We start from the raw sequence: 54640 nt of genomic DNA, 5'->3' as shown, positions 1-54640 counted from the left end.
TGGAAACAACCACACGTGTGGACGAGTAGGATGTATTAACCACACGAGGATGTATTAACCACACCAGGATGTATTAACCACACCAGGAAAGGGAAACTGATCATCCCCTGTGATGACATGGACGGGTTTATACCGACCGGGGAGGGACAGGAAATGTTTGGTGACAGACAATCCCACATGAAGGATTCGAACCTGGGATCCCAAGATCCTGAACACGACCGGGGACGTGGGATGAGGCCATTGAACCCATCATTCGGACATGACATGAAAACCACATTGAATTAATCTACAACACCGAACCGAGCAACAAGGTTCGCGGGAATAACATCAACAAACTCGCCGGTTACTACTCACCACTTGGAAGATCCCGTCATGTTGATAAATGGAGTCAAAAAGGGGGAAAATAATGAAGAAAAGGAGCGAGAGATGAACTAGTCCGCACTCCATGACTGTCACCAACAGATGGAGGATCAACGGTCTGGGGACAATGGAGACAATGGGGACAATGGAGACAATGGGGATTGAAAACTGAACGGTTTCATGATAAAAATAAACATTAAAAATATATTTTACATTGAAAATAATTAATATGAATCTGAGTGAAGATTTTAAATTATAAACAACCAGTTAAATGATAATTTGTATAAATATCCTTCAATTGAACAAATAAATAAATGTTTTCATTTTCTCACCCCCGATCATTCAGCGTTCGTTCCTCCGAGTAACCGATCGTTGATTTCCCCTCGTAACGGATCGTTGATTTCCCCTCGTAACGGATCGTTGATTCCCCCTAGTAACGGATCGTTGATTCCCCCTAGTAACGGATCGTTGATTTCCCCTCGTAACGGATCGTTGTTTCCCCCTGGTAACGGATCGTTGATTCCCCCTAGTAACAGATCGTTGATTCCCCCTTGTAACGGATCGTTGATTCCCCCTAGTAACGGATCGTTGATTCCCCCTAGTAACGGATTGTTGATTCCCCCGAGTCGGCCTTGGCCTGTCCGCCGCTGTCGTTCCGTTTCGTTCCGTGAAAAGGGTGCGACTTATTTTCACTCCCAATATGGTCTAAATTATATTTGCTGTCACGTGTAAAAAGTTCTCAATGTGAACAACGCCCAAGTCTGAGCATTAATTAGAAGTTACACGCACTATTTTTCAGTGTAATCGGCGCTTCACTGCGTACGTTGGCCGAGAAGTCGGCCAGCTGGCGTAGCAATATCAGCTGCAGCCAATCAGCAGGCGTATTTTTGTAAACACGGGTACTACTTGTACTGTCATGGCAGCTTCCACGTCGGCCTCAACTTACTGATGTCCCGAGCAAAATCCCAGGAGAAGTCCCCTTCATGGTGCGTTTTGCATCCGTCATCGGTACAAGAACAGAATGTATGTCCATTTACTGAGGTTAGATGTGGTAAATATCGCGAGTGCTTCGGAGAATGGCGAGATTTACCCGGGGAAAGGGGTGACATCACCCGGTCTCGTTGTCACAGCCATGCTGGCATTGCTTCACCAATATTCCACCGAGTGCTGGTTACCATCCGACGTGCTTCAGACGGTTCACCGATAAAAAGAGAAACCTTGCGTGTAAGAAACGATGCTTGCACGCTTTTGAGGGAGTTCCTGAAGTATCTGCAGGAGATGCTTGTGTTCAAAAGCCTGGTGTGCTGTCATCACCAAAGAAGAGTCTGCGATCAAGATCGGCATTGCCAATGAAATGAGAGCGAGAGATGAACCTTCAGAGTTTAGGCTTTATTCCATTTGATTGGAGCCGCTTCTGTGGGCACACCGGGGAATACAGGTTCAGCTAGGAGTACATAAGCAGTAACGTATACATGTGCAGTTAATCATTGCAGACAATCTGCGTAAGCACGGAGTTCGATATAATCTCCATTCTCACCAGTCAATGAGCACCTTCAGTTAACGAGCATCAAGTGAACAGCCGATGTCAATAGCAATGCCCCGGGGACAATCACTCGTGCCGAAGAGACCTCCCCTTATACGCGAGACGCACAACATGTGATCCCGCGTCATGTCCCTCAATTCACGTCAATTCACCACATTCTCCCCACCTTTAAAATGTAACTAGGGGCCCATCTTACACACCATGATTGCTTTAGCACTATAGGAGTATACATTTCAAGCAACGCAGACTAATAGATCTACAGAAGCATACATGCCAAGCAGTGATTATTTTGAGTTGTAGGAGCATGGAAATGAGCATCGATATATGATATAATGGGCATATAGGAGCATGAGCAGCGAGAATGCCGATAATCCCCTTTACAGATTGAGTCGTCGAGGGGGCCTTATTCGTCGACCTCTCCGGGAGTAAACGGCAGTTTCACTTGAGGGAGACTCCCGATCCTCTTGGTGAGCCTCGACTTGTGCCGGGGATGACTCCTCGATCGCTCTCGGGTGGAACGCGGCAGCCCCGTCGCCTGGCGGAGTTCCTGGGGGGGGAATGTCAGAAGGAGGAGTGCCAGAAGGCGGTGTACCGGCGGGAGGAGTACCTGAGGGAGCCAGATGGCGAACCGACACAGTGGTCTCCCTGCCATCCGGGAGCCTGACATGAGCATACTCTGGATTAGTGTCAATGAGTTCGACCCCCTCCACCAGCGGTTCATACTTGCTTTGTCGTACCGGGCGTTTCATGAACACTGTACCGGGGTGGGTCAGCCAGTTGGGCACCGTTTGACCGTCAACATAACGTCGTTGGTGAGTAAACATACGTTCGTGAGGAGTGGCATTTGTGGACGTGCAGAGCAAAGAGCGTATGGAATTCAGAGCGTCGAGAAGGGTAACCTCCCATCGCTCGGGGCCCAGTCCTCTCGATTTCAGCGCCAGAGTTACGGCTTTCCAAATAACTCCATTATACCGTTCCACCTGCCCGTTTCCCTGTGGGTTGTAACCCGTCGTTCGACTAGTTGCTATGCCGTGCTCTAATAGGAATTGTTTTTGCCCGGCCGACATGAAACACGGCCCTCTGTCTGAATGTATGTACGAAGGTCTCCCAAACATAGCGAAGAGGTCAGAGAGACATTTTACGACAGTGCCCGAGGTCATATCCGAGCACGGAAACGCGAAAGGGAACCTTGAATATTCATCAACAACGGTGAATATGTATCTGTTGTCTGTCTCGGTCGGCAGGGGCCCTTTGAAGTCGATGTTTAGTCTCTCGAAGGGGGAAGTGGCCTTGATCAGTCTGCCAGATGCTGCGCCATAGAATCTGGGTTTTAGTTCAGCACAAACAGGGCATGAAGCATTCATTTGTTTAATATCTTCAACAGAATAGGGAAGATTTTGTCTGCGTACGAAATGTGCCATCCTGGTTACCCCTGGGTGGCACAGAGACACATGGAGGTCTTGCAAAGCCTGACTGATTGTTGCCGAACTGTAGACCCGGGATAAGGTATCTGCAGCAGGGTTTTCTTTCCCGGGCCGGTAAACAATGTCGTATCTGTAGCAAGCTAGGTCTATCCGCCATCTCATAATTTTTTCATTCTTAATTTTCCCGTTATTTTTCCCATCAAACATGAATGCCACGGATCGTTGGTCCGTAACGAGCGTGAAGTGGTTTCCCAGTAAATAATGTCTCCATTTCCGCAGCGCTTCAACGATGGCGTACGCTTCCTTCTCTATCGCTGAGTGTCTCTGCTCGCTTCTAGAGAGAGTTCTCGAGAAGAACGCGACCGGCCGCCCAGACTGATTAAGTGTAGCAGCTATGGCGTGATTTGAAGCGTCGGTCTCCACCACGAAGGGCACCGAGCTGTCGATCGATAAAACCACGGACTTACTGATATCATCCTTGAGATTGTGGAAAGCTCTTACAACAGCGGCATCTGGTGGAAAGTTTTTGCAATGCACTAGGGGATGTATTTTCTCGGAGTATTGCGAAATCCATCTCGCATAGTAAGCGAACATCCCGATCACCCGGCGCATTGTCTGCAAGTCCTGAGGTGGTGGAAGCTCACGGAGCGGGCGCAATCGCTCAGGATCAGGCTTAATTGTGCCGTCGGCTATTGTGTAGCCGAGAAGGTCAATTGACCTTGCCGAGAATACGCATTTCTCGTAGTTGAGAGTCAGATTATATTTTCTAGCAATGCTCAAGAATCTGTCCAGATTCCTATCATGTTCCCTCTGATCCCTACCGCACACTGTGACATTATCCACGTAAACAAAAGTGTCTTTGAGGTTTTCATCTGAGATGATGTCGTCCATAACCCGTTGGAAGCAAGCTACTCCATTCGTGACACCGAATGGTATCCTTCTGAACTGGTAGAGGCGCCTCCCTGCCTGGAATGCAGTGTAAGGTTTGTCTTCCTCTCGGATGGGAATTTGATGATAGGCGCTTCGCAAGTCGATGGTACTGAATACCTTATAATTGGCCACGCGTTCGACCATCTCATCTATGCGCGGCAGGGGGTAGGCGTCGAGTTGGGTGAAGCGATTGACCGTTTGGGAATAATCGACAACCATTCGTTTCTTATGGTTCTGACTGCTGGTTACTAACACCTGTGCGCGCCATGGCGAATCGCTCGGTTCTATAATTCCCTCCTCCCGTAATCGCTTGGTTTCCGAAGTGATGAAATTCATGTCAGCAGTGGTATATCGCCGCGATTTGATCGCTATCGGTTTGCAGACCGGCGACAAGTTAGCGAACAGCTGGGGGGACGTCACCTCCGCGGTGGTCAACGCATTTAAAATTAGACGAGGCTTGCTTCCTCCAAAGGGTATTTCGACGCTCGTGTGCTGCTTGAGGACATTATGACCCAGAATTACGTCTGCGCACAAATCACGAAGCACCAGTACCTTTACATCCCGATGCGTGTACCCTTTTACGTCCAATTCAACATTGCAGTACCCTCGTACGCGGGATTGTAGTGAGGTGGCGGCCATGCATACTGTATTGTCAGTCGGGTGGATTACCCATTTCCTGCCCTTCACTAGCGAGCTGTTGACAAAACTTTCAGAGCTACCGGTATCAATCAGTGCCTCAGCCATATGCCCGTTAATTCGTACGTTGATGATAGCCTTGGATAGATTCCCCGGGGAGGCTGCAGTCAATTTATTTTGCGAGTAGAGAGCCGCAGAAGTGGGTTTATTTCTCCTTAGAGTAGATTTACATACCCTGGCATAATGCCCTTTCTTGTCGCAATTCATGCATGTGGCATCTCTGGCGGGACATTTTTGACGAGGATGCCTTTTGTACCCACAAAAGAAGCATTTACCAACCGGAGCAGTTGCTGAGGAGTTTGACGAGGTCTGGGTATCCGGCTCCTCGCTCGAGCCTGATCGACTACCTTGTCAAGAGTGGGTTGCGCTTTCTCTAGTAAGCGTTGCCGTATGTGGGCTGATCTGAGTCCTTGGATGAATGCCTCCCGTGTGGCTTCCTTTCGGTGTTCCTCGGCGCTTACCGCCCGGAAGCTGCCGTCTTTTCCCAGCTGATTCAGAGCTTGCAGGAACTGATCGATTGTCTCCCCGGCTGCTTGCTTGCGTGTGTTGAGAAGATGTCGTATCCATCGATTTATTCCATTTGATTTTCTCGGCTCTCTCAACCAAAGATGGACAAGATCTACAAACCAGAGAGGTTCGACGCAGACCCAAACGCGACTGACGCAGAAATGAAATGGAATAAATTGAAATGAGAGCGAGAGATGAACCTTCAGAGTTTAGGCTTTATTCCATTTGATTGGAGCCGCTTCTGTGGGCACACCGGGGAATACAGGTTCAGCTAGGAGTACATAAGCAGTAACGTATACATGTGCAGTTAATCATTGCAGACAATCCGCGTAAGCACGGAGTTCGATATAATCTCCATTCTCACCAGTCAATGAGCACCTTCAGTTAACGAGCATCAAGTGAACAGCCGATGTCAATAGCAATGCCCCGGGGACAATCACTCGTGCCGCAGAGACCTCCCCTTATACGCGAGATGCACAACATGTGATCCCGCGTCATGTCCCTCAATTCACGTCAATTCACCACAGCCAATCTCTTCACAATGCCATATCCTCCCACGTATTTGCATCGTTTGCAAGAAAGAGTCACGTTATCTTAACCGAGTCCACGGGACAAAGGGTGATAAACTAGTTAAAGCTGAAACACTCACAGCAGGAACGTACCGAGCTATTTGTTATGAGCTAAATCAAATTTGATCATTGTGATTTGCCATTCTGGCTTTGTTAAGAATAATTAATATTCTTCCCACATCTTAAGTCCTCAAATTATATTTCAGGACGTCTGATTGAAGCTGCCAAGCTGAAAAAAAGATGAAAGTGTTTTGGTCCACACAAGATCTGATTGTGTTGCTGCAGAATTCAGTTCCCATAAATTATGTTTTGTACAATACACAAGATTTCTCAACAAGGACAGAGGGCCGGCAGTCGGTACATCTCCAAGTGAAAGGTATGACTACATATCACATCAGTTGTGCGAAATAATTCCTCCTCATTTCTTCCTGTGGGACCTTATTTGTTCAAACTGACATATGAATCACTTTTACTTTTCTCACAGCACCAAATATGAAGAAGCTTTCAGAATGTTGTGCCAAAATGTGATACAGCCAAGAATCATCAACAATGGAGAAGTATTAAGACTGACAAAACTTGTGGATACATTCACAAAAATGGTGAAAAAACGTCATGGTGTCATATTGTCAAATATGAGGTGAGTGTAGTTTGAGTCTGTGTGCTTGCTCATGCTGCCATTTTACTGCAAAGTGTAAAGTTGTATAAGTCATGATGTGAATTTATATTTTATCCTTTCCAGGAATGATCGCATGGAATCCCCACTGATGCAGACATTCTCACAACTAATTTTTCATCAACCACCACGACAGAATATATCACTCCTGGCGTTTCCAGACACTTTTACAGCAAAAACAGTGGCCAGTCAGTGTGCATCAGGATCATCAGACAGTAGTGAATCTGAAAATAACTAATGCACGGATTTTATAACTAATGTCACATACCACAGCTTTTCGTCGACATCCATCTTCCTCGTCCTTCCAGTAATAATCGAGTCGTGGCATGGCATTTCAGTCATGCATTGCCTTGATGTTGCAGCTATTGTCTCGATGACAAATAAGGTTCATTATGTAAGGTTCATTATCCATTCACTTCAGGCTCGGTAAACAAATCCCGAGGACCAATAAGGTTCCACCTTTCCATTGCGAGATATTGATTATTTTTTATTTGGTTTCCCACCGATGTGTGAATTTCCATTCGTGTTTCAGTGAGATTGACAGATTGTGATAAATGGCTTAATCAGTCATAGGAAGGTAATTAAGAATTATTTAGTAATTTTGTGAAGATGATTCTGTGTAGTCTTCCCTTAAGGCCCAGTCACACCTTGACGTTTTAGCCAGCTTTTGCCGATCTTTGCAAAAAATTGTGTAAAACGCTGGTACACGTCGAATACATTATGGGTATGTTTTGTATATGTTAAGACCACGCTGAAAAACACTGCCATAAGTGGTAGTACGCTGGCTTTAAACGTTGAACTTTTGGGTTTTCCTCACATTTTTTCATGTTTGAAATTTTACGACGTATGCCGGCGTATGACTCACACGTTCCGCGACGCTGGCCATAAGTTGTAGGCACGTTATGCGATCGTTGACACACGTTGAAACACGTTACTTGTAAGTTACTCATCAGTCGAAACACGTGGAGGTAATGTTTAGCTACCCGAAACTTATTTCTAACCTATGAGTTTTGTAAGCACGCTACACGAACGTTGTTCACACATTATGCAACACGTTACTTGAAAGTACTACGACTACTACCAACATCGACATCACTAAATTCTCTCGAACTACGACTACTACTACTACTAATAACATCAACATCATTAAATTCTCTCGAACTACGACTACTACAACTACTACTACTACTACTACCAACATCGACATCACTAAATTCTCACGAACTACTACTACTGCTACCAGTACGACTACTACTAATAATAACATCGACATCACTAAATTCTCTCGAACTACTACGACTACGAATAACATCGACATCACTAAATTCTCTCGAACTACTACTACTACTACTACTGCTACTGCTACTGCCAGTGACATTGACATCTACTCAACATGGAGTCTAGAACACTAACGTGTTCCTCTTGTGAAGCCCATTTGTATATACCAATTCCACTAAACGCTGCCAATACGCCATTATACGGTAGCTGTAATTCAGAAACACGTTCAGTAAGTTCTGTGGCCGTCCGGACGACGTCAATCAAATTTGTCTGCATACGCCAATGTGCGTTTGAGATACGTTACACAGAGGTTCAAAGCACGCAACTCATAGGTTTAAAGCAAGCTACTAATATGTTCAAATCACGTTACTCGTAGGTTAAAAATTAAGTTTCGGGTATGCTAAACATTACCTCGACGTGTTTCGACTTCTGAGTAACTTTCAAGTAACGTGTGGCCGACGTGTGTAAACGATTGCGGAGCGTGCCGAGAACTTACACCAGCGTATGCAGAACTTGAGCCATACGTCGAGTACGTCATAAAATTTTCTGCATGCTTGACATTTCACGATGTACTAGACGCACCACGTAATATGCCAGCGTACTTCATTGTTTTTCATCGTGCTGCTAACGTATACACAACTTACCCATACCGTATTCGACGTGTCCCAGCGTTTTAGACACATTTTTCATAGGTCGGCAAAAGCTGGCTATATCGTCAAGGTGTGACTGCGATGTTGACACTTCCAATTTTCAGGCGGTTATGATTTAAATCGGCGAGCTGCAGGTTTTTAACAGAGAACGCCACGAGTTTGTCGGCGATATGTGCAGCACGCTATGACTAAGTTAAACTATCGTTGGGCATAGTTTGTGAATGCCGACAACAGGCTAAGCATTCGTTGGTATAAGTTATCTTTAACACAACGAAACGTTCTGTACCCGTTACTAATACGTTATGCATTCGACCAACACGTTATGAATCTGACCAAAACTTTAAAAAAAACCTCAAAACTTCAGCGTACGCCAACGTTTTACTTGCGTTTTTATACGTTGCCATTCCTGGCTAAAACGTCAAGGTGTGACTGGGCCTTTAGCAGAATGTGGTGTAGGTTAGTTAACAGCTTCGCTGTTCACATTTCCATTTCTGTTTGCACAGAAAGTGTACATGAGAATGTTCTCAGTCTTTGAATGATGAAGTGCTGGATTACTGTCAGAGTATGATGGTGATAATCCATTAATGTTAAGTCAGCAGGTGGTTGTATCCGTACACGCAGTTTCAAATCTCTCGGTCAGTCGATGTGGAAGATGAAGCCTTGTCAATATCGAGATAATTAGTGATAATAAAAAGATTTGATCACGCTCGGGCTAAAGTAACGATTTGCATTGTTTATATTTTCTACATTGGCCACCCCAGGACCACGATATTTCCTAAAGTGGAAGATAATCGTTCATTCTGTGGTCTTCAGTCATTTCAGACATCTCGGTCGGTATTGGAGGTAGATACAGGCTCGTAAAAATGAAGGAATTCCTCAAAAATCGCTTTTTTTCTGAATGATGCACCTTGTTGCAGTTTTCATTATCTTGACAATGAAGTGTTTACATGGTCGATACTTCTGATTCGTGAGCTATGTTGTGTCTGACGCCCCCGAAAAGTTGACGCTTAGGAGATGCATATTCGCAGAGATATACGATCGGCAAAATGGGGAAAACGCCAAAATGTCACTTTTCGCACCCTGGCGACCAACTTCGACAGCTCACTGTGCCTTATTGGGCTAAGATCTCGAGGAGAACTTTTGTCCTAATCTCCACCATACACGTGTCTACAAGCAGCCCAAAGTTCACCTCGCACCCCTTCCTCAGAACGAAAAGTGTTTTTAGGGCCTTTTCATAGGAACTGCCCACGGCTTATTTATGTGCACAAATGATACTTATTTTATGTGTACAAATGATACTTAGTTTATGTGTACAAATGTACTTCTGAGGTGAATATGTACAAATGATACTTTCTCGCCATGAAGCACATGGAGACGGAATTGGGAGGGACCAGTGTACAATAATTGAGCGATTCATTGCACAATTAAAATAAATAATCATCGTAAAATAATTAATTTCTTAATCAATTGACTAACAGCATACCAAAACCACCACTGTTAACTTTTTGAAAATGAAGTAATCCATTAAAAAATGAATAATTAATGGATGATTAATGAAAATAATACCCTTTATAGCCAAACCACTTTTTCACCGTCACGTCCAAATACAAGCTTCCAAGCTCAAAAAGTACTTGAGATATTGCCCAGATGAGAAAGAAAATAAATAAGTAATTAATAAAGTCATGAATCAATTAATTGATTCATCAAATTTTTTTTTCGCGTTTTTGCCAAAGCACATCTTCATTTTTGTCAACAAATTTCAGCTTCCTCGCTCAAAGGATGGCTGAGATATCGCCCGGACAAACAAGGAAAACAAACAAACAGAGCAAAAACTGACTATTCCCTTCCTTTGGTGCCTGGTGATGACGTCATGCATCTCCTGGATATGGAATTTGGAAGGAGCGGTGTACAAAAACACAATAAGTAAAGTTGCTGAGAGAGGTAGTCGAATAGAGTTGTTTTTTGGAGTTTTGAGGGGTTTTGATTGCACTCGGGTGACCTTTTTGGGTTTGTCCCTTCATCTAATCTTTTCTCTTCCTCCAGTTATACCAGGCTCTCTTCTCGGGTGCCAGTTGGTAATAATTTCCGGTCGAGCATCGAACAGCCATTCCTCAGATTGCTGGGATTACTCATCAATTGTAAGCTTTGGTTTTCTGGTAGGGAGTTTGTTTTGTTCAAACAACATTAATTTCCCAATTCTGAACAGATTTTCAGGTTATAAATCTTCAGGGAAGTGCCAACAGAGAGGGTGAGAGTGACATATCCTGCAGTAAGAGGATCTTTGAGCTGATTTAGTTCCAGCAACGTTTAACTGGTGCATGAGATGTTTGTTCCTGAGATTCTTCCAATTTACATCTCGAAGGGGCTATGCTGGAATTTACTTTGGCTTGTTCTTTAACGATGTCATCTGGTTCATCCAGGAGATGGAATATCGATATTTTCATCTTCGAATCCACGTCATCATCACTGTAATAAATGGTGATTCTTTCAATTGGATTTTTCTCAAGACCTTTCCTCAACCGTGAGCCACGGAAGTTTGCCTGCAGATAAAGGAACAAAATAATTTGATGATTGAGACCCCATCCAAATTGTCTCGGTGGATGAGCATTTGGATGAACGCAAGTAGAGAAATCGAGAACAAAAAAACGAAAGAAAAACCGTTTGAAAACAACCAGAAAAAAGGAGCAAACTAAAAAAATTGGGAAAAAAGAGTATTATTGACAAGGACAAAATTTACTTGTTCAAACCATTGGTTTGCGGTTATAATATAATATAATTAATAGGCTGCTGCTCAACAATTTAAATCATAACCGCACGAGAAATCGAAGTGTCAACATCACCGTCATACCAAAAAAAAAATAAACCAATGTCACCCGCAGGGTGACCCGTATCTTGCCAAAAGGTGACCACGTGTGACTTCTTTAAGGTCACACTGAGGTGAACAGAGCTGCTATCCACCAGGAGTGACTCCTTGAGGAATATCTGCCCACGAGAGATTCCGATGAGAATCGTTCCACAGAGAAACCATGAAAAATATGCTTTTGCCTCATAATGTCACCAAATGACGTCATAATGTCTCAAGCTTGACATATCTAGAAAGCACTCATCGAGTTGTTCAATTTGAGGTACAACAAGATATGGTTCCTAAAACTTGAAAATTTGACCTTGGGATCAAATATGTTTGACCTGAGGCGCCAACCATGAAGGTCAAGGCCAATCGCCATCAAAAATTAATCAGCTGAGCGCCAGACCATATACTACATTCCCATAAAGTTTGGAGATGACTTGATTAAAATTACTCAAAAAATAAGGGTTTCGTCGACTCCCCTGATTTGCGACAGTGACATTGACCTTTGACCTTGACCTTCAAAATTTTATGTGCTGAAAGGGACCTCTATAGGCCTCTGATATGCAAAGTTACAAACATTTCCAATGATAACTGTGCTCTGCAGAGTGATTTATGCGTGATTACAGACCAAAAACAAAAACAAAAAACAACAAAAAAAAAACATCTGAAGGTCAAGGCCAATCGCCACCAAAAATTAATCAGCTGAGCGCCAGACCATGAACTATATTCCCATGAAGTTTGAAGACGATCCGATCAAAATTACTCAAAAAATCAGGGTTTCGGCAACTCCCCTGATTTGCGACAAAGTGAGCTTGACCTTCAAAATTTTGTGCGCTGAAAGGGACCTTTATAGGCCTCTGATATGCGAAGTTACAAAAAATTCCAATGACAACTGTGCTCTGCAGAATTTTTATACGTGATTACAGACAAGAAAATAAAAAATAAAAAAACATACAAGCTGACTAACATCTTGCAAAAACTTCGTTTTGGCAAGATAAAAAACCAGGGAGTCTGGAACACTGACGCTAAACATTACCTCGACGTATTTCGACTGATGAGTAACTTACAAGTAATGTGTGTCGACGTGCGTCAACGATCGCGTAACGTGCCTGCAACTTATGGCCAGCGTATGCGGAACGTGTGCGTCGTACGTCGAAACATTTTCAACATGCTGAAAAATTGTCGACCTACTCGATGTACTACGACGTATGCCAGCGTGCTTTAGTGTGCTCTTAACGTATACAAAACTTTCCCAAAACGTATTCGGCAAATTTTTCATATGTCGGCATACGCTGGCTAAAACGTGAAGGTGTGACAGCGGCTTGACACTTGGATGTTTAGTGCGGTTATGATTTGAATTGTCGAGCCACAGCCTATAAATAGGCTACGCCACGTGATCGTCGGCGATACACTGCCACGCTATGATGCATAAGTTAGACTATCGTTGGACATTGGTTGTGAACGCCGACAACACGCTCAGCATTCGTTGACACAAGCTATCTATATGTTATCGAAATGTCCTGTGTACGTTACCAATACGTTATGAAAAACATTCAACTCGTTATGAATACGTCCAAAACTGGAAAAAAAACATCAATAGTTCAGCATACGCCAGCGTTTTACATTCATTTTGATACCTTGCCATAATGCTGGCGAAAACGTCAAGGTGTGAGAGGGCCTTTAGGGAAGGTTTGAAGGCAAAATCCATTCATTTTGCATGATGCAAAAATCTAAGATTTATTTAGCTCAGTGGTTCCCAACCTTTTCTATGCCCCCACACCCCGACGAAATGTTGGATTAATGTTCGCACCCCCTACAAAAGTAATATCACATTTGAAGATGAAGAAGTCTAATTTATAATTTTTGAACCACAAATTGAACCACATACAATTCTGTGGGTGAACAAATTGAACTTAAAAAATAAGCTTTTAACTCAGTGCATAAAATGCAAATGTAAATTGAGCAATTCAATTCTAATTTATTCAGAAAAAAATTGTAAACAGTGAAATCAATCCCAATTGTGAGCATAAAATTCAATGACTTCTTTGCTCCTGCTTCTCATTCACGATTTTGTCATAACGTGGAACTTTCTTACTGACTGCGATCCGTAGGTCTGCCTGTGGATTCAGGCGATTCCTAGATTTTGTCTTGATTGACAAAAGAGAACTGAATCCATATTCACACAAGTATGTTGTTGCAAATGGAATGAGGACACGGAGTGCTTTTCCACCAAGTCTTGGGAACATATCCAGTTCTGCACACCAAAACTCCTCCAAAGTCTTGCTTTCAAATTGCATTTCAAGAGTTCAATTTGTCCGCAAATCAATAAGATCTTCCTTCAGCTCTTCATCATCTGACATTTTCTCCAAATTATAAGAATATGAATTCATGATCCATTCTTCTGAAATCTTCAGGTCTCCAGCAGCAAAATATCCATCAAACGATTCTGAGAGCAATTCCAAATGAGCCACAATTTCTTCACGCACAGTAGGAGTTATGGATCCAGCTGGCATCATCAACCATCTCTTCTCGTGAAGGAAAATTTGAGAGACTGCCTCTTTCCATCCTTCGACGCCAAAGATGTAACTTTTCTTTGAAGGAATTCAACTTTTCACAAGCCTTCAATATGTTTATCCCTTTTCCTTGAAGAGAAATACTCAGGTCATTCATACGAGTGAAAATGTCAGCGAAGTAAGCTAGTATTTTGGCGAATTCCTGTGATTCCAATGCCCCAACCAGATCACATCCACGCTCCTCCAGGAAACGTTTGATTTCTTCCCGCAGTTCAAAGAAGCGGAACACAGCTTGTCCTCATGACAACCAACGGACATCTGTGTGGAAAAGCAAAACTGAATGCTCACAACCCAGATCCTCACAAAATGATTTGAAGATGCGATGGTTCGAAGCTCTCCCCTGATGCAGTTGATGATCTTCACACAAGTATAAAGGACTTTCTTCAAATTTGGAGGCTTCAAACTTCAAATTCAAATTCAAAACAAAAAAAAATTGTTTTTGATGCCAAACATGCCGATGAAGAAAACAATGGGTAACTTGCAAGTCTGGAATCTCCTTTTTCATCAATGCAGAAAATGCAGATTTATTTCCAAGCATTGCAGGTGCCCCGTCAGTGCACACAGAACCAATGACTTTGATATCTCAATCATGTTTGGCAAAGAAGTCTTTCACCAGCTGCATCACATCCTTTGCAGTTGTGTTTTTTGGCAGATCTTTATAAAACAGGAAATCTTCCTTCACAGCACCATCATTGACATACCTCACTAATGCGACAAGTTGGGTACAACTGGAGACGTCAGTTGACTCATCCAAATGAATAGAGATTTTAAAAGGACGAGCTCTGACATCTGAGATTACTTGGTCCAAAATATCTTCACTCAAATCACTGATTTGAGGCATAATGATGTTGCGTTATAATGATTTTAAAAGCAATACTCTGACAATCAGTTACTTTACTGATATGTTAATTCTGTTATTCTCTCCTTTTGATTACATACTCATAAACGAGATTACTATCTACGCAACACAACCACCTATGACCACTTCTCAAGGCACACTGGCAGCTGGCTGAGTGATGACTCGTGACTCGTCACTCAAGGACACAAGCCACTCTTTGTCGCACCCCCTGAAATTCCATCTCGCACCCCCAGGGGGGTGTGGGCACCTCAGGTTGGGAACCCCTGATTTAGCTGCTTGTAGAATGCACCCTTCTAAAGAAAGAGCTTATTATGATTGCTCATGTCTGCATGTGGGATGCCAACCAGCTTCAGCATGAAGTTTGCAAAAATGACATAAAGTTCCATTTGATCGTTTGAATTTGATGAAGACGACAGCGTGGTCCGTGTGCTGAAGTAGGATACATTTACACCTGTATTAGGGATCTGTCAGAGATGAGTAATCTCGTATCTACACCGATAAGGCGGAAATTGTAATTTGGAGCAGAATAAGGTAAGGAGTACTTTGTAGACATTCTGCACAGATGAGGCCAGGTGGAAGACTTGTGGGCACAAAGGCACCACGGAAAGACCTGGTTTGATTCTCTTATTTTGGTCCCAAGAGTACAGTTTAGGTTTCTAATACAGTTTGATTGTGCTCCTTTATCTCCCTATTTGTGTCTGTCGACCACCAGACCTGTTCCTTATCCTCACTGTAATTCACTAACCGGTGTTTGTGTGTTTGAGCCAGGGGAGTAACTGCTGAAATCCATCTATCTGGTTCTTCCTGACATCTTTGTTCCTTTCACATTTCTTTCAATTTTTTATTTTTTTATTTTCTTACAATTCTCATTATTCAATGTAATTTTTGCTTTTTCTTCTCTTATCTTTTCCTCTCTATTCCTCTCTTTCTTAGGAGAAGTGAATTCTTGCAGAAAATTTTCTGTAACTCTCACTTGGCTGTGCCTGAATGGGTTTGAGGGTAGTCGAGTGGCGGCTCAAACCCGAATCATATCCAGGTTCCTCCTGATGATTCCATCTTTGTTCTTTACTTCCTCGGGATCCTTCTTGGTCTTCCGTTTCATTTGTTTGTTTGCCACGCTCCTCCTCCTACAGAGGATCAGCATGACCCCAATTAATATACGAGGTGTTGTTATCATTGCCAGTGGTCTTGGGGGAAGGGGGAGGGGTGTGCCTGGTGTTGGCTTAATGGTTAGTGTGGTGGGCTTGGAGTCGAGGATCGTGAGTTCAAATCCCTCTCAGATCCAAGGTGGGGTTGGCTTCAAATACCTGCCCGAATTAATACCAGGTGGGGCTGACTCTGCCCGTCATCCTTCAGAGGTTGGCAAAATGAGTGCCAGCTTGCTGGTATCCTGTGTCGGAGTGGCGACCTGTCCAGGATTGTGCCCAATAGCCAAGGAGGCTGCTTCGGCAGCACCAACGCTCTGCATGGAGTATGGTCACAATGGATGGATGGATGGGGAGTGGTGAGGGGGAGGGGACGCAAATTCTATGTAAATGTGTATCGTGTAGCACCACCTCAAGGTGAGGGAGAGTACTACAAGTCTCCTCCATTTACAGTGCAGTGTTCCTTGTCCCAACAAAACAGTGAGGTGTTTTGAATTATAAAAAGTAGGTATGTTTTTTGCTTTATGCACATAACCTGGGTGTTTTTTGTCTTTATGGAGCTGTCAGTTGCCCACACACGATCCTAAATAATGCTATGTGTCAGAAAAACGTGCTGCGTGCTTGAAAGAAGATTGCCCATTGGGTGGGTACTCTGCTCATAATTAGAATGTCCTCTCCTCCCATATTGTTCCACATACAGTATTTTTCGAGCAAACACAACCCGTCAAATACCGGAGTTTATGAAGCATTGTATGTGAGCATGTGATCGAGGTGTGTAAGGAAAAAGTGCATTGTCGAAGATAGGCTCATCGAGAAAGTAGTTGTTGTTGTTGTGAGCCACATCTCGGTGCACTGCAAGAGGCTGCCAGGCTTGCAGCTGGTCTTGGTAAAATAAAGGCAATGGAGAGATGCCCACATGTTGCAAGTCCATGAGAAAAAGTTCCTGATTGAAGTCAAGCATGCCAGCCATTTTCATCAAATGGTTGGCAGTGGGGCGCCATGGCAGTGATGCAGAAAAGAGAAAGCGGTGGACAGTGGTGACTCAAAAGGCCATTAGTCGGATGAGAATTTCAACAAGACCATAAGCCACCATCTGCCAATGGAAGGTAAAGGACTTCAGGCTTGACCCAATGTTTGCCACCCCAGAAAAAATCAAGCAGATGTTTCTGGATTGTCAGCAGCAGTGCTTCAGGAGGGTGCAAGGCGATCATTTTGTCTCACAAGGAAGCCAACAGGTTATTGATCACTTGGGCACGACCTCTGTACAACAAGGTAAGTAATATTCCTCTCCCCTTCTCCAGTCTATTGTCAATTTTGTAAACTGTATTTAACCAGGTCTAAGCCATAAAAGCTGGGGTGCCAATGTACACACCGAGATTGCGGATGCCTTCCTTCTCCCACTGCAAATTGCTGGGAAGATGAGGCAAACCAACAGCCGGGGTATGGCCAATCCATAGAGCTTTACATTTGATCCAATTCATGAGAGTTCTGCAAGCCGAAAATAAGTTTTCCAAGTCATTTAACAACATGGTGACATCATCACCATTACGCACCACAACACACACATCATCAGCATTTGCTGAGATCATAATTGCCCTTTCAGTTGGCATCACAGGAAAGACTGGAAGACGAGCACAAAGGCAAATCCGGAGCGGATCAATATAATACAGAGGGAGAAGAGAATGCCCGATAACGGACACCCTTGACGGACTCCCCCTTCCAACCATCAATGGTGCACACAAGCTATTATTTACTTTAATGATGCTAAAAACATGATGAAACAACAATGAGACATGGGATATAAAAGTTGCCCCAAAACCAAACTGTTTTAAAGTATAAAATACATATTCATGGATAATAGAATCGAAAGCTTTCTCTTGGTCAAGTAAAAACAAGCCATAATATTGCTTTTGAAAAGCACAGACATCCCCCAAGTCCCACATTAAAAAAAAAAAATTTTCTCATGAATAGACCGGTTTGGAATACAAAAAGACTTTCACCCACCATGATTCGTCAATGGCCGGATGCAGAAAAATAAATCTGCGAACACCGTTCAAACTTCGACGAGTTGCGAGAAACCGATAACAATTTAAAGGAAAGGAAAAGGCATAATGAATCCAAAATAAGTAAATAAATAAATAAATAAACGCAATAAACTGATAATGCACAACAGAATCTCGGCACGGCCATCGCCCAAAGCACAAAGAACGTTCCGAATACCGCTGGAAATGCTCTTCTCTCCCTCTCTCGAACTTGGGGAATGGGGGCACAAGAGGAGGCAACCAAATTATTAATTCCCAGAACTCAGCCTTTGAACGAAAGATGGGGCAGAGCTCTTCTCCACCTGCTCAATCTTCTCTTGACACGTTCAACAACACCATCCCAGATTTTTTTTTCCATACTGTGTAGATCTAAGAAACACCCTAAGATATTGAACGCCATCATCCACCCACTTAAGTTTTGCAGGAAGGTGGACTGGCGGGGCTGGTGCCATTCCAGATAGATTGTTCTTCACGAAGGGAAGCCATACTGCTTTGCTTTTTTCCCAGTTGCACTTCCAAGAGGAAGCTAAACAAAAAGAAGCCAAGCACTTGATTAGAGCAGCAGTATCCTTATCATCCTCAACAAGAACTGAGACATCATCAGCAGACGCTAATACGACAATTGAAGGGAACTCAGGGGATATTACTACTCCCGAAAGATCCTTCCTCAGTAACACCAGGGTTCATACACTTACATTAATATAAAATTCCAGGAGTTTTCCAGGACAATAAATTCAATTATCCAGGAGTTTTTGGCACAATTTTTAATAAAGTCAAAGTCCTATTTTGATCAGTGTCAAAGATTCAGTAATTTTCATCATAAAACAGTTCATCCAGACAGTCAGCCGATACGTCAAGAAATTGTTCATCCAAACAATCCACCTATACATCATAAAACTGTTCATCTGGAAAGTCAGCCTCAACCTCAAGAAACTGTTCATCCAAACAATCCACCTATACATCATAAAACAGTTCATCCGGACAGTCAGCCTATTCCTCAAGAAACAATTCATCCAAACAATCCACCTATACATCAGAAAACAGTTCATCCGGACAGTCAGCCTATACATCAAGAAACTGTTCATCCAAACAATCCACCTATACATCAAAAAACTTTTCATCTGGACAGTTAGCCTATACATCAAGAAACTGTTCATCCCAACAATCCACGAATACATCAAAAAACTGTTCATCCAGACAGTCAGCCAATTTCTTGTTGCGAATTCACGCCCGCCGGCGTGTGATCGGCCGCGTAACTCGAATCGCGACACGTCGTCCACCGGAACGGACAATTCAGTCGTGACCCTCCGGGAACTACCGCCCAGAGCCAGTCATGGGTGGGGGTTTAACCTCACCACAACTCAGTCCGCATTCTTCCCGCGCGAAATAGGGTCCGATCGCTGAATGATCGATTTACCTCAGTACTACAGTACGATTTACCTCAGTACCCGAGTCGCGTACCGAGGAGTTGTACCACGCCACAGGCCGACTCCGGACACGAACCGCTTCAGCGGTTCGTTCCATATTACAGGGATAACCGAGCGGAGTTATCGTCGGCCTTAACGGTTCCGATTAATTACCGGGATGTTGAAACCCACGACGAATCCCTTAAGTGATGCAAGATGGAAATTCAATAAAAGGAAGGAGACGAAGCAAAGCGGGAAACAGTTCAACAAGTAAGCACTTTATTTACACACACACACACACAGACAAGCACATATTCACAGTCATACAGTCATAACAAAATGCAATGAAAGTAAAAGCACGATGCAGAGCGACAACCGAATAAAAGGGCAATTATTTACAACACTTATACAGTTCTACTTGTCGGGACTCGGTGCCACATCACTCATACAAAAAAGGAAAGAAAGCCACCCTCACAGGCAAGGAGGCAGACAGGTCAGTGGACCAAATGTGCGTGGATCCTGGAAGAGCGGCCAGGTCCACGAGACCGAGAAGGTCTTTCCAGCATCCTCGTGACGCGATGGCGGGCAAGCCGCAATGTTCGCGCAGCTGCGCCCCGACTCCGTGCCCCTGGCGTAGTCGGCGAGTCCTCCCCGGCATGCTCCGCGCAAGCAGTTTTGTTGGCACCACGTTTAGGGTGGGGGAGGAACGGGGCCCCCCGGCACTATCTCAGCGCGGATAGGGGGGGGGGAAATTGCTGATGCTCAGGGAGAGGGGAATGGCTGGCTGGCTTGGACACCACGACGAGACGAGCGACCCCCACACCGCAACCACGTTGCCGACCACCGTCTTCACTTGACTCGAACTTGAACTCGACCAGCCGCCTGCAACTGTACTGCGCGAACTGAGCGAGTCGCCTTATGCTCACGTCTTTTTCGGCCATAGGAGGAGCCTATATGCAAGTATTCGGATCAAAACGCGATTGGAGGCAGGGCCACGCCACCCTCTGTTCAGCCATTGGTCAGGCAAAAAGGGGGCGTGAAGCCTTTTTGATCCGAATTTCTCCCTCGGAAAGGCTGCCATTTGCGCTCGCGGCTTGATGCGTTCGGCACCAATCTCCGAATGGGCCCAAGACAGCTCAATGTTCAGTGTTCACAGGTGGTGCAGTTGCTGGTGTTGAAGGAGAAGGGCGAAGGTGGTGGAGTTGTTCGGGGGCGTTGTTGAGCGTCGTGAGAGAATGACGGGTGAGGCGATGCTTGCGGGGTTGGGTTGTGGAGGTGAAGGTAGTGGCGGTTTGGTAGAGTTGTTCGGGGGTGTTGTTGATGGTGGAGATTTGGTTGTTGGGGTGGTGTTTGAGTTGTGGCGGCTTCATGGTCGAAAATTACAATAGAGAAAGAAAAATGGCTCACTCAAAGCGTCGCAGCCCGGATGAATCACATATATTCCCCCAATACAACGTGTTTGGGCTTACTACACATGAACTTACCGATATATCTCACCTGAGGACTCTTGATGGTGCAATGCGAATTTCCACAACCATAACAATATCAAGAAATTGTTCATCCAAACAATCCACCAATACATCATAAAACAGTTCATCAGGACAGTCAGCCGATATATTTCAAGAAATTCTTCATCCAAGCAATCCACCGATACATTATAAAACAGTTCATCAGGACAGTCAACCTATACATCAAGAAATTGTTCATCCAAGCAATCCACCTATTCATCATAAAACAGTTCATCCGGACAGTTAACCTATATATCAAGAAATTGTTCATCCATGCAATCCACAGATGCATCATAAAACTGTTCAAGCAGTCAACCTATTCATTCTTTTAGCTTCTGAACCTTCTCTTCCAGCTTGGAAGATAAAGTGACTCGCTCTGCCTGTTTTGCCTTGGATGTTCTCCTCAGACTGTTCGACTTGGTTGTGAAGGTAATCTTTCCTGTCACCTCTGCTTTTTCTGAGAAGTCGTCAGATGATTTCTGTCACGAAAGGACGTCATTCTGCAGACGTTTCCTCTTGCATTTTATTTCATCAATCTCCTCGCAGATTTTTTCCGTTTCTTTGTGGCCTCTGTACTTTCCTTCTTCTTCCTTTGTTCGTCTTGATGAGATATATATATATATATATATATATATATATATATATATATATATATATATATATATATATATATATATATATATATATATATATGTATATATATGTATATATATATGTATGTATATATATATATATATGTATATATATATATATGTATATATATGTATATGTATATATATGTATATATATATGTATATATATATGTATATATATGTATATATATGTATGTATATATATATATATACATATATATATACATATATATATACATATATATACATATACATATATATACATATATATATATATGTATATATGTATATATATGTATATATGTATATATATGTAGAAATATGTATATATATGTATATATATATATATATATATATGTATATATATATGTATATATATATATATATATATATATATATATATATATATATATATATATATATATATATATATATATATATATATATATATATATATAGATATATATATATATCCCCGCCTGCCTGATGCTGCAGATACGAGCAGTTGCTTTGACATTTCCATTTGCTGTATGCCCCCAACGTTATCTATGTGGTCACAGATCAGCCGCTGGGCAACGACAGATTCCTCGTGCAGGTTTTCTACATCAATCTGTCGATTGACAGAGCAGCCCCGTTCCACCGATGCTTGTCCATGGGATAGCAGTGACAGATGCTTCACCACCCTCCATAATGAACTGATGTGTTGGTTTGTCGCAATGGACTCGAAGAGCAGCACATCTATCATACTCTTGTCCTCATACGGTTTGAAATTCTTCAATGTGGAGTCGTTAGCAGCCACGGTTGTGTCGATGAACTCGTCAAACTGTTGAAGAATGTCATCACATGCAGAGGCACCACCTCTGACACGACCTGCCTCCACGAGTGCTGTGAGAATTTTCCGCATTCTCGTGAGGCATCCGGCTTTCGAAGCGACCATCTGTCTGGGATCCAGGCATGACATGTTGTTTGTCAAGGGATACTTCAGGGGACACTTCTCCAATATAATTTAACAACTATTTTTAGCAAGAAGTCTTTGCACTGAAGTCTTAGCTCCATGATTTCAAAACGTCCTGAACAGGCCATGCAGAGGCAGCTGCTCCATCCTTGAAAGCACCATGAACAATATGTAGGCCACAACTTCCAATGGTTAGTCGGGATTGGTTGAAAGCAATTGATATCTTCTCTTGCAATAGACGGTGAAATTTCCAGTTGACGTTAGGCCCATCCATGGATATTTGAAGCATTCGACCGATGTTTAGGCCTTCCGTGCAGTTTTCGAAATGTTAGACCGTGTCCTCCGAAGTCACATGGCCCATGAATGTGGATCCATAGTAATGTGTTCTAACCCTGATAAATATAATAAAATTCATACATAAGTTAATGGAACAAGAAGCGAATACTTCGATATCGCGCGGCTGGGGGCAGTAAAAGTCTAGGTTAAGAATGATGAAACAATTTTGCAGTTATAAAATTTAAATGTAGACACGGTGAATCAGCAAGCATGATGGGAAGAGTTGTGAGGTTGGACAAATTTCTATTTATAGCCCTCAGATCAAAGGGACTTACGTGGCCGTAAGTGTGACAGAAGACACAGGACAGAATAGCCAATTATATAACAGCGCGAGGTCGGCGCGCTGTAATAAACAAGGAAATTGTTTGTTTTTTTCAGTTATAACAACTCTGAAATCAGATGAAATATAGAGATTATATAATTGTATTATTGTGTAAGTAATTGTTTATCTCACACACACACACACACACACACACACACACACACACACACACACACACACACACACACACACACACACACACACACACACACACACACACACACACACACACACTAACACATTCCATGCATCTCCAACTACATGCACAAGAATTGGATCATCAATGTATTCAGATTATATTAAAATTATCTGATTCACTATACAACCATTGATCAATGATGCAATCAATAAAATAAAATCACTATACAATCATTGATCACTGATGCAATCATTGATCATTTAAAACAAACTATATCTTTGGAACTTGCATTTTTTGTATAATATAATGAACGCATAATAATTAATTACAGCACCTGATCTTTTTCCAAGATTCCGGCATGTAATTCCATTTGTTTATTCGTCATATTTTGATTAAGACTTTCGTCGAAGAGAAGAACAAAACCATCTTCATTTCTTTTTTTCCCTTAGTTTGATGCTTGAAGTACGGTGCAATACCGTAATTGCACATGTCTGCACATTTTTGCTCACCACAGGAGAAATGTTTCGCAATTTCTGAATCTGGAAATATCTGCGTGAACAAGGACGAGACATCTGTACATTAATTAAAAGAGTAGTGGGAGTTCACCACTTTTAAAAGTCCACAATACTTCCAATGCAAGGTGACCGGTACGGCCAGACGAATGAGGTAATAGTGGCGCAGTTGAGGGCTTCGGGTTGCGTTGGAGTTGGAACAGCTGTGCTCCTCCTGCCCTTCATTTTCCCTTCGATGATCCAGAGAAGTCATCTCGAATGGTGCATCCACCGGCTGCCTTCTTTTGCTCCAGTAACTGCTTGTGTTTCAATCCTTTTCCCTGGCTCCGAATGGCAGGCTCACCCATGTTCGAAATCTCGAAAATCTTCAAGGCAGATATTACACTTTGCACTGTATTTATCTGTGCCGCATTCCAACCAACATACGTATTCCGGATGTTTGAGCCAGCGTTCGTTGAATATGCACTTCCCGGGGGGGAGGGGGTGGGGGCAGAGTTCATGATGGCTGAAGTGTGTAAACAATCCAATTCACAAAACAGAAAGAAAGGGCGGGACCGATAACTCGCACATGCGGTCGTAAAGGACCACTTTTTGGCGCTAATAAGATGCAACATTAATGTCGTAAATTAATATTATTTACGACAATCTACAACGTTTAGAAAGTAGTCTCCCTTGGCATATTTACGAGACGTTGACGAGGTGATCGTCGGAAATCCAAAATATAATTTTTAAAGGAGTTTTCAGGAGTTAAATTTGATTTTTAAGCATATTCCAGGACATTCCAGGATAGGAATTGAATTCCAGGAGTTTTAAGGACTTTCCAGGAGGCGTGCGAACCGTGAAACACGATAAGTGATTCCATCACAAGGGTAAAAAGCAACCTTGCCTCACCCCCCTTTGAACCTGAATGGGAGAACAAAGCTCATTGTTCATATTAACTCAGCTGAAAATGTTATTATATAATAGAGCAAGATATTTTCTGAAATTAACCCCAAATCCACACGCTTCCAACACTTGATGCTAAAAACCATGATCGATGCTGTCAAAAGCCTTTTCTAAATCAATGAAAAATATACCAAAATCATTCTGTACACAATTACCATCTATCAAATCTCTAATATAAAAATGTATTACCGTATATTGATCTGCCCAGGATGCAATAACTTTGATCAGGGTGAACCAGATTGCAGATTACTTTTTTTAAACGATTTCACAAAACTTTTGAAAATATTTTGGAGTCTGTACATAGCAGGGAAACAGGCCTCCAATTCTTCATCTGTCTTCAGTCACCAGACTTTCGAAGGAGAGACATCACCGCTCTTCTCAAGCTTAGAGGTAGCTCTCCTTGTGACAGATGACTCCAGGACAAACATCAGTTCTGAGCCTAACAGGTCCCAAAATTTGACATAAAATTCAGCTGGCAGGCCATCAATTCCAGGGGCCCTTCCGGAGTCCATTTCATTTCGAGCTTGGGTTAATTCCTCGAGTGTAATCGGTGCGTCCAACTCTAGGCACTGAGACTCAGTTATGGAGGGAAGGCGAGAGGTTAACTGCCACGTCATTTTATCACAAATAATTCATTTTGCAAACAATTTGGAGAAAAAAAATCTTTAACACAAAACCTTATATCCTTGGGATTTGCGACAACAGTTCCGATGGAGTCAAAAACAGAAAAAATATTGTTGGGCGATTTCCTTACAGAGTCCAAACGAAAGAAAGCCTGACTGGGGGTATCAAAATCCTTTCAGTTCCTGACCCTTAGTCTGAGAAGCAACCCTGCTGCTTCCTCTTGGATTAACTCCCGTAGTTTAATCTTCTTTTCGAGTAATAATTGATAGTTTCTTGCATTATTATCTTTAACCATTTTTCCTTCTCGTTGTAAAATGTCAGCTTCTTCGCAAGTCATTGTTACATTCTTAACGTTTGTGACATCTGCTCTAAACTGCTGACAAAATAACCGAATATGAGTTTTTGTATTGTTCCAAAATAAATTTGCTGTAGAGTGTGAGGGTTTCCTTTGGATTTTGTTAGCCCAGAACACTTTGAAGGCTTCTTCGAATAGCCCATCTTCGAGAAGACTCATATTAAATTTCCAATATGCACTTTTACTTTTTAATTGAGGAAAAAGAAACCCCATGGTTACTAAATTATTTATGATTTACGAAATGATTTATCTTAAGCACACTATAAATATTATTGTATGGTATTTTAATATAAGAGATGAAAGTTGAACCAAGTCCAAACCACTCAAGTACTTCGAAAAGGTATCGATGATCAACACGGTCAAAGGCTTTCTCCTGATCAAGGAGAAGAAGTTCTAAATCTTTCGGGGTTTCCTTGCACAGTTCAATGATGTCTCTCGCAAAGGAGATGTTGTCATAGATGGAACGTTTTGGGACACAGTAACATTGGTCTTCCTTCAACAACGACGACAAATGAGTAAGTCGCGATGCCAGGTCTTTTGAAAATATGTTATAGTCCGTACATAACAGGGAGATAGGACGTCAATTTTCAATATTCAGCATGTCTCCCTTTTTTGGGATGAGGTTAAGAAGAGCTCGTCGGCAACTCTGAGGTCGCTCTCCAAGCTGGCAGCTTGCGTTGAAGGTGTTAATGAGTTCTGGACCCAATAAGTGCCAAAACTTCTGGTAAGATTCGGTTGCGAGTCCATCCAATCCAGGTGCTTTCCCAATGGCAAGGCCGTGCAGGGCAGTGCCAAGTTCATCCAAAGTAATGGGTCTTTCCAGTTGGGAACGCCCATCTGCACACAACACTGGCAGGCCTACGGAGATCGAGGCGACACTGACAGGATTTATTTGTTCCATTGAATATATTTTCGAAAAGTATTCCATCACGAAAAGTTTGATTGCTGATTGTGTAAAAGTAATTGATGAATCTGCTAATCACAGCTGAGAAAGCTGCTTACTGGGAAGACGTTTCTCTCAGGAAAAGAAGTACTTGGTTGGTACGTCTGCCTCATTCAGCTGTCGCACCCTCATCTGAACTCTGGCACCACGTGCATTTCCCTCGGTTTTTCCTTTCATTAGGACTGTTTCTCAGTTAAGGTTTTTCGTATGTCACTATTATTTTGTCCGATGACCCATTGGAGTTGTAAAATCTCTCACTGTAACATTTTCTTTCTGGTTGTCAGCCCTTGTTGAGAAAAACCGATACTGTTGACAGAACCCTTTAATTTCGGGTTTTTACTAAATCCCACCATATCAGCGGGTTAATGGAACTGCTTAACTTCTGTTCTCGGAGAGCGGTCCAGAAGGATTCAAAGGCCTAAATGAAGTTGAGGTTTTCTAGTAAACTGTTACTGAATTTCCAATGAGAGCTCCCTGGACATGGTTTAGAGAGTTGAATAAAGACTCGAGCTTGGGAATACTCAGAGAAACCAGAAGGCACGATATCGGATTTATAAACTCCATGTGATAAATGAGAATTTACATTGATGCGATCAAGCCTCGCAAGTGAGATGTGGTTGTTTAAACAACGACACCATGTGTAAGACTGATCAGAAGGGTGCTGCACGCACCAAATATCATGGAGATTATATTTTGCAATGATGTTTGCAAAAAGTTTTGCGGGACATGGTTGGGGTTCCGGCCCATTCCGGTCAAATGAAGCATTAACAGTACAGTTAAAATCTCAACCAATAATTCGGCAAGTCTGCAAATCCAGTGTTTGCAGGAATTTCTGCAGTTCGGCAAAAAAGGAGATCTGCTCATCATTTGAGAATTGTGAACTTGACCTGGTTGATGGAGAAGGTCACAGAGGCAAGGTGCCCATCAATAATACTAAATTTAAGGCAGGACGGATGGAAATGTTTCCCGAAGACAAACATCATGCCTGCCTTCGACGAGGAGTTGTTATGAAAGAAACATTCTTTGACCATAAATAGTTGTCACTGAGACTGAACAGATCGGACAGCATGGGTCTCTTGCAACAAAGCTATGTCAAGACCGTTGACCTCAACCAGCTGTTTAATTTTGATCTTGCGGAGCGGACTCCCACCACCATTAAGATTTATCGTTCCAATCTTGAAACTGGCCATGAGGAAAATAATAGCTTCGAAGAATAAGATCAGAAGTGGGATAATTGATGAGAATCCCTTTTCGCCTTGGGGATCAATTTTCTTTCGCGGTGACAGTGTGTCTGGTGGAAACCGAATAAGTCAGGCTTATGTACGATAACCAGAGCACACTCAAGGAAGGACGGTAGATCTGGAAATTATTCCGTCAGGTTTATATTGCGTTTCATGTTTGTATTTTGTAAGAAGAGTCGTATTTGTTCGGGGGGGGGGGGGGTGGGACCTTGACTGGTCAGCTTCTCCAGTTTCCACCTGACTGTTCCTGTTTGCTTACAGGTTCCAGGTCATATTCGTCAGAGTCGGTTTTAGTTTCCGAGTCACACAAGCTTGTACCGTCCTGCATATCGATACTGTCGTCAGTATTGATACACGGATCTGTATTGGTTACCACGTCTCTGTGCTCTTCCATTGTAGGAACACCTGGTGAAGTAACGGAAATAATCGGGGGAGTTGAAGCAGAAGCACCATCAGCGGATGTAGCCATATTGCTTCCCTTGACCGTCACAGTGTTATCGACCTCCAACGGCGTGGGAGTATTCAGTACTTTGGGGGTCTCTCATAAAACATCCATTTTAACATTTCCTGCGTTTCCAGCTTCACCACGTGATGAAATGGGAGCAGTAACAGGGTTAACATTTGTTTCACTATTTCCCGCTGACAAGGATTCAGGGTTAACATTTACCGAAGTGACAGCAGGTTCATCACTTGTGGTCTGTGTATCACCATCAATGGACTTTCCAATAGGAGAGTTTTTAACGAGTGATACAGTTTTATTTACTTCGATAACAGGTAAAGTGGTCTCTGTCAGGGAAACGTCTCTGTCCTCACCTGCAAGTATGGTAAACTTGTTGGTCGTAGGTACCGGGTCCATTCCGGGTCAGCCTTGTCGATTGACGTCAGTCACAACTGCGGGAACATTACCGATAGATTCCGTGTTTGTAAATGCTCTTTTCTTCTGGGTTAAATGACCATCAGGGAAAGTCTTTCTCTTCCTTGATGGAACGATGCTGAAACCATCCCAAACATTCGTTTTGTTGTATGGACGATTGGGCTGGGAGGCCTTGGCCTTCTTCCCGGACACGGAATTCACTTCCCTCACAGTCGAGGAAGAAGAAGAAGACGTATACTTGTTGACGAGGTTTGTTTCATCGTTTGACGAAGTCGCCTTTGGGCAAGAACGTTTCAAGTGTCCTAAATTACCACATTCGAAACATTATAGGGTGTCAGTGATGACGTCGACTTGGTAATAATGATGATCAATTTTGAGTTTTAAAACGATGTGCAAGGTTCTTTCAGCGTTAGAGGGAGGAAGCACCACATAAGCTTATCTCCTAAAAGACATCACGTGCTTCGTCCGATCGCCCTGACGACGTAAAGGTCACAGAGTGATCTGAGAAACCACAGTACCATAACGAGATAGTTCAGAGATCAGCGTCTGGTTCTTCAGGAAAGGAGGAGCATTCGAGATCATGACCTTCACGGTCGGTGTGTCCAGAGGGGAGACGAGCACGAAATATCCGTCATCTGTTGATAGTCCGGTCGATCCGATTTCGTGAACCAGTTCTGTCTCAGACACGAAGATTACCACACGTTTGTTCATTCGCGAGGCTGCAAGAACTTTGTCAGCACCGACTATGTTTCCTGTGGCGATAACGAGATCCTCGACGCTGACGTCGTCGGGCGGGATGCAGAAGACGCTATGTTTTCATGTTAATGCTTCAAATGCCGCATAACGGGAATACGAAGTCATGTTTAGAAGGGGGGAGGAGGGTGACTACTCTCGTGCAGTAATTAAATACGAGCCGAGACAGGTTTCCAAAGGAAATAAACACAGCCTTGGTGAGGAAAAAAAACGATCAGTTGAAGGCCCGGGATGGGCCGCCAACTAAAAGCTATCTACAAGAAGCTGTGGGCTTTTTCTCTCTCTATCTCAGGGAAAAAGTATGCGAGGAGAAAACAGGTGGATGGGGAAGGGAGGGAAGGGAGGGAGGGAAGGGAGGAGATGAATTGAAGGGCAAACCATGAAATAACTAGAGGGGGAGCACCCGGAAGAGTACAAAACCTCCGCCGCCAATACTGCTTGGTCACTCAAGTGAACCTGATATCCTATTCATTCAATTCGACATCAACAGAGTTATAGTTTGCAACTTTCCCTTTTACATACTAAATTCATTCGTCATAACTAGATTCCTTGAGACAGAAATTGATTTTACGTGGGTATATCCATCTGAAGTTCCAAAATCAGCCGCAATTATAATTTTGGCATGTTTTTTGTTGGAAATCACGAATAACATGTCGAAATGCAAAAAAAAAATCGAAATTTTGTTGGAAAAAAAAGTTGCAAAATTTTTTTTTCTTGAACATTTTTTTTTGGGGGGGGGGGGGTGGGTTGGAAATCACTTAAAACATGCAGAAATGCAAAAAAAAAAAAATTCAAATATTTTTTCAAATTACCCGCCATAGCGGCCATATTGGATTTTGGACCAAGTCCAAAATCTAATGGCATGATCCTTGGACCAGACCTAATCCCCCCACCAAGTTTCGTCGGAATCCGTCGAGTTTTTCCGTTATACTGTTCATAAACAAACAAACAAACAGAAAGGGGTGAAAACAGTAACCTCCGATCTTCGATGGCGGAGGTTAACGAGGTGAAAAATGATGCGAAAGGAGAAAGAAAGGCAAAAAAAAACAGCACAAATCACAACTCACCAAGACCACACAGCTGCCATGACACCTCACTTGACTCGCCAACTGCCAGCAGGGGGCGGGAGAGAGAGAGAGAGAGAGAGAGAGAGAGAGAGAGAGAGAGAGAGAGAGAGAGAAAGAGAGAGAGAGAGAGAGAGAGAGAGAGAGAGAGAGAGAGAGAGAGAGAGAGAGAGAGAGAGAGAGAGAGAGAGAGAGAGAGAGAGAGAGAGAGAGAGAGAGAGAGAGAGAGAGAGAGAGAGAGAGAGAGAGAGAGAGAGAGAGAGAGAGAGAGAGAGAGAGAGAGAGAGAGAGAGAGAGAGAGAGAGAGAGAGAGAGAGAGAGAGAGAGAGAGAGAGAGAGAGAGAGAGAGAGAGAGAGAGAGAGAGAGAGAGAGAGAGAGAGAGAGAGAGAGAGAGAGAGAGAGAGAGAGAGAGAGAGAGAGAGAGAGAGAGAGAGAGAGAGAGAGAGAGAGAGAGAGAGAGAGAGAGAGAGAGAGAGAGAGAGAGAGAGAGAGAGAGAGAGAGAGAGAGAGAGAGAGAGAGAGAGAGAGAGAGAGAGAGAGAGAGAGAGAGAGAGAGAGAGAGAGAGAGAGAGAGAGAGAGAGAGAGAGAGAGAGAGAGAGAGAGAGAGAGAGAGAGAGAGAGAGAGAGAGAGAGAGAGAGAGAGAGAGAGAGAGAGAGAGAGAGAATAGTGGGACAGGGAGGATGTGGGAAAGAGGGGGGAGGAAGAGGGAGGGAGAAAGAGAGAAAGGATGAAAGGGGAAGAGGTCGCAGCAGGAGGAAAGAGAAAGACAGGTGGGAGAGAGCAAATAAGACAAACGCTGACCTTACCGTGATCTTTCACCCCCCGGGGATCTTTGACTGGTCGAGGGTAAAATGTGACCATCACCGCCGCGCCTCAACACAGAGAGCCATTTCCTGTGTGTTTTGTATTTTACGGCGATGGCCCCGCTTCACACAGGGGCGACAAAGGTATCATTGGCTTGTAATGTGTCCTCCTGAACCAGATATTATGGACAACCGACTGAACAACACAATGACTGTTCTGAGTTGTTTTTTTTTGTTGTTTTCTGTCTATTTCTAGATTCCTGTCAGGTCAGGTCAGGTATGGGAGCATGTGCCAGAACAGCGCGTCGCTGCGTCCACTTTCCGCCGGTACCCCAGGGGCCTCCGTCTGGCCTTCCCTCAGGCAGATTCCAGGCCCATCCCCATCTCCTTGAGATGCTGGTCAACCTGCTGCAACCACGAGGCACGTGGTCAGCCCATTGGCCTCCTCCACTCACAAGACTCCCTCGCTGAGAGAATCTGGTGAGCAGGATCAGCTTTAGGAAAACGAGCCACATGTCCATACAGCCGCAACTGACGCTCACGGACTATGCAGGTAACAAATCTCATCCGAGTCTCTCTCAGCAACTGCTCGTTGGACACAAAATCCGACCAGCGATAGCCAAGGATTCTCTGAAGAGACCTGGTACCAAAGGAATAAAGTCTCCATCTCAGATCCTTGGTCAGAGTCCAAGTCTCGCATCCATAGAGCAAGACTGGAAGTACCAAGGACCTGAAGACTCGGACTTTCGTCCTCCCGCACAGGTACCGGCAGCGCCACACCCCATGATCCAGTGAATCCATGACTCCCCAGGCCCGACCCAGACGTCTATTGACCTCTGACTCACAGCCAGCAGAGACATGAATATCACTGCCAAGGTAAGTGAATCTCTCCATGACCTCAACATCTTCACCACAAACAGACACAGACAGGACAGCAGCATCCAAGATGTCATTGAAAGCCTGGATCTTAGTTCTGACCCAAGAAACCCGTAATCCCAGCGGCTCCAACTCCTCATTCAGCACCTCGAGGGCCCCCAAAAGGATGTCTAAAGTCTCCGCAAAGATAAATGCATAATCTGCGAAATCAAGGTCCGAGATCTTGACATTCCCAAACGATGCACCGCAGCTTGATCTTTCCGACATCCTCCCTAAAATCCAGTCCATACAAGTGCTGAAAAGTATGGGGCCAGTACATACCCCTGATGAACTCCAGTAACAACTGGAAATAAGTCAGAGATGGTACCACCACACTTCACAGCACTCTTAGTACCAGAGTAGAGTTCAGACATCAGATCGATCAGTTTTGGTGGCACCCCACAAAGACCAAGAATCCTCCAGAGAGCATCCCTATTCACTGAATCGAACGCTTTACAGAGATCAACATAGGCTGCAAGCAGCTCCTGCCGAAACTCTCGTCTGCGTTCGGTGAGGACACGAAGAGCAAGGATACGGTCAATCGTTGACCTCTTTGGTTTAAAGCCTGACTACTCTGGACGCTGGTGCTCAAGCAGATGATGGCGAACCCTATCAAGAATTATCCGAGCAAAGACCTTGCCCGGCACTGAGAGCAGCATCACCCCTCGGTCGTTGTTGCAGTCTTGGCGATCACCCTTCCCTTTCCAGAGAGGAACAACAAGGCCCCTCTTCCAATCAGTTGGGATGATGCCTGTGTTCCAGGCACAGCACAAAACTGCATGCAACGACACGAGTGCAGCATTTCCACCAGCCTTAAGAAGTTCAGCATGGATGCCACAGATCCCTGGAGCTTTACCCTGTTTCAACCGGTTCACCGCAGCCCGTGTTTCTACAAGCGAAGGTGGACCACAATTGATTGGAGGGTCAGCAACAGGGATTGTAACACCATTGACGTCAAACTCGACAGCTGATGGATCAGCCTGGTTACAACCGCTCAAAGTAACGGGCCCAGCGAGCCTTCACTTCAGACTCCTCTGTTAAGAGCCGACCACTCTCTGCTCTTACTGCAGTGCTCCGAGGGATGGGCTTGGATGAACGCCATGCGTGAATTCTCCTGAAAGCGGGACGAAAATCACCTGTCCACAGGTGATGCTCTTCCCCCTCACAGATTCCTCGCACATAGGCTTCCTTGTCCACCCTTAGTGCACGCACAGTTTTATGCCTCAGTTCCCTGAACAGTTCAGCTCTGCCATTCAGCCTGGCCCTGCGACTCCGGTCAATGGTATCCAGTGTCCCTTGAGAGACAATTCTTCTTTGCCCTGCGGTGAGTTCCAATCTGTTCCAATTCTTTTGTTCCAATCCAATCAAGTTCCAATTCCAATCAACCTGGAATCTGACCTGGATTCCTGTCCTGCCTTTCTTATTCTTCTCCTTCTTCCTGTCCTCTGTTATATATTTTTAATTGTTCTTCTATCTACTGTCTTCTTCCTTTTATTCTATTTATTTCTCTTTCCCTTTTCTGCTTTTCTTCTCCTTCCTCTTTCTGCCTTCTTCAGCACTGAAGATTTCACATCACAATTTGGATTGTTGACTGTCAACAATGACCATTGCATTTGACAAGGTTCAGGAGGAGCATTTATTTGGGGCAGTCAAACCATGCCACTTTTGCAGCAAATGCCTGGAGCTTCTCCAATCCATTTTGTTCCATCACAATGCCTGGAAGTAATTGACATTGAGCCAATTGCAACTTTTGAATCAGCAGCATAATCCAACTCTGGATTGGAGGAGAATGCAGACCTTTCTTTTTCCCTCCAGGGTGAGTTCCTGGATGCAGCCATTCCTGTTAAGAGCGAGAAGGGGGGTGGAAAGCGACGCCTTACCACACGTCGCCATACACTATGGGAGGGAGGGGGTAGGAGGAGGGTGATGGAGTGAGAGAGAGAGAGAGAGAGAGAGAGAGAGAGAGAGAGAGAGAGAGAGAGAGGAGAGGAGGGGGAGAGCAACAAATTGTGGAGGGGAAGGGGAGGGGAGAGCAACAAAGGAGGGGAGGGGAAGAGAAATCAACAAAGGGGGGAGGAGAGCGATGCATCACCACACGTCACTATGCACTCCTGGACAGAGGGATAGGAGAAGGGAGGTGGGGACGAGAAAGAGAGAGACAGAGGCAGAGAGACAGAGACAGAGGCAGAGAGACAGAGACAGAGACAGAGAGACAGACAGAGACAGAGACAGAGAGAGAGACAGAGGCAGAGAGACAGAGAGAGACATAGACAGAGAGACAGAGACAGAGAGACAGAGAGACAGAGAGAGATATGGGGTGAGGGGAGTTCGCAAAGAGAATATGAAAAAATTTGTGAATAACACAGAAACGCACGCACGCACACTTTTCCGATATCGGCAACGTTTCGGTAATAAGCATCTGTGCTGATTGGAGTCAGTGTGATGACCAACTGCAGTACATACGCATACAACCTAAAAACCTCGAGTCACTCTTACCCTTGTTTTTGGTGAATTTCAATCAACAAATTTTCAAAAACAACGCTGCATTGTCGACATTTCAAGGAAATGTGTATGGACATTGTTCTTTTTAAAAATCTGCCAACTGTTGTGATGGGTAACAAAATTAGGATCTGGAATTTCGAAAACAGGTTGAGGTGAGAAACGGCACCGAAATCACGTGTTATCAAATATATTTAGCTTTGAAACTCATGCAGAAACCACATAACCTTTCCAAAGCACATCCGATTCATATGAAATAACCACTTGCTTTGAAAACTGCTGCGAGGACAAAGGAAAACGCGATCAAGTGCTTGGAGCGCTGCTGAGGATAAAAGTTAAAACCTACTGTACCGTAAACCTGGACCTCCATCCTCGCCACACCAAGGTAATGTGTTACCCGAGCAGTAATTCTTGATGACATACGTTCCAGGTGCACTTGACTCTGTGAAAGCATCAGTTATATTTGCTTATTCACATTTAAAGTTCATGGTTTGTTTCCCGTTAACATTGGTAAATCACCGGGTGAGTCGCCTCCACTCCTGCTTGGCAAATGCAGCCTGTCCCAAGTTCCGTACAAAGTTCCGCATGGATAACACAAACGAAAAGGAGACCCACAAAGGCTAACCTTTTTGTGTACATTGTCAAGGCTCCAATGAGAGCGAACACTCAACACACAACAAGGGGGGCAGGAGACAAGAGGGGTGGGAGGGGGAAGCACAAAACAGTGGGGAACAGAGACATGAGGAGATCTGTGGAAGGGAGAGCGATGGGGCGGGGAACACGGGTACACAAGATGGACACCACAGGGACTGCGTGTGTGTGTGTGTGTGCGTGTGCGTGTGCGTGTGCGTGTGCGTGTGGACACCACAGGACCTCACACGACAGGGAACTTTCGGCAAGGAAGGCAGGGAATTTGAAGGAGGTGGGTTTGGGGTGGATTAACGGGGGAAATTTAGATCATGGTTTTGGATGGGGGAAGATAAGAGGTGGTGGTGGACAGCTGTTTTGAAGACTTGGTGGGAAGAATGGGATTGAAAAGAGTGTGGGAGTATATTCTCAAGGTGGGGAAAAAGAGGTATTAAAGAGTGAAGGTGAGCAGTGATTCGTGATTTTGGTAGTTTTTCCAGAAGGGGGTTGCTCATGGACCCTGAGCACCCTGTCGAAATATGGTGGGGGACATATCACAGACAGAGAGGGGGTGGGGGAGGGGGTGGGCAAGACCGGAGAGGAGACTGGAAGACAGAAAGACCACCGACCTGGCTCCGGTGAGACAGGAAGAGGCCCAAAGACTCAGCCTCATCATGGGAGATACCAATAAACCTAAATGCCTTGCTTTCCAAAGTGTGAAGCCGAGAAAGGTGAGAGGCAGGAGCACCACCCCATAGGGGAGAAGTACTCCATCGAGCTGCGGATGAAAGCTTTGTATGTGGTCAGGAGCTCAGATGGGCCAAGGAAGGAATTTGAACGACGGAGGATGCCCAGTCAGTGACTGGCTTTGGAGGCCACGTTGGAAATGTGGCTTTCTCCAGAAAGATCATGGCAGATCGTGAGATCCAGAAGCTTGAATGAAAGGACTTCTTCCAGGGATTGTTGAGAAAGCAGATCTGGGGGGTTTCCAAAATGGAGCTTTCGGAGAGACATAGTGAGAGTGTGAGATTTGTCAGGATTGAAAGACATGTTCCACGTGTTGGACCATTTTGTGATTTTATCCAGAGCTGCAGAGAGCGAAGAAGCTGCGGCTTGTGGTCTGAGGGATGACAGATGGTACGGCAGAGGGTGGAGTCATCAGCAAAGAGATAAAGAGGATTTTCCAAAGAGTCGGAGAGATCATTGATGAAAACCAGAAAAAGAACAGGGCCCAGAACGCTGCCTTGAGGAACTCCAGCCTGGACAGGAAGAGAGGATGAGAGAACTCCATTTAGGGCCAAACGTTTGCTGTGACAGGAGAGGAAGTCTGCGAGACATGAGTGGAGATGGCCTTGGATACCATAGGAAGAGAGTTTGGTGAGCAGGGCAGGGTGCCAGACCATGTCAAAAGCACACGATATATTGGGATATGGCTCTGATTTCATGTCCGGCATTGAGGACCTCCATCCATTGTTGGGAGAGCAGAAGCAGCATATCCAGGGTGGAGAGACCTGGTCTGAAACCACATTGATGTTCGGAACTCAAGCCATTGGAGAAGAGCAAGGAGCACAGAAAGCGATGAGTTTTGGAGACAATATTCAGCTGCAAACATGGAGTTTAGGCATTCAGCCTTTTTACTTGCAGTGTCAACAGTGCGCCATTTAAGGCAAGGGAGTGAATGGAGGGGTAACATACACCAGAAACAGATTTGATGAGATGCCACCAGGATTTGGAGGAGGGAGAGAGGTTGAGTTCAAACTTGAGAGAAGAAAGAGGTTGTTTTCTGGCTCTCCTGAGGGTAGATACACATGTTCCGAGCTTTATGGAAGGAAGTGAGATTACCCTCAGTTGCATTTGCTTTTCACGAGGCAAAGGCAAGTTGTTTCCGGAAAACAAGCTTCAGTGAACCATGGGAGGAAGGATAGGACCACTGTCGACGAGAGGGGATAAATCTGTGGAAGAGAGAGAGCAGGTTTCTTTGAAATAATTCCCAGCATGAGTTGATGTTGGAGAAAGTAGCAATGGGAGATCAGTGTCAAAGTTTGATGGCTGATTGAAGACCCTGCCAGTTTGCCTGAGTGAAATGAAAGACTCGACGGCACTGAGGTCGTTCTCCAACAACAGCCAGAGAGATGTCTACATTGACAAGCATGTGGTCAGAAGAACCGATTGGAGCCGAGGAAGAACAGCAGATATTTTCAGGGAAATTTGTCAAAATCAGATCCAGAAGAGATGGAGCACCGTTGGTTGAGATCCGGGTCGGGAAGTTGAACAATCGAGTCAGTCCCAATGAATCGCAGAAGTATTTTGCTGAAGTGCCATGGCAGGTGAGAGGTACCCACACCCAGCCAACTGGCATGATGCCAATTGAAGTCACCATATATGAGGGAGAGTTCAGATGAGAGGATAGAAGTTGGTCCATGTTTTCGGATAGTTAGGTGTAAATGGAGTCATCACCGTTTGGTGGATGGTAAAGCACACATAGAAACATGAGGTGGGAGTGGAGGGAAAGCTGCAGCCAGAGGTATTCCTGGGGGCGTGGGGGAGTGAGGGCAGTGCACAGAGAGTGAGGAATGGAGTCTTTGATGAAGAGAGCAACTCCTCCACCAGGACGAGGTTCAGGTCTGTCATAACGGAGGAGGGAGTAACCAGGGAGAGATACGAGGGAGTCAGAGACGTCTTGAAGGATGAAAGTTTCGGTTTGGCAAACCAGACCGAATCTGCCTGTGGCAAACTGAATGGAAATATGTCAGGTTTGAGCGAAGGCCCCGGATCATATTGTTAGGGAAGAGGGAGGGGACGAGGCTTTGGATGCAGGGGAGGAGGGGGGGGGAGAGGTAACGAGAGTTGTTGAAAGAGTGTGGGAGATTGCAGAAGATCTCGGAGAGAGGGCCAGATGAGGAGGAGAAAACGTGCTGTGGTGCTGCGTTGAGGTACAGTGGGGAGCAATGAGAGGGGGCAGAAGGCAGTCAAGGAATTGAGGTGGAGTGATGGAGGAGAAAGGGCAGAGGAAGGTGGCAGCCGGAAGGATGTGGGGGGGGCAACTTTGAGAAGGGGGAATGAGGGGTTGATTGTGGGGAGAAGGGTGAGAGTTGAGGTAGATCGGTGAGAACCTTTAAATCATCATCACACCATTTGAAAGCCTTTATCCCTGTGCAGGGGTCAGCTTTTTGCGGGTTCCTATCATGGTACCCTTTCTTGTGGCAATGTTTTTACGGACGGTTGCCCTTCCTGACACCAACCCTTCAGTCACCTTCGATCCTGCAGGGATAATTACCACGATACTGGTGCTCATTTCACTGACCTTCAGAAGGATGGCAGGCTGAGTCAACCCCCCTAATTGTAACACAGCAGCAAGTGGGGCTCAAACTCAGGACCCCAAGAATCCCAAGCCACCGACTTAACCACTAAGCCACACCAGGCTCATGGTGAGAACCTTTAAATATCCTTTAAATGTGGAATTAAAGTGAAATCTTCGATCACAAGGTCGAAGGATGTTACTTGTTTATATATTTTTTTATAATCACAACAAAGTCCACCTTTTCTTTGGGGGAGTGGGAGGGGGGGTGACGGGGAGTGTGGGTGTGCATCCATCTGTTGTACATCTCAGCAAAGTGATCAATGATGGCATTCTCCGACACGTCATTGCTGTCTGTAAGTAATGCTTGTTCTATGTTCATGTGTCTGATGATGAATCAAGTTGGATTTCAATCATAATGTAGCCCATCGTAGCCAAGGGGTAAAAACAGATTTGCAGCACATGCCCCATGGGACAGTGCCCAGCATTGCCTCTGATCTCAGGGAAAATAAATTTCAAATGGAAATGTTAAAAGGAAGAACAAAAGGACTGAGAAGGATCGACATTCAGGGAGGGGTATCTGACGACACTTCACCCGATATCAGTTGAGGAATTATGGACATAAGAAAGCACGAGTGAAATTAAGAGGATATCTGGAAATAATGGTTGGATAAATGTGTTTCAACGAATTGAACAGGAACAATCACGAACAATGACTCAGGTGGGAACACCAGTGAGGACAATCCAAAATAGACATCTTCAGCACTGCATATTATTTGATCGTTCTGAGATTGTTTAACATGTTTCTAAAATGTGGTTTCTTACCTGGATAGTTGTTGCACTTTCACGTTTCTTTTTCATATCGTTCCCGGCTCAGTATCCACTCACCGACTTCAATGAAGACGACTGCTTCTTCCTTGGCAGGGAAAAGCAGGAAGTGACTCTTCACCCCACTTCTCTCAAGCCTGTGGGAAGACACCACATCATCATAACGTGGACATGTATTCTTAGTAGTTTTTGACCTCAAACCATGTGGGGCTCACTGCCCTCATCATAATCCACTCGGATTCCCAAAAATCTACCCACCCATATCGGTGGAACTTCAGAGCTGAGTCTCGATCGTATTTGGGACTGAAACATGGACTACAAGAGCTGCTGATATGTACAAGAACATCTGCTGATATGTTCCTGATCGCTCCGAGAACTTGATCACGAGGAATCCACATGGTTTGTTTCTCTGTTTGTTTGTTTGTCTGCCTGTCTGTTAGCAACTTTACGGTAAAACGGCTTTAGCAAACACTATTAAATTTAATCCACAGGTGGGCAATGAAGTTTGGACGACCCCATTAACTTTTGGGTCCAATTAGATCAAAGGTCAAGGTCAAGGTCACGAAAAGATCAAAATCGTTTTTCGCTCATAACTTCATCAAAAATGATCTGATTTACTTCAAACTAAGCTGATAGTGAACCTTATTGTATTTATCACTTATAATTGTACCCATTCCTATGGTGAAAATGCATATTTGTGAAGATCGGAAGGGTCCGAAGTTTTGGGGGTCATGGTCATCGGTCAACATTACAAATTTTCCATTATAGATCAAAAAAGGTTCGGAATATGCATGTTTACCATGGAAAACATATATCAAGTCCTTTATTGGCTTTCATTTGACACCATGACCATTGACCTTATGTGGCCTTGAAAGGTCAAAATCATTTTACGGTCATAACTTCGTCAAAAATGGTTTAATTGACTTCAAACTGAGACTAAAATATTCCTTATAATCAACATTCAGGTTAAGGATGTATCAAATTTAAATTTGATCCCCAAAATAACTTTATGCCTTAAATGGGCGGGATTTTTGTGCCTGGCACCACTTGTTATTATTTTGCTTTTGGCCCCATCTGTCAGAGCTGAAGAATCACTTTAAAATTTTTGTCTCCAATTCTGGATTCATATCTTCACCAAAATCGAATCAATTTGCCCTTGTCTCTCACCCAACCTGTACACCAAGTTTCGTCCGGATCCGTCCGCAACAGTTTGAGCTATCGTACTATATATCCTTTTTCGCCCCATTTCCCAATGGTGAAGAATCACTAAAAATTCCAGTCGTCAGATTTAGATCTTCACCAAACTCGAATCAGTTCGGCCTTATCACACACCCAACCTGCCGACAAAATTTCATCAGAATCTGTCCACAACCTTTTGACACATCCTGCACACAAACAAACAGACAAACAGGGGTGAAAACATAACCTCCTTCCACCTTCTGTGGTGGAGGTATTCAGAGTATTTTTGGAGAGAAATGAAAGATTTTTCTCTTTTAACCAACAGTGACATGTTTAGCATTCCCGCGTGAACCCAGGACTCATGATGTGGGAAACACAGATTCAAATCCACACACGATATTCGTTTGTTCCTGGTCTGGTTCTTGCATTCCTGGTCCTCTTGTTTTGGTCAGAGAAAGGGACTCCGGCGTGTTACATCATGGAAAGCTCCTTTGTTGATGGTCGAGCAGGAAATTTCAAATGTAAACATTTAAGAAAGGTGGAAAAGGGCCAAAAAGGATGTACATGAGGGGGGGGGGTGGGGGGAGGGGTATCTTACTCTTTCTCACTCGATATCATTTGTTGATTAGAGTTCACAGAACATGTTCACCCACATTGTCTTGAGAAACAAGGACGTGGGCACGGTCTCCGACGCAAAAATCTGATTGGTCCTGATGACATAAAATGCTGTTATATTTTGTCCAAGAACTGCTGAACGGAATATCTGAAAAAAAGACTGAATATGTGCACGTGTCCGATCGGGACAAATTCAGAGACAAAATTCTGTTAAACTGTAAACTTGTCTTCATATTCATGTTCTGATTCGTGTTCAAAATGTAACATTCAATTTAAATAAGTTCCTCCTCCATCATAAACTGAGAAGATGGACAGACACACATGAACTGATTGTGAAACTCCACTGTTTTGCTTCGTGTGTGTGTGTGTGTGTGTGTGTGTGTGTGTGTGTGTGTGTGTGTGTGTGTGTGTGTGTGTGTGTGTGTGTGTGTGTGTGTGTGTGTGTGTGTGTGTGTGTGTGTGTGTGTGTGTGTGTGTGTGTGTGTGTGGTAAATATTAGAAGTGTTGAGTGTAGTTATATATCTGAATTACAAGGATATCTGTAAATAATGGAGAGGTGAATGTGTTTCATGGGATTGAACTGAAGGAATCATGAACAATGGACCCAGGTGGGAACACCAGCGAGATCAATCCAAAATTAACATCTTCATCACTGTAGATTATTTCATAGTTTAGAGATTGTTAAAATGTTTGTAAAATGTGGTTTCTGACCTGGATGGTTGTTGCACTTGTGGATGGTTGTTGCACTTGGGCGCATCTTTTTCAAATCGTTTCTCCCTCCGTGTCCTCTGTGACCTGGTTGGATGATGATGATTGCCCCTTCCTTGGAAGGATCCACCAGGAAATTACCCTTCACCCCCCTTCTCTCATGTCTGTGGGAAGGTACCCACAACATCACAAAGTGGAGTCGGGTTCTTCATGGATTTCAAACTCGCATCACATGATGCAGTGCCACAATCAAGACCCAAACGATGTCGAATAACTTTCCCCATCTGCACTCGGCGCTGGTGTTCAAGATCGAAGTCTCGATCATATTTGGGACATAAACCTGGACTTCGAGAGCTCGGCCTGCTGGAATGACCCTGATGGCTCAGAGAACCTGATTGAGAGGAAGTCATGTTGTTTGTAACTTTGTCAGCTGCTGGTTCCTCCTGAAATGGAACGATGTTCTCATGGTGGGTTTTCTTCAGATGGTTCCTTGTTCTGTTGCCACGGAAGTTTGTCTGCAGAGAAAAGGGCAGATTAAAATGATTCAACCAATCACAGTAGATAAGGATTTGGATTAACATCAGTTTGAGATGGTCATCAGGTAGTTGTTAAATTAATATATTTTGCAGCCTTCCACAGCAGATGGTTGAAGAATCAGGTGACAGGCATTGTGGGTATATTTCTGAACAATCTAAACTTCATGCATGTGATCTGATTACAGGAGCTATTTGTATTTTTAAACTTGAACAATAACAAAGAAAAGGACAAACAACAATATTGGAAATAAAGTACGATTGGAGAGAAGTGAAAGATTTCTCCATTATAACTAACGGTGAGCTGTTTGGTATTCACATCTGAACCCAGGGCTCATGATGTGAGAAACCCAGGTTAAAATCCAGAAACTATGTTGGTTTGTTCCTGGTCTGATTACCATCCGCATAATTCAGAGAAAGAGACTCCGTGTGTCATTATGTCATGAAAGGCTCCTTGCTCGATATTGGAGCAGAAAATTTGAAATGTAAATGATCAAGAAAGGTGGAAAAAGGACCAAAACGGATGTACATGGAGGGAGAGGGGAAAGAGGGTTGTGTTTCTCTTCCTCGATCGATATCATTTGTCGACTGGAGAGTTCATCGAACACGTTAACCCACGCTGTCCTGAGAAACAAGGACATGTACGTGGTCTCCGAACGGCAAATCTGATCCTGTTGACATAAAATGTCGAACCATTTTGTCCAAGTACTGCTAAACGGAAGGGTTGTGAAAGTACTAAAAAGGTGACTTGTGTTCCTCACTGTTGAAGTGAACAATTAAATGAAAATAAAATAAAGATTTCAAAGGCTGCACTTCCAGAAGTTTACTGTTGTTGACGCAGCATCATTTACACCATCTTATCGAACACATTATATTCGTTATTTGTGTTTGTTGTTTGTGTTCTTTATGAAGTCCCAAAAACACAGTGAGTTTCCTGTTGGGATTTGATTTTCAATCTTGTTTGACTGCCAGACAAACAAAGAATAAAAAAAATTATTTCACTCCTCTCTGCACACGTGGGATCAGGACAAATTCAGAGCCAAAGTTCTGTTACACTACAAGTTCGTTTTCCTGTTCACGTTCCGATTTTGTTCAAAATATAACATTCAATTTAAATCAGTTCTTCCTTTATCAGAAACTGATAAGATGGAAAGAGATTGAACCAGGTGTTTAACCCCGCTGTGCGCTGCATGTGTGTGGGGTAAATATTGGAAGTGTTGAGTGTAATATTATATAAATTACAAGGAAATCTGGAAATAATGGAGAGGTGAATGTGTTTTATGGGATTTAACTGGAGGAATCATGAACAATGGATCAGGAGGGAACACCAGCGAGGTCAATCCAAAATTTACATCTTCATCACTGTCAATTATTTCAGAGTTTCGAGATTGTTAAAATGTTTATAAAATGTGGTTTCTTACCGGGATGGTTGTTGCACTTTGGTGCTTCTTCTTCAAATCGTTTCGAACAAGGTATCCTCTGCAACCTGCTTGGATGATAACGACTGCTTCCTCCTTGGCAGGGTAAACCAGGACATTATTCTTCACCCCCCTTCTCTTATGTCCATGGGAAGACACCACAACATCACAAAGTGGAGTCGGGTTCTTCATGGATTTCAAACTTGCATCACATGATGCAGTGCCACAATCAAGACCCAAACGATGTCGAATAACTTTCCCCATCTGCACTCGGCGCTGGTGTTCAAGATCGAAGTCTCGATCATATTTGGGACATAAACCTGGACTTCGAGAACTCGGCCGGCTGGAATGACCCTGATGGCTCAGAGAACCTGACTGAGAGGAAGTCATGTTGTTTGTAACTTTGTAAACAGCTGGTTCCTCCTGAAAAGTAACGATGTTCTCATTGTGGGTTTTCTTCAGATGGTTCCTTGTTCTGTAGCCACGGTAGTTTGTCTGCAGAGAAAAGGGCAGATTAAAATGATGGGAGAAGCTTCATTCAACCAATCACATTGGATAAGGATTTGGATAAACATCAGTTGGAGATGTTATCTGTTTGTTGTTAAATTAAGATATGTTACAGCCATCCACAGCAGATGGTTGAAGAATCAGGTGACAGGCATTGCAGGTCTGTTCCTCACAAATCTAAACGTTGCACACATGATCTGATTCCAGGAGTTATTTTCATTTTTACAGTGAGTGATGATAAAGACCCTGTCACACACCCAACCTGTCCACCAAATTTCATCTGGATCCATCCACAACTTTTTGAGATTTCATGCACACAGACAGGAAGTGGTGAAAAAAATATCCTCCTTCAGCTTCAGTGGCGGAGGTTAATATGGGAAACGAGACCAGCACTCGTACCGTAGTTCATTGAACACATGACTATTGTGGCCCAGATACCCGAATCATCCTTGCACCCTATTATATCACACACAATGCCATTATCCGAAGCTTTATTGATGTTTGGAATGTTTATCAACCACTTTTGTTCACATCAAGGCTAAATTGTATCAATGGAGGTGAATATGAAAAACAATTCAAACTAGATTCTCCATGTCGAGTCGATCAAATGTTTGAACTTTCACTTTCGATCTGTTTCACTGTTATTAGTCCAAGAGCATTAGGTCAAAATAGGCCCTAACCTGGACATTTTTGGTAACAAGCTGATTTTTTCAGGATAGGTCCAGGAATATGTCTAGAATAACATACTAAAAGTCCTCATAAATCCTCCTTGAGCGTTTTCCGCAATCCAAGATGGCGTCCAAAATGGCCGCCACTTCTGTTTTTCTCATAACTTTGCAAGCAGGTTTCCCCAAAACACACTTTAAATGTCTACATATATATTTTGAAGTATGAGGAACTCATTAGAATACATCTTAAGAGATGCTGAAGCACGCAAGTACCAATAAGACCTCTTGAGTTCTTCCAAAAGTCCAGGCAGAAGCAGACGCCGACACCCTGATTGTCTCCACAGCACTAGCACTGGCAGAGTCAGAACATGTGCCAGTTGCTGTCGTTGGTACGGACACAGACTTACTGGTAATGCTAGTTGCTCGGGCAACCTCTTCCACAGATGTGTACATGCTATGCCGCAGTAATCCTGTCATGGTTTTCAACATTCATGAGATTCAGCATGCCATAGGGGACACAAGAAATCACTTGATGTTTCTTCATGCTGTGACGGGATGTGACACGGTCTCTGCGATCTATCGTCAGGGCAAGCGTAAAGCTTTCAACAAGGTGCACAAGAAGCGGGACTACGACTTGCTGGATACCTTCACAAACAGTGGAAGCACCCATGACGAGGTGGAAAAAGCTGGGGAAGGCTTCATTCTTAAGCTTTATGGAGCCAGCAGTTTTGAATCTCTTGATGACTACCGTCACATCGCATACAAATGGGCAATCGGTCGCAGTTCCCTGAGTTCATCCTTTCAGCTAGAAAGTCTACCTCCAACTAGTGCTGCAGCAAAGCAACATTCATATCGCGCCTAACTTACCGTCCAGGAATGGATGGGTAACTCCTTATCTCCAACAGAATGGGGCTGGCGATTTCAGGACGGGACTCTTACCCCGGTAGAAACAGACATTGCTGTTGCACCCGACACTTTGCTGAACATGGTGGCATGTGGATGTAAACCAGATGGTTGCAGAAGCATGACATGTAGCTGCAAGAAACTTGGGTTCTTTTGTACCTCAATGTGCAGTAAATGCAGTGGTCTCAATTGCAACAATACAGCACCAACTCTTATAGATGCCGACGATGATATTACCCCAACTTCAGAGGACATCAACATTGAAGATACAGCATCCGACGATGAAGACAATGACTGATGCAACTAGGTGTGTGCATGCGTAAGGTAAAGATTCATCTGAAACTTTTGAGGTTTGAATCTCTAGCATGATCTTGTTTTGAATGTCTTTGCCTCTTGAAACAGGCTAAAACAGCAGTGTGTTGATAAGTGGCGGACATTTTGAGCACCATTTGAATTTCAGAAAGAACTTCAGCGGTTTTATTGTTTCCTTTGTACTTCAAAGTATCTGAATGAGTTCCTTATTTCTCAAGACATAATATATTTAGAGATTTAAAGTGCATATTGAGGTAACTTAGTCACAGGGTCATGAGAAAAACAGGAAATTGCAACCATCTTTGGCGCCATTTTGGATTTTGGGACTAGTTCAAGTAGTTTTATTGGTATAGATATGCGTGTTTCAAATCTGCGAATAAGAATTTATCTAGATTCCTTGACTCCCATAACATATATAAAGACATTTTAGTGTGCTTTATTGGGTTACTTAGTTGCAGAGTTATGAGAAAACAACAACAGGAAAAGGGGCATTTCGGGCGCCATTTTGCATTTCAGGATGAGCTCAAGTGTTTTTATTGGTAAATGCGTGTTTTTGAAAAATTCCCAATAAGTATATGATTCATTTCATTGAGTCGCAAAACATATATTAAGACATTTAAAGTGCGTGTTGAAGTACCTTGGTGTAAAACCAGAAACGGCAGCAATTTCAGACGCCATTTTGGATTTCTGAAAGAGCTTAAGCGGTTTTATTCGTTTTTGTGTGTTTCAAAATCTTCCGATATGTATTGTATTGAGTTCCTTATACTTCAAAACATATGTGTAGACATTTAAAATGTGTTATAGGTAAACCTACTTGCAAAGTTATGAGAAAAACAGGAAATGGCGGCCATTTTGGACGCCATTTTGTATTGCGGAAAACGCTCAAGGAAGATTCATGAGGACTTTTAGTATGTTATTTCACACACATTCCTGGACCTTTCCTGAAAAAATCAGCTTGTTACCAAAAATGTCCAGGTTAAACCCTAATGCTCTTGGACTATATGGAGAAGATTTTTTTTTAACATCATTCTTTTCAATCCAACTTGGCCGCCAGACCACGTGACTGATGTCAAAAATTTACTTCTTCCCTCACATCGGGTCGTAGATCAGATTCATGAAGTTTCAGATTTTTCGAATAAGGATTTTGATTCAACAAATTATGGCTGGAATACCACTTCACCAATGATGTCATCATTATGACCCAAAATACCCCAGGGGAGATCACGACATTTTTTTTTGAAAACATTGTCGAGGATTGTGTAAGAGCAAACATACAGAACACACAACAAGGTGAGCAGGAGACAAGAGGGGTGAGCAACAGAATTACAAAACAGTGGGGAACAGAGACATTAGGAGATCTGTGGAAGGGAGAGGGATGGGGCACGGCACGTGGGGTAAACAAGATGGTACTTCAGGGACTTTCAGGAAGGAAAGCAGGGAATTTGAAGGTGGTGGGTATGGGGTGGATTAAAGGGGGTAGAAAAGATCGTGGGTTTGTATGGGGAAAGATATGAGATGGTGGTGAACAGCTGCTTTGAAGACCTGAAGCAAGGAATGGGATTGAAGAGAGTGTGGGAGATTGTTGCGGAGGTGGGAAAAACAGAGGAATGAAAGAATGAAGGTGAGCAGTGATTCTTGATTTTGGCAGTTTCAACAGAAGGGGTTTTTTGGCAGACCTTTAGCACACTGTGGAAATATAGGGGAAATGGGGGGGGGGGTAGAGCACAGCCAGAGCAGTGGAGGGGGAAGCAAGACCGGAGAGGAGAGAGTAGAAGATAGACATGTTCCAAGTGTTTCACCAGCAAGTGATTGTATCCAGATCTGCAGAGAGTGAAGAGGCTGCTGTCTGCCGACCAGAGAGATGAGAGATGCCACGGCAGAGGGTGAAGTCATCAGCAAAGAGATAAAGAGGATTTTCAAGAGAATCGGAGAAATCATTGATGAAAACCAGGAAAAAGCACGGGGCCCAGAACACTTGGACAGGAAGAGGAGGGGGGGGGGGAAGAGAGAGAAAGAAAGAGAAAGAGAAAGAGAAAGAGAAAGAGAAAGAGAAAGAGAGCCATGAAGAGCCATGCATCAACCGTAACAGAAGAAGAAGCCTGCGAGCCATGAGTGGGGATTGCCTTGGATACCATAAGAGGAGAGTTTGCTGATCAATGCAGGATGCCAGGCCATATTGAAAGCTCACGATATGTCGATGGAGATGGCTCTGATCTCATGTCTGCTATTAAGGTCCTCCATATATTGTTCGGAAAGCAGAAGCAGCATGTCCAGGTGAGAGCGACGTGGTCTGAATCCAAATTGATAATCGAAAATCAAGCCGTTGGAGAAGAGGAATGATTTAATGTCGGAAACAATGATGCATTCCATGACCTTGCTGATGACTGGGAGCAGGCTGATTGATCTGCAGCTGCAGGGATCAGTTTTTACACCTTTTTAAGAAGAGCGGTGAGGTTTGCATATTTGAAAGCAGATGGGAGATGACGTTGAGCAAATCAGAAGGTGAAAAGAACAGAGAGAGGGTGAGCAGGAACAGCAGTGCAGGTTTTTAGGACACATCGGCTGATGCTATCCTGACTGGTTGCAGAATCAGTCATGGTTTGACGTAAGGGAGGGGATGGAGGGGAAACATACACCAGAATCAGACTTAACCAGATGCCACCAGTATTTGGAGGATGGAGACAGGTTTGAGAGTTCAGACTACAGATGAGAAAGATTCCTGGCTCTCCTGAGGGGAGATACACACTTATTCCGAACGTTGTGGAAGGAATTGAGATTGCCTTCACTTGGATTTGCTTTTCATGAAGCGAAGGCAAGTTATTTCAGGACAACAGCCTCGCCACAAGCTTCAATGTTCCATGGGCTGGATGAAGGGTAGGACAACTGAAGATGAGATGGGATAAATCTGTGCATGAGAGAGAGCAAGTTTCTTTGAAAGAATTCCCAGGATGAGATAATGTCGGAGATAGGAGAAATTGGAGACCAATCTCGAAGTTTGATGGCTGCTTGAAGTCTTTGCCAGTCGGCCTGAGTGAAATTGCAGACTCGTCGGTGCTAAGATGGTTCTCCAAGAACAGCCAGAGATCACCAATTCAACAAGCATTTGGTCACATGAACCAATTGGAGCAAGAGAAGAACAGCAGAGATTAGAGGTGAAATTGGTCAAAATCAAATCCAGGAAAGAAGGAGTGCTTTTGGATGAGATCTTGGTTGGGAAGTTTACAGAATGATTCAGTCCCAATAGTTCTGCAGCACAGCAAACCAATTGTTCGATTTTTCATAAAAGTACCAAAATTGGTACATATGTTGAGTGATGTATTCTGAACAATTCTGGATATGGAGCCACAAGAGATTTTGCCTTGGTCAGCTTTGGCGGCCATTTTCCAAAATGGCCGCCATTCTACTTCAACAACATGGGATATCTGTCATTGTTATTCTCTTTGTAGGTTTCTCAGAGGTGATAAATACTCCATGTGATGTGCATTTGCAAAGGAAAACAATACGAATGTCATTTGTGTTGATTTATTATATTTCCAACCATTGTATTGGGGAAAAAATGGTCATTTTTATAGGAAAATCCATTTCGCTCACAGCATCAGTGACAGGTTCAGAATTCAAGTTCGAACCGTAGACACCGACGTCGTCGTCTTGGAAGTGATGGCAGCCCAGGCACTAACATGCGTGGATGAACTCTGGATTGCCTTTGGGACGGACAAGAACTAGCGCTACGTCCCTGCCCATGAAATAGCTGCCTCCCTCGGTCCACAGAAGGTACTTGCCCTCCCTGTCTTCCACGCCATGACCGGATGTGACACGGTATCAGCATTCGTGGGACATGGGAAGAAATCTGCCTGGGCCACATGGAACTCGTTTCCAGAACTGACAGGTTATCTTGTGACCCTGACCACCACGCCAGTCAACATCCAGGATGACACAATGCACTGCAATGAAAGGTTTGTGGTGCTCCTCTTTGACCGCACCAGTCCATATACGGACGTCAATGAGGCCAGAAAGAAACTTCGCCAAGAGGAACTCCGTCCAGCGCATCCCACCTCCCTATGATGCTTTGCAACAGCAAGTGAAGAGATCAGTCTTCCAGGGTGGCTATGGCTGGTGGCAAACAGAGGATGGGACCTACGAACCACTCTGGACCAGACTCGCTGAGGCTTCAAAAAGCTGCTTCGAGCTGGTGTCGTGCGGCTGCAAAAAAGGCTGAAGAAACCACTGCAAATGCAAGAAGGCTAATCTGCAATGCACTGGACTGCGTGCTTGTGAAGGATAATGCCAGTCGACAGACGCAGTAGACACCGACTGAGATATCGGCCTAGCTTAGAATGTACAAATGCAAAGTCGCATTGCTTGTAAAAGTGTTGACTTCTTGATCCAGAGCCAGTACACTTGAGCTCAGAAACTCATATTGTACGAGACTGATGTATGCGTGTACCATGTGTCCTGGTAGATGGTAGTAGACAGTAAACCGTAGCCGCTTCAAAGTGAAGTGTGCAATAATTTGACGACATTTTCTGAGTTTGTCATTGTCACGATTATCAGTTCCCTTTTCAAAAGAGAGTAAAGTATGTAATCTATAATGCAATTTTTATTGATTCCAAACCCACTGAATGTGATGAATATCATTTCTCTTGTTCTCAAGGCAATAATGGGTTCATTTCAGCAAAAAGTTTCAGGAGAGCAGCAGTTTACAAATCAAATAATGGCTTTTTTACCGAAAATACTGGCTCAAAAGATTTGAATTCGCCTTTTCATGGTCAATTTACTGAATTTTACACTTTCCATATATCTACCACCAATACTATAAGAAAATAAGAGCATATAGCCAATTTCACTGAAGTAGAACGGAGACCATTTTGGAAAATGCTCGCCGAAGCTGACCAAGGCACAATCTCGGGTGGCTCCATGTCTAGAATTTTTCGGAATACATTATTCAACATGTGTACCAATTTTGGTGCTTTTATGCAAATTGGAACAATTGATCTGAAATATTAGACGACGCTGCAGGACCACAATGAGTCGCAGAAGTCCTTTGCTGAAGTGTAATGTCAGGTGCGAGACATACCCACACCCAGCCAACTGGCATGATGACAATTGACATCAAAACATATGAGGAAGAGAGAGTTTGGATGAATGGATAGAAGTTGGTCCATGTTTTCGGCGAGCGAGATGTAAATGGAGGAAGTGACATCACTGCTTGGTGGACAGTACAACACACTTTCAAGTAGAGGTGTGATCGGAGGGGAAGCCGTAGCCAGAAGTATTCCTGGGGGTATGGACGAGTGAGGGCAGTGCATGGAAAGTGAGGAATAGAGATTTTGATAAAGAGTGCAACTCTTCCGCCAGGGCGAGGCTCGGGTCTATGACACCGGAGAACGGATCAACCAGGGAGAGAAATTAAGGAGTCAGAGACGTCTTGAAGGAGGAACGTTTCTGTTCAGCAGATTATGTCTGGTTTGTAAGTGGGAACCTGCGTGGAGAGATCAATCAGGTTAGAGCAAAGGCCCTGGATGTTTGAGGTCCACAATGTTAAGGAAGAGTAAAGGGAGGAGGCTATGGATGCAGGAGAGGGGAGGGGGAAGAAGGGAGAGAGGTTGACAGTGTGTTAGAGATTGCAGCAGAGTGCCGGATGTGGAGGTGGACGAATGGCTCAGTGGTGATGGGCTGTGGCACAGTGGGGAGTAACAAGAGAGGGGGCAGATGGAAGTCGGCGATTGGAGGAGGTGGAGGAATGCGTTTGAAGAGAGAGAGGGTGGGAGAAGGAGGCAGCTTTGTGGATGTGAGGGGGGCAGTTTTGAGAAGGGGGAGTGCACAAGGAGATTTGAAAGGGACAAGCAAGGGGGAAATTGGAGGGAGGAGGGGGAGAGAGAGAATTTAGGGAGAAGGGTGAGGGGGAAGGACGGGGAGGGAGGGAAGTGAAGTTTGCTTTGAAGAGGGAGGAAGCAGCTGATTTGAGAGGGAGGGTTGAGAGGGAAGCTTTTAGAGGGAAGGGAGACAATGAGAACAGGCATGGCAATGGGGGAGGAGGGAGAAGGGAGATTGCGAAGAGGGGAAGGATGAGACTGGGTATTGAAATGGAAAAGATGGGAGCAGCTAAGTTGAAGGAACAAGATTTGAGGAGTTGGGAAGAGTGGGAGGTACGATGAGAGGAAAGATAGAGCACATTTGAGATGTTGAGGAGTGTCCTGAATGAGAGAATGAGATATTTGTTCAGTTGGAAAGGAAACCACAGATGTTTGAACACGACAGTTTTGGATACCAGAGGGGGAGCTGTTCGGAAAGCAGAGGGCAGTGGAGAGGTGCAAAGAGAAGGTGCGATGGGGGACAACATGGGAGGAGAAAGGAGGGTATGTAACAGGAGAAGAGTGAGGAGGAGGTAGGTTTAAGGAAATTGGGTGAATTTGCACTGAAGTTGGAAAAAAAGAATGATTGATGGAAAACAAACAAGCATTGCAACATGGGTTTTTTTTTTAATTAATTTGTAGGTCAGAGATATGTTGAAATAGGTTGGAAGATGGATGGAGTGCAGGAGAGTTGAAAGAATGGAGAGGTCCACCAGGAAGAGAGATAATCTCCAGTAGAGGTGCACCAGGGAGAGAGAGATTCATAGAACACATGATACCACGCTGTCTTGAGAAACAAGGACACGGGCGGCATCTACAACCAGCAAATTTCATTGGTCGTGATGACACATAATGATGTGATATTTTGTCCAAGTCCTGCTGAAATGGAAGGGTTTTGAAAGTACTCAGAAGGCGTTTTGTGTTCCTCACATAACAATAATTAAACTATTATTTTGTGTTAAAATAACAAGAATATAATTTCATTTCAATAAAATAAAGATTTAACAGGTTGAAGAAAAAAATTCCAGTTTACCGACGTTGAGAAGGTGTCCATCACACCACCGTATTTTACACGTTACATTAATTATTTGTGTCTGTTGTTTGTGTCCTTTATGATGTCCTTAAACAGAGTTTCCTGTCTGGAATGATTTTCAATGTTGTTTGACTGCCAGACAGGCAGAAATAATAAAAAAATGTCACTCCTCTCTGCACATGTGTGATCGAGACAAATTCAGAGCCAAACAATTGTAAACTTCAGGGTTCTTTTCCACTTCATGTTCAAAATAAAACATTAAATTTAAATCAAGTTGTTTGTCAATCATAAACTGATGTTTGTGGACAGAAGTAAACCAAGTGTTTTACCATGCTGTGCGCTGCACGTGGGTGGGGTAAATATTGGAAGTGTTGAATGTAATTTTATGTAAATTACAAGGGTATCTGTAAATAATGGAGAGGTGTATGTGTTTTATGGGATTGAACTGGAGGAATCATTAACATTGTATTCAGGAGGGAACACCAGCGAGGTCAATCTAAAATTTACATCTTCATCACTGGAGATTATTTCAGAGTTGAGAGATTGTTAAAATGTTTGTAAAATGTGGTTTCTTACCTGGATGGTTGTTGCACTTTGGTGCTTCTTTTTCAAGTCGTATCTGACCAGGTATCCTCTGTAACCTGCTTGAATGACGACAACTGCTTCTTCCTTTGCAGCGTCAACCTGGAAATTACTCTTCCTCAGAATTTTCTCATATCCGTGGGAAGACACCACAGCGTCACAATGTGGAGATGGTTTGTTGATGGATTTCAATCTCGTATCACATGGTGTTGTGCCACCATCATGGCCTGAACGAGGTTGAATGACTTTACCCATCTGAACTCGACGCTGGTGATCAAGAGATGAGTCTTGATCACACTTGGGACTCAAACTTGGACTACGAGAGCTCAGTCTGCTAATATGTCCCTGATCGCTCCTACAACTCGAATGAGAGGATTTCACTTCTTTCGCTGCTGGTTTGTGCTGTAAATTGACAATGACGTTCACATCATGGCTTTTCTTCAGATTCTTCCTCACTCTGTATCCACGGTAGTTTGTCTGCAGAGAAAAGGGCAAATTAAAATGATGGGAGAAGCTTGATTCAACCAGTCACAGTTGATGGCGATTTGGATAAACCTCAGTTTGAGATGATCAGTTCATAGTTGAATTTATAATTTCCAGTATGTGTGTGTGTGTGTGTGTGTGTGTGTGTGTGTGTGTGTGTGTGTGTGT

General features: G+C 43.8%; 1 protein-coding gene and 1 long non-coding RNA gene across 2 annotated transcripts in view; one reads left to right on the top strand and one right to left on the bottom strand.

The window, feature by feature from the left end:
- Positions 1 to 1265: 1265 nt before the first annotated feature.
- LOC147025432 (uncharacterized) lies at positions 1266 to 9336 on the top strand. Its single transcript, XR_015058865.1, has 4 exons — positions 1266 to 1346; positions 6236 to 6405; positions 6514 to 6666; positions 6769 to 9336. It is a non-coding gene; the product is annotated as an uncharacterized LOC147025432 (long non-coding RNA).
- A 42632-nt stretch (positions 9337 to 51968) lies between these two features.
- The window catches only part of LOC147025431 (uncharacterized), a 20817-nt gene continuing 18145 nt past the window's right edge, over positions 51969 to 54640 (bottom strand). The window contains exons 4-5 of the mRNA XM_085887080.1: positions 53984 to 54466; positions 51969 to 52037 (exon numbers count right to left, since the gene is read on the bottom strand). Coding sequence (XP_085743206.1) covers positions 51969 to 52037; positions 53984 to 54466 — 552 coding nt within the window. The remainder of the gene's footprint in view (positions 52038 to 53983; positions 54467 to 54640) is intronic.

This window comes from Eptatretus burgeri, chromosome 6 (genome assembly GCF_056783735.1).
Source record: "Eptatretus burgeri isolate ZD-2024b chromosome 6, Ebu_testis_v1, whole genome shotgun sequence".
In the NCBI taxonomy this organism is placed as follows: Eukaryota; Metazoa; Chordata; class Myxini; order Myxiniformes; family Myxinidae; genus Eptatretus; species Eptatretus burgeri.
This window is presented reverse-complemented; position numbering and strand designations above follow the sequence as displayed.